At 40.9% G+C, this 60,384-nt stretch overlaps 2 protein-coding genes and 1 pseudogene across 4 annotated transcripts; 2 read left to right on the forward strand and 1 right to left on the reverse strand.

Annotated features, from left to right (window-relative positions):
• Window positions 1-4,740: 4,740 nt before the first annotated feature.
• On the forward strand, window positions 4,741-10,658 carry LOC147886186 (GEM-like protein 1). 2 transcript variants are annotated; one of them, XM_087395991.1, is made up of 4 exons: window positions 4,741-5,466; window positions 7,388-7,489; window positions 9,035-9,306; window positions 10,233-10,658. In XM_087395991.1, the coding sequence occupies exons 1-4, from the start codon at window positions 5,124-5,126 to the stop codon at window positions 10,407-10,409; spliced, it is 894 nt and encodes a 297-aa protein (XP_087252117.1). In that variant the 5' UTR covers window positions 4,741-5,123; the 3' UTR covers window positions 10,410-10,658. The 2 variants fall into 2 exon arrangements, with proteins under 2 accessions (XP_087252117.1, XP_087252118.1); XM_087395992.1 differs by having other exon boundaries at window positions 9,197-9,306.
• Window positions 10,659-25,502: 14,844 nt separating this feature from the next.
• LOC147886187 (uncharacterized) lies at window positions 25,503-33,541 on the forward strand (annotated as a pseudogene).
• Window positions 33,542-35,778: 2,237 nt separating this feature from the next.
• Window positions 35,779-40,446, reverse strand: LOC147886188 (pentatricopeptide repeat-containing protein At2g39620-like). 2 transcript variants are annotated; one of them, XR_015543359.1, is made up of 3 exons: window positions 40,133-40,446; window positions 36,307-39,925; window positions 35,779-36,251 (listed from the first exon to the last, which is right to left on the reverse strand). XR_015543359.1 is itself a non-coding variant. In XM_087395982.1 (2 exons), exons 1-2 carry the CDS (start codon window positions 40,284-40,286, stop codon window positions 36,603-36,605), a joined length of 3,477 nt encoding a protein of 1,158 aa, XP_087252108.1. In that variant the 5' UTR covers window positions 40,287-40,446; the 3' UTR covers window positions 35,779-36,602. The 2 variants fall into 2 exon arrangements, 1 of the variants encoding a protein (XP_087252108.1); XM_087395982.1 differs by having other exon boundaries at window positions 35,779-39,925.
• Between the last annotated feature and the right edge of the window lie 19,938 nt (window positions 40,447-60,384).

A 60,384-nucleotide genomic window follows, 5' to 3' on the forward strand; every position in this document is an offset into this window, starting at 1 on the left:
CCTTCTTTTCCTACACCACACGAATTGGCAGGAGGCTTTACTCTTCAATGTGAACCCCTTCGAGGGGCATTAGGTGGCCCAGAGAGTGGCTTGAGATGTCCGTTACAGGTTTTGGATGCATCTATGGTCTAGTTTGCGGTAGAGGGAGATCTCCTACTTCTTCTGGCTGGCCGCCCACGGAGGATTGCCCATTGGTCCATGGTTGGAGAAGATGTGGGTGGAGGGGCAATGTCATTGTTGCTCTGTTGGTTTTCTAGAGACGCCTCTAGAGCTGTCGTAATGTAGTGAGGATTTGGATGGGAGCCCTCAGGATTATGACCTGTATGCAATCTTCAAGCATTAATAGAAGGTTCTTTTCTTTATATAAAAAAAATAAAGATGAAGTACGAAAGTTCTCCAACAGAAGGAAAACAATGGGGTTGATAAGATCAATGTGTATGAGATTCTAGTAATGGAGGTCCTAGATTTATGGTCATCTATGTACGAATCCTAACTTGAGTCTTCTTCTCATGTAGAATCTTCCATACTAGAAGTTACAATCGAAACACAATCAATACAAACCAATCGATCTCCACATAACTTCATGTATGAGCAAAACAAATGCATAATGAACCTTACTCTTCATAAGCTTCTTGTGCAACAGCCTGAAGAGTACTGCAAACACAACCAAGTGTTTGAAGACACACGGAGGTGTGTGAAAGAGGTCCATCAAGTCATTGCCAATTGAGCAGGAGTGACTTCATCCATCTTCACAACCAACGAAATAACAACAGTACAGATTGAAACACTTCAATAGACTGAAATTGGTTCTCCATGCATCCAACCGGATTATATAGAGACCTTCCACAGGTATCCCTTTGCAAAGACCTCAGAGTAGCATGCCCAGTCGACATCAAGTCGAAGCCATACACCACAAGTAGACCGCAATACAGTGACTGACTCCAGAGGACGACCAACCATATCTCAAATAGCCAAGCAAGTCTTCACCGCACAAGAGGATAAAGTCAGTCACCAACATCAAATTACAAAACACATCGTCGAGAAACCCTCCCATGTAGTAAAATAAAGACCACACCTAAACGTCATGTTCTTGTCCCCCTCCAAAAAACCCTCTCATGCACTCCGTGAATCTCTCTCATGCAAGACAGAGACTAGATGAGCAAGTCTTCAATGCAAGAGAGGAGAAGGCCAATCATCAACAGTAGAACACCAAATGCATCGCCGAGAAACCCTTCGAGAGACCAGGGCTAAGGTCGTGTTCCTCCTCCCCATCCAAAGAACCCTCTGTCTCATGCGCTCTGTAAAACCCTCTCATGCAAGACAGAGACAAAACAAAGGGTCATGCAATGCAGAAGAACACGCCATGTGTGATTGGGTCTCCATGTGTGACTATCCACGTGGCAAACATAGGTTCAACAGACTGTGCCGAGTGGATGGGCATTTTCCAATGCCGGCAGCAACTTGATGAACCCAACAAAATGAACATTATGCACACGCCAGAATTAAAGGTAAGCAAGTGAAAGACTACACACCTGGCTGGGAAGATTGCAGATGTACCTGTGAATTAGTGGCTGCAATGAGAATGACCCCACATCAACCCACCCCAACCAATAAAAAGGCCAACACCTTAGTCGAAAATCTAGGGGTTCCAATTTAGCTTCTTAACCAAAATGCCATGAATTAGGACCTCCCCCAGGGTCAGACCAAAAAATGTGTATGAAGTAGGTGTGGAAAGTATAATACAAAGGCCACAAGTTTAAACACTAATTCTTTGTGTGTATAAATGAGTGTGTGTGTGTGTGTGCCCATGCATTTGTGTGAATTAAGTGTTTTTCACACAAAAAAGTATGTGAAGTATGTGTGGGAAGCATAATGAGGTGACGTGGAGGACACATGGACTTTGATTTGCTCTAATTTATTTAGTTGTAAATCACTCTTTTGATCAGGTGAATCCGACAGTTGTTGATGGTTGTAATATGGGATCAATAAAGACATTCTAGCGCGCAAAGAAGGCATGCTTTTGCATGTTCAATCTCTGTCACTCAAAGTCTCATCTCTTTGTTGTTTAGTTCGGATGACGTGGAGCATGATAATGATCATGACCACCGAGACAAACACATGCAACAGAGTCCTGGTTTTCAGTTTACGCCCAAAATTTTGGCAACACTTTTGTCAGAATTAGTGACGTCAAATATCAGCATGGCAAAGATGTGTGGGTTCGAGCTCACATTAATCAACTCCTTGACAAATATCCACAAGCGTTTGCACAAGGCAAACCAACAATTACAATAGCTGCAGTAGTCCGTGAAGTGCTCACAGGATATACACGTCTGGTGTGTGCTACTCAAAGAAGACATTCCCTTAAACAAATTAAGGAAATCCGAAAGCAGGTAGATCTCATGTTGAAAGAGAATGTAATTAGACATTCAAAAAGTCCTGGGGTTTCAGAGCCTCATTTCATGAGGAAAAATGACAATACATTTTGGTTTTCTATAGATTTCCACCCATTGAATAAAGTCACAATCAAGGATGAATATCCCCTCCCTTGAATTGACGACATTCTCGACTCTTTGGCACACTCACAATATTTTACATCTTTTGATTTGAAGTCCGGGTATTGGCAGATTCCAATGAAGGAAGAGGACAAATGCAAAACCACATTCCCCACTCCATTCAGCTTGGATGAATTTAACGTCATGGCTTTTGGATTATCCAACGTGCCCAACTCATTTCAATGCATGATGAATTTGATACTGCATGACTTGATTGTAAGAGGCAAAGTTCTCATTTATTTAGATGATGTGATGATCCATACCTCCATGCTAGAAGAACATGTTCTTATTTTGAAACAAGTTCTGCAATTGCTTAAAAAGTTAAATTTGCAATTGAACATGTTCAAATGTCAATTTGCTCAGAACCAACTTAAATATCTTGAATTTATTATGTGAAAGAGTGGTGTACAACCCGATCCAACAAAAGCACAAGCATTCAATGATTACCCAATTCCTCGATCTCCAAAGAAATTGCATGGATTTTGGGGTATGTCTGGGTACAGCTCATGTGTCATCCCTTAATTGGTATCGTTCACAGTTTCTTTGCAGAAGTTGTTGCATTCTCGAGGGCCTTTCAAGTGATTGCCGGAGCATCAGCATGCATTTGATACAATTAGAAACCCATTGAAAGAAGATGCATTGTTGAGGCATCCGGATTTTGAGAAACCTTTTCTAATCATGATAGATGCGTTTGACAAGGGTTTAGGAGCCGTGTTGATGTAGCAAGACCATGACAAAAATTGGCATCCAATTTGTTATGCAAGCAAGGCTTAGACAGATGCATAAACAAATTATGCAACCAACTAATTCGATTGTTTGGTGGTGATTTGGGTTGTACAGAGGTTTCATTCTTATGTGCAAGGTTCCAAGTTCTATTTGCAAACAAATCATGTGGCATTAGTGAGTTTGTTGACAAAGAAGTAGGTACATGCTCGATTTGCTTGTTGGATCCTATTATTATAAGATTACGATTTTGTGATTACTTACCGTCTTGGTAAATCCAACTATGTTGCAAACTTCTTTCTAGAGTTTATTACCTGTTGGTTCAATTGGTTACTCTTCGAGTGTCTTCTTCATCTGAGCCATCAACCCCTCTTGTAGCTTGACGTACTCCACTACGTGTCCCAACTCATGACACATCCTTACCATCTCTTCAAGAAGATCTCAAATAGTTGCAAGCACAACACCCCACGATTGCTGTCTCTAAGCACTAAAGATTATTTGATGGTTTGTTGTATTACCATAACCTACTGTTCCAGACTAGATTATATGTTTTGTCATCAGTCGAAAACCTCTATCTTAAGTCATTCCATGATGATCTCTTTGGTGTTCATTTAGGTTTTGTCAAAGTTTTAGAGAAGCTTTGTTCCAAATTTTTATGGCCTAAGCAGGTCCGTACATGGAAGCATATACTCTCGCATCTTAAATGGAATGGTCGAGATGCCCTTGCTAGCAATTATTTGCATGCAAAGAGTTTGCATTGGTCAAAGGTTTTTGTACTTCCATTGGCCATTTTAGAGCCGAGACGCTTGTATTTTCTTTCATCTAAAGGGATCCTAATGTGCTTAATGAAGCTGGTAATGTCCTACCCTTTCTTGTTGCACCACGTAGACACTTTGGCTTGGCACAACATGATAGGCGCCTTTGGCATTTATTAACACAGATGGTGGTGTGAAGTTTGAACCATTTCAGACATATTATAAACGGCACGGCGCAGATCGCAAGCGCTTGGATGGGTTTGAATCCGCATGGCCTGTAGCAAGAAAGCGTTGAATGCATAACCTTAGATTGGATTCATGAGCATTTAATGTAGGCTGCAGCACTCTGGTCAGGCGCTCCTACTGGCTCGTTTTCTTCTCCACATGGCACCTCTCAAATGCCTGCCTGCACAGTCTCACCACTTAGACAGAACAACCCAGGCAATCCTCCAGATAGGCTGACCGACCGCACACAGTTTACAGAAGACCCCACACAGTTTACAGAAGAGCCTAACTGCCGGCAGGCGTAAATTCCCTCTATCAATGAGTTGTGCAACCTTTACGACATAGGAGTCTAGTGGTGTGAACGTGCCCTAAAGAAACAATTCAAAAATGACATTAGTAAATGGGAAGAAAGAAGAAAGATGCGAAAATATTTGAAAGCCTTTTGAGCGGGCAAACGGTCACCATCCTCGTTATTACTTGCGAGAAGCATCCGGAGAGAGATTAATTTTTGTTTCACAAAATGTATATAGACCGGAGTTGCGCAGCCGAGAAAGAGCGAGTGAGATAGAGAAAAGAGTCAGAGAGATGCACAGCAGAGTGTGTGTGACCAAACACAGAAAGAGAAAGCGCGAGATTGATTTTGCTGCTCAAATGTAAATAGATAGACCGGTGTTGCGCAGCTGAGTGAGAGCGAGAGACATAGAGAAAGAGTCAGACATACAGCAGAGTTTGCTTGCAAGTGTGACCAAACACAGAGAGAGAGAGAGAGCAAGAGAGAAAGGAAGCGAGAGAGAAAGAGGCTCATCGCCATTCCTTGTATAAAGCAAAACCCATCACCAGCACATTGCCTTCTTGCACAACCACGCCAATGAGCTCCACTAGCTACATTGCTTACCCGCCCACCTACCCTCAACAGAGCTCTTCTGTCCGATGGGACACTCACTCGATCGGGCCTCCCTCCAATCCTCACTCTCTCCCCGACGGCATTTACATGATGGGTCCTCCCTCCAATCCTCTAGCTCACCCCGATAATCGGTTCGCAGCTGCGCGGGAACCTCTCTCCCACGGAAGCCTGCACGCAGACTGGAGCATGCAATGCGATTCAAGTGTTCCGAAACACGCTCCTTCTTCAAGCGCCTCCGTCTACGTGACTCCAGTCGTGGGCAATCCTTACGTAGCTACCACCCCTCCACCTAAGGTTACAGCAAACGGTACATTCTAATACGCAATCGGGAAAGAGTGCTCCATGTCTGTCAGCATTTGGGCCGCTTCAAACATCCTAACTTAGCGAAACGGAACTGTCTTGAAGTTGCTTGCATTGCCTTTCAGATCTCTTAACATGTATCATTGATAAGGTTGGTTCGGTGTCAGGATTTGTACTGGGGACAATATTCTTTGCATGAATCATTCTCCAGATCCCTTATGTCATTTGAGGGTCCAATCGAGGGGCCCTTATTGCACAAAAACTACACGGAAAAATTAATAAGGCATTTCAGGCTTTCCAAGGGTTGAAAGTGACTTGGAATGGACCAAAAGTAAATTTGGTAACTCTACTGTGTTGAAGTAAAGTATTGGAATTTCTTGAGTTATGTGGAAAACGTGCTGGTTCCAAGTCCTAACCTATGCTTAGTCCAATGTGGGTTAGTCACACTAAGTATGTGTCAAAGGACGTTACAAAGATTTATGGCTAAAGTTTCCACAGTTTTACCACATCGATAGTGTCTGAAATGCACTATCCACTCAGGAAGCTGCACTTCATGCATGTGTCGCAAAGTAAACCAAACCCTCGACGATCCTAGATCTTTAATATCAATTCTGTAAACTGATTATTTAGATGTTAAAAGAAAGCCACATATTTGTGGATGTGGTGATCAGGTTATTTGTGGCTCCATTCAAAGCTTATTTCAAGCGTGGGCTAGTCTCTGGTTACGGATGACGTCCCTTTTTAACATTTGCATAGTAGGTCTATGAAAAGGAATCTACAGGAGCACAAACCATTCAGAACCCACGAGTGTTTGAATTATTGCCTGACATAAACGCATGAAATGCACCTTCCAAGAACACTATATTAGTGATTTTTGTTGAAGTAATTTATTATACATGTCAGCATCTCGTTTCTAAAGATTGGTTGTACAGTACACAGAACCTGTTCTTAGAACCATCGCTCCCTGTAATATCTTGTGAACTCATGCAGAGCATAAGCCTATTGTTGCCTTTCCTCAAACATTTGGTGACTCTAGGCTCCTCACATGGTCTCACAGGTTTCAAGCTGCTACAAGTTAGCAGTCAATCTTCAATCCTCAGTATGACAGGACTGCATAGATTTTTAATGCAGTTCCTCAAAACTCAAGCCATACAGTGGATGTGCCTTTTCTTTTGTTGCAAATTGTGATCTTTCTTTGCTGTGGAATGATGTCTATGTATGTCCTGTGCCTATGATGTATAATGACTGAAGTTTCTGGTGCCTTTTAAAAATTCTTACCAAGATGATTCTGTTCATGCCAAATATCTGGGAGGCCAAATATCTAGGAGCCTTGGGAAGTAAGGGATGCAAACATTGTCATGCCTTGAGCTTGCCCGTGCCATCCATATTTAGAGAAATCTTCTAAAAAATGTCTGACCTTGTTTGCAAGATATGTGAATGTTTACTCTGTTTTGGTTCCTCTAAATTTTACAAAAATGCAGCAAAGCTGCTTCATGTTCATCTTTTCCATACATAATGGTCCATTTCTCCTTGCACATGCAATGCACATTTTACTTTGATGGAAGTATACAGCCATACAAGTAGAAGTTAGGTCCAGCATCTAAGGAATTCTTCTCCCTCTCCCCAACAAGTGGCATCAAAAGAATGCAATTTATCCACCTCTCTTTTCACGTCTATGATTATCCCTAACGATCCAAGAAGGGATGTTGTGCATTATCTCTTCTAGTTGTTTCTCACATACTTTCATGGACCGCTTCTTTGTGTTCTCATGCTACTCTTCTTATGTGCTATCCTCATACCACAAACACTCAACCTGTGAATGAACTTTAACTTGATCCCTGTTGACTAATTAAGACTCTGAGTTCTTTGTAGTTTGAGCTTCTTTTCCAACTTACATGTATCTGTTTGCGGTTTCTCTTGTTGTGCAGGTCCAGTGCATGCTCTCTCTCAACATTTAAATAAATGCAACAAGAAATTTGAGGAGTGTGCAAGGAAAGTAGAGGAATTGGCAGGGAATCTTTGGCAACATTGTATGGAACTTTCATTTTCCCTTGTTAATGCTGACTGTTGAGTCATTAGTGATGATTTGGAAACAATCATTTTTCACATTATGTTCTCAAGGCAATGCATACTTTGAAAGGTACTTCTTATTGCTATTTTGAGAAGGATCTCTGTTGTACTTTATTATTGACTATGTCTGCTAGGGTCGTGATATCATGTTGTTATTGCATAAAATGTTTAGGTTCTTATCCTTATTACCACTGTCTATGCGTTGCTATATATATGTGGCATTCTTTGTATCAATTTGTTCCATTCAAGATCTGTTCATAGCCTTAGGAACAATCTGTCAGTTTTTACTTTCCTCTGACTATCCTCAATTTCATCATTTGAAGAATTGAATTACGAATTGTGAAAGGTCTAGCCTCTTCTAAGGGGACATCATCTGTACTAAATCTTAGTGTAAGAAGACTTTGATGATGCAGATTGTGGTAGAGCTGCATCTTTCTAGTTAATTACAAGTTCTCGTAAATCCATCTCATAGGTTAACCAATTAATTTTTCCGGGCTTTTCTTCCCAGAAAAGTTTGTCTACTTGGATCATGTTGTGCTGGTTGGGTTCTTGATGTCGCCTCATAGCTTTTTGACTTGTCCAACCCAGTTTTGTCAGAGTGTCTTTGTTAGTGCAGCCTGTACTTGTCTTGACAGCACCCAGTATGTTACTGAGGTCTATAGTCTCCAAGTTTCTTCTAGGTTTAGACCTATCGTCTAATAATAAAATTATTGCAAGTTGTCATGGAGTGGGATTATAAGTGCAGTGACTTGAGCTAGAGTATCATCTGAAGATCACGAGTTAGGGCATGTGGAGATAGCTTGCAGATGAAAGGGTGCTTTCTTGGGTATGGGTTGGCTAGCGGCCCTAATTCAACCAACAGACCAGCTTGATTCCAGAGTATGGTTGGCTAGCAGCCTGCTCCACTCCCCTATTCAACCAACGGATCAGTTTGATTGCGTGCTAGTCTGCCACTGGTGTTGGCGGGTCAGTCATCATCCGCTGCCGACTGGCTGTGATTGGTGGCTAGTTTGCTAGGCAGGCGCTTGGATGTGCTGGCTAGCATCGTTGGTAAGACATTAGTTTTGATGGATAGACAAGCACAAATGGTATTACAGAAGGAATTTCTTGTCTTTGTAGATTTAGGATGGTGCTTTGATGTTATCTATCTTCTTTTTTTGGTACCTGTGTTGAAGCTTTGCACATCATCATATAGTTTTTATCCTTATGTGTCCCTTAGAGGCTTTGAGTAAACTCACTTTGTGACTTTGGACAAGGTTGTCCGCGTCGTCTTCCACCTCTGGGCTGGATATATGTTAAGCTTGTGAGATCTAGTATCTCAATTGTATCACCTCAGCACTGTCCAAATAATCAACACTTCGCTACTCCTTTGTACTGCTAATCATCACTACATTTTGGACTGCTTATGTGCTGCTTTCCATTTTTTTAATTATTGTGGTTCTGTTATGCTTAGTTTCTCAAGGACTTGCCTAGCATCTCATTCACATACAAACCTGTGAATACAGTGAGAACTGGTCCAAATTTGGCAGATACAATATGGGGTAGGCTGACTCAGGGAGCGAAAGTGCTTCACGATGGACACGAAAGTGTCTTCAGACGAATGTTTGCAACTGTGCCTTCTGAGAAGCTGTGCAAATCTTATGCTTGTTACCTTTCCACTGCTACAGGTCCAGTGGCTGGGACCCTTTACATTTCAACGGCTAAGATTACGTTTTGCAGTGATCGTCCATTACCCTATCAACCTCATCCTGGACAAACAGCTTGGAATTATTACAGGGTAAGTGTCTCACATTTAAGACAAAGTATATCGTTTTAAAGTTTACAGACAGATTGTTTCTTTCACTGACTCTTTAAGCTAATTTAGTGCTCATCATCCTCTCCTTTCCTTTTTTTTCCCGAAAAATGAAGGATTTCACATTGCTTGGTGCTGGTGTGTTATGATTGCAACCATTGGTAATATCCAGGGGGCAGGCAAACAAAAAACTGGTGTCTATTGGCATTCCTCGTCTTTCTTTTAGTTCAAAAAATGACAAACGGCCATTGTGGTATTGTCATGAAGATACCTCAATGGCACCTGATGGATGCATTGGTTGGGTTGTGTAGTTCAATAAGGTCTTTCCAATGTTTTAAAGGGAAACTTTGGTGGGTGATACGCTAAACCTGGTCAGCTTCATGAATGCGACACATATTGTCGGATTGTTGGTGTGGTACAAAGGTTGATCTGAGCTTTGTTAGGACTGCCTTCCAGGCAGCTCTCTAGGTACACTTTTGTTAAAAAGTGTCCCACACACTTTGTTGCTCCGTGCCCCCTTCTATTTTGGTTGTTTCCCTCTCTCACACATTCACTCACACACTTTCTTTTTTTAAGAACTCTAACAAAAGTGTCCCACACACTTTGTTGCTCCGTGCCCCCTTCTATTTTGGTTGTTTCCCTCTCTCACACATTCACTCACACACTTTCTTTTTTTAAGAACTCTCTCTCTCTCTCTCTCTCTCTCTCTCACACACACACACACACACACACACACACAAACACACACGGAGTTTGCAAATCATTCGAACTTTCCTAGGAATACACGGGCTTCCATCACAGGTGTTGCAAATCAATCATTTATTCATCTTGACAATTGTTTTCCTTTGACAGAACCAATTTGAAGGCAGTGCTCACGAGTACTTGTACTCACTTGTTTTATTGTTTGACAGGTTGTGTTACCACTCGATAGGTTGCAATTTGTCAGTCCGTCTGCAAATCAAGTTAACCCAGCAGAGAAGTACATACAGTTGGTAACTGTTGATCAGCACGTGCTCTGGTTTATGGGGTTTGTGAGCTACGATAAGGCATTTAGAAATTTACAGAAAGCACTGCAAAGAGAAAGCTGAAGCTTCTCTGTCTAGTTCTTCTGGGACACAGAAAATGAATTCAGTAGAACTCATAAAGTGCCACATTACAAATTTTTTGTAAACACAGATGTACGATTCAGAATCATGATGACCTTGCAAATAACAGACTGGAATCATGATGACCTTGCAAATACCAGACTGTGGTTGCTTTTGTTATACCCTGTAGTTACAATCAGATACGTTATAGGCTTAGTTGAATGATCATGTACCTTATAATTTTAAATGTACTTTCAGGGTATTTCTCAGATTTCCGTTTGGCAAAGTTGTCATTATGTTAAGAACGGCTGTCAGTAGAAAACAATTGTCTTTTGATCTTCCATCATCTGATGCCTGCGTTATTTGTATGTGGAAGATACATTTGAATATAACAGGAAAAAGAGCAACCTTGTATGCGTCATGCACAATCATTAGCGTTGTCAATATCGCAAAAGGTTGATTTTGAGTGACTGAGATGGGCTTTCTGATTTTGCTACTACAAATTAAATATTGGATATATATGGGTCATAGTCTTGTATGTCACAAATACAAGTTTGAAGACGTCCATGAGATTGGGATATGGAGAGTGTAAGCGCAACCTTGGTGGTTAGAACAGGCAGAAAGGTTAGCAGTGTACAGACTTGGTTACTACCTCATCATACACAGGTATGTGCAGATACACAAAATGCATTCATCTGTCGTTGTTTTTGGGCTCAATGATTCATGTTTTATATAAACTGACTCTCTAACACATCAGCATTGTCAAAAAGCATTTGCCTTAATGTAGTAATTTCACGCTGATACAAGGACAAGTAATGATGGCACTAATGTAGGTTAGTTAGTTGTTGCACCAATGCAGATCTTGTAGGTCTGTGAGTCCAACTAGCATGTAGAAACAAACAGTGGGAAAAAAAATTATTCAAGCATCTTTTGCTAACGATTCTGAAAATGTCAAAGAAAGCATTCTCCTGTGAGACCATGCGAATAATTACTCTCATAGTACACATATAATGCTTTGCCATGGTGACAGAGTATTGACTTGAGCTATAATTTATAATTAGGGCAGAGCAATGTGTAATTGGGTGCTATGACAGTACCGTACGTGGACAAGAGTTGCAAAATCATTATGGTAACAGTAGCGTACGTGGACAAGAGTTGCAAAATCAGTGCAACTCTTGTCCACGTATGCTACTGTCATAGCACCAACTACACATTACTCTACCATAATGTTTTTAAAACTCTTGTCCACGTACGCTACTGTCATAGCACCCAACTACACATTACTCTACCAGAATGATGAATTATAGCTCAGAATCATCTAGAATATACCGAGTTTTGCATCTCGTGTGCAAGAAACCATGAATAAGACCAAGGCTAGTCTATTTCTTCTTTTCTTTAGCTCCAACAACCAACCTGGGATGGGTAAGCTTGGGGAATTCTTAGGCTTGCTCTCATTATCACACAAAGTGACACAATTGAAGAGCCTAACAATACAAAGGATAACAACTTGCTCAAGAACATTGAATCTTGCACGCGCACTCTCAAGATCACACTAACAAGGAGTGAAAGAGATAAGATCACACTAACAAGGAGAGGATTAGAGCAGCATAATAAATCTAAGCAAGGTTCCAAACAAGCAAAAACATGAGCTTGGTTTGAGGGACGTGAAGATGGATGCTCAAGGACATTTGAAGATGGAGCAGAAAGGACACTTTTTGAATTGTTTCCCATAATGAATTATATATACATGGCTTTATTTTCATCGCCAACCCTTACATGATTTTTTATTATTACCCAAGAGAATAATTTGAACTTGGTTGTTCACAAGCACACCTTTGAGCCGCTATTGCCTAAGTTTAGGGCTTAAGCCTTAAGAGAGGTAATGTGAAGTTGATTGGATCTTTGTTAACATGGATCCTTGAAAATTGTTGACCATTTTTACACAAGATCAATTACATTCCAGGGACCTACCTTATGTGGTGTTAGTACTTGGCAAGTGTAGTGTACACTAGAGAGTGATCTGTAGTTTGTTCCTTGTGTGTCTTGTGAAGTGAGTTTGTTTTGCACTGAAATGTGGTCAATTGTGAAGCCATTGCTCGTTGTTGGCTTTTTTGATTACTTGCTCCATATTGTGATCTTGCATGAATTGTTAACGTTTAGCCAAGGAAGGGCTAGGCCTATCATAGCAAATGTTGAAGTTGCTTGCAATGTGAATGGAAAAGTTTGGTTTGATGAGGCATATGAGATGATCAACCCTTTGACAAGAGTACTTGTGTTTGCCTTGGGTGATTTGTAGACATTTATAATTGAAATGTGACTGACATCAAAAGAGTGGAATGATGCTAGTAAGCATTCGATGCCTTCTTGATGGAAGAATACCACTTGGTCTAGAATAATGTTCTGCTTGTAGTATGTTGCCACACCAGAGCCTTTGTTGCCACATATGTGTTGAAAGCTGGTAATTTATGTTGCATGTGGTTGTCGTGTGAAGGTCTTCCAAATAGAGAAAAGTTACGGCGAGTATGCTTTTGCATGAGCCAATGTTTACTTCGTGTGCATGGAATGACCTTGTGTTAAGAAATTGCAAGGAGTGTCTTGGCATTTGTTGCATTGAAGTCTTGTTGTGTCACCCATGAGGTGTGGTTGCTAGACGGTTTATTTCTTGCAAAATTGTGTGGTTGACGTTTATGTGTTTTTGTTCCAACGGGCGAGTTATGTATAGGTTTGTTGAGTCACGCACACGCGAGAGAGCTGTGTAAACAAGCCCATGTGTTTTAATGCCAGAAAGGGTCAAAGGCTACAAAATCCATCGAAAGCCCTTATGCTTGATGTATTGTCCTTGCGGTAGCAGGATGTCTTGGGAATTGGTATTGACATATTGTGTTCAAATGGTTTCTCCCTACTTGGATTTTTATTGCAATTTGGAAGATTGGTGTCCATGCAACTCCTACATGCAACATGCAACTCCTACATGCAACATGCCACTCCTACATGCAACATGCGAGTTCTACATGCAACTTGCAACTCCTACATGCAACTTCTATATGCAAGTTCTACGTGTAGAGAGAGAATGTCTTACAATTCTTACATGCAGAGAGAGAAGCTCTCCAACTTGTATAATGGAATGAAGCCCACATTCTTTAGGGCATTGTGTTGAGTTCTACTTTGGTATTCCAAGCAATTGTCTGCAAGTGTCCATGCTTACTTGCACTCCACATCCAAAAGCATGTCCTAACCTTGCAACTCCTCCTCCCTTCTCCTCCTCCCTCCTCTTCCCTCCTCCTTCTGCTCCTCCTCCTCCTCCTCCTCCTCCCTTCTCCTCTCTCCCCTTCCCCCCCATGCTCTTACGCCTTCTTCCTCTCCCACTCCTATGCTCCCTCTAAACCCTTAGTTCTTCAACCCTTGACCTCCATGATCTATGATGGAGACAAGTTCTCCACCATGTACTCTACCCTAAACCTTGGATCCTCCTTCTAACCGTTAAACCTCTTCTAGACTTTGGAACCCCTCTCTGAATCTTGAATCTCCCTCTAAACCCTGAACCTCCCTCTAATCCTTAAACTCCTCTTAAACCCTTCAACCCCCAATGAAGGCAAAAGCCTTCATTACCCCAACCATGATGATGCATGTTCCTTTCAGACATGCATGAACTATGTTTGCTTACCACACTTAAGCCTATGTCTCTCACGGAAATACAACTCGAGGTCCTAAGCTACACTTATACTACAAACGACAACACCGATATATTTGTAGGTGACAAAAAGCCTTGGAACCCTGCATACTGAGAATACCCTGCTCTTCCTACGGAAGCCATGGGAAAGAGCCAATTGAGACTCTTGTATGTTGTTTTCACCAAAGGCAAATGAAGAGCAGAATGTGTTGTCGTTCCGCCAATATTGAATATTACTTTGCTGGTGTAGGTGAGTAGTAATGCTCTGGGCAAATCTATGTCAAAGGCTTGTTCATGGGAATAGTGTCTCAAAAGGGATTGAACCAAAAGCAACAAAGTGAATGTTTTACCTGTCCCTGCATTTTTCGATATGAATAAGCACAATGATGAGTCCTTATCCAAAGGTTTCTTTAGGAGCACGTCCTTGAGGAAGAAACATTTTGTTGTCTCCACCTTACATAAAGCACAATGGTATTCACTATTAGGCATTAATTGGTATGTAGAATGCTCTGAACGGTCAAATAATGGCACCATGTTTGGTGAGTCGAGTTTCATGAGGAGGTCTCGCTCGTTAATTCAACATCCTCGGTGGTCATTGACAAGGAGGATACAATGGCACTTTGAAGGCATGGCTTGGGGACAATAAGCTTGCTAAATTTTGACCTATTGGCTTCAACTATGTGTTGATGGCCATTGTACATGTCATGCCATGTACGAAACATGTCATTTAGAGAGTGCTCGCGGTCATCGAAAAGGCAAGGAGAGTAGGAAAAGCTCCTTGTAATGATTCTTAGGGTCTTTAGCTTTGCTACAATTGTTAAAACGTATGACTCTTTAATGTTTTCTCTCCTTAGCTCCTTGAAAGGTGGTTGAGTATGTACTTGCGAATTCAGCCAAACATGTGCATGTCGTATATTGCTAGATGGCTTGTGATGTGGAATAGTCAAAGGGGGTTTAGGTTAACCTTCATGTAATTTCTCTGAAAGTCTATAAGCAAGAAGACTAAGAAATGCAAGAAGATGATGAAGATTGGCTGGCTATTGTGAGCATCTCCTCTGTTTATGTTTAGATTCACACTCACACCTTTCAAATGGAGCGGTTGGCACATGAGTAAGCTTGCCACCTCAACCATGGTTACCTAGCCCTCTTATTCTATATTCTAAATATCATGATAAGGAGAGGGTCTTAGAGTGAGAGCCCAGGGGTGTACAGGGGAAGAGGGGATTATTGGTGGAGAGAGACATAGTGGGTGTAAGGAGTGGTGACGGGGAGGGGAATGTGTGGAGGGGTTTGAGATAAGAGAGAGAATCTCTCTCTCTCTCCTTCTTCCTTCACCACTCTCTTCCCATCCTTTCTCTCTTCCCCTTGTTGATTCACTCTCCTCTCCCTCCCCCCCCCCCCTCTCTCTCACACACACACACACACACACACACACACACACACACACACACACACACACACACACACACACACACACACACACACACACACACACACACACACGCACACACGCACACACACACACACACACACACACACTTCCCTTCTTTTGTTAGAAAACCCCCCCCCAATTTTGTCTTGTACCTCCCCTAAGAATTCCCATTACATGGCTATCGTAATTGTGGTGATAAACAAACCCCCCAATGCTTTCCTTTAGAGATAAATTCCCCCCCCCTTTTTTTTTCAATATATTTTAAATAACTTTTTTTGAAACCCCCCTGTTTTTCCTTTTCTTTTATCCCCTTTAAATATATTTCCTATTAAAAACCCCCCTTTTTTTCAAATCTTCCTATATTTTCATTTTAATTAGTTATCTTTTCCTAATTAACTTTCCTTTAAACCCCCCCCCCCCCAATCGCATTTTTTATCCTTCTTCCAAATGGCACTTAGTTTAAGATTTTCCCTAGAGCCGCCTAAAACAGCCCGCCTCTCTAGAACAATTATTAATTCCCCCCATCCCCCACCTGGCACACACTTTAATACCTAAAGCCGTCTACCTACCCACCTCCCTAAAACAATGATGTCACCTAACTACCCTAGAGCCTACCTACATGCCCGACTACCCGATGACTTAGCCTATAAAAGAAACTATGCTACCCTCCTCTCACCTCACTGACTACTGCTCTAAGCCTCTACACACTACGCTACACTCCCGCAATCATACTCTTTGCAAGTACTAAGTCTTTATCTCTATGCCTACTGCACTATACACTGCCCACTACTCTGTGCTTTTGCATTAACCAAGCTCCCGAGTCCTTGATCATTTTGCCTCCCTCCCATACCTCGTATGGCGTACCCTCTCCCGTCAATATCTACCACAACCTCGTGGTTGTTTTGTTGCTCACGACTGCGCGTGTCGCCAAGAGTATTAGTCGCTTCGACGTCCCACTACATGGATGCTCGGGTGTTTTCCAATGTTTTTAAGAAACCCCCCTTTGTTTTCCATTATTATGCATGTCAACCCAATATCCCCTCTCCTCTTCCACCTTCTATCTACACACCCTCCCTTGTCCCCAGCGGCACAGGCCCCCCCTCCCTTTTCTTTACTCCTTATTTTCTAATTTTCCCCCCTCTCTATCTATAGACCTCATTCTTTTAAAATAAAAAAACCTCCCCTTTTTTTCCATAGGTAAATCCGTTTTAACCCCTTTTTTTCTTTTCTTTTGTCTTTTTAATTTTTTTAAATTTCTTAATTAGTTATTTAAATCCTTCCTACATTGAAATACTTTAAAGCATGTATCTTAACTAAGGGTTTAATTTATAAAGATATCATGGTTAGGCCTTGTTCCTTAAATGGTTTTTTATATATAGCAAAATAATTTCTTACCATGGTGACCTTGGAGTACACCCCCATGGCTTGCTTGAAGACAATATTAATGATTACCGTGGCTTCATAGACTATAGCTGAGTTTATGTTATGTAATTATTTGATTGGCAGCTTCCTCTTTTTAATTTAATCTTTTCTAAGTCATTTTAAGAGCCCATGTGAGGTCTTTTTTACAAGTACCATATGAAAATTCATTCAATTTACCTAGTATCTACACAATAATACCAACTTTTTTACCAATTCAATCATTTCTTTGCTTAAACTATTCTATGTTCCTATATGAGATGTATGTTCTTCCTACTGGCAAAATAATCCTTGATTCAATCAAAATTTTTAATGTTCTGGTCATAAAGGTGTGATGCCCCCCTTGTTACTCTGTTTAAAGATGAATAGGTAAGTATCTCTTGTAAAGGAGTAGGATCCCCCTTCCTGTATGTTCTAGATTGTTGATATTACATATTTTTTCATTTCAAAATCATGGTAGGTGTCTTGCTCTTTGGTATAAGCAATAACAAGCTGGGGTTTACAGGCATTACTTGTGTTCCCTCACGAAACTATGATGTGCTAACACATTGTTTTGTCTAGATGGTGGCAGGTAAGTGGACCCCAACCTCAGAGCATAGACTACTGGATGGATTTGACACTTTTTTACCAGTTGTACTTAGTAGTATCCATGTGTCATATATTTTTTTAAGTAAAGATTTTTCCACCTTTATCTGAGCATCATGTGCCGTGTTGTTTAGAGGTTTCTTTTTGTAAACACACACACACCCGAACTTTGTTAACCTTTGGCCAACTTAACCATGGGTCATGATGGTAATCCTTGGTTGGGCTACCACATTTCCCATGCCATGTGCCATGTTGCTCATTAAACATTTATCGAGTAAGGCAAGAATGACTGTTTTGCATAATTGAAAACTGTTTAACATTTTCTGTGTTGATGAATATTCTCTCACTTTGCTAAGATGTGTATAGGAATGCTAGAATGATTTCTTATTGAAGCTTGGATTCAAGGATGACATTTGTTCCCCTCTGGCCCAAGGCATCCAGACTATACTTGCATGTTTTCCAAACAGTGGATTTCATCAAAAATTGATCAAGTTCGAGGAAGAAGCAAAAGGAAAGGACAAACCTTCAGCTATCAACATTGCTTCCATTAATGGCTGGCTGCAATTACTCTTAAATTTCTGAAAGGATCCACACACCGCCAATGCGACCTTTGATTCTTTTCTCCGGCGGCTCAATGATGTCAACACTTTTGATGAGAAAGATTTAGAGTTTTACGACAAGGCTCTCTCGGCCATTGTGAAGAAACTCCTACTGGTATAAATAACTTACCCTTGCTTCCCTTACCTGCTTAAATTGCTTGCATTCCCCTGAATCCCGTGGTTGATGTTGATGGAATTGATCCAGATGAGAAAGAAGCATACATCAAAACCCTTTGGAACATACATAGGCCCTACATCAAGTGTCACTATTCTACTTGCAATGGATATGGGTGTACTTCCTCTATCATGTGGCTTGACCAAGTATTTTGGTACATGATCCACAACCTTCAAAACCTCTTTAGGCTTGAGTCCCCGAAAGGTCAGTTTTATGCATTTATAGCTTGGATTGCTTCTCTCCCTCTTGAGGCTAGGACAAGTTTGATTGCATACTACCTTTTTCAAGAACAACTGCTTGAAGGAGCTCGTAACCTAACACGTTCCACCCCAAGTTCCCCTATCCTGCCAAAATCCAACCATACTCTTCTTGCTCTCATTATTGAAAAAATCCTTAAACCTAACCTCGCCATTGAGTCCTCCAAGGGATCATTCAAGAAATCAAGGTTCTATACTCCACATGGATCCTCAACTTCCCACTCCTCCAAGAGCCCCATGCGTGGAGCCAAGAGATACAACGATGCTTCGGACATTGCCAAACAAATCTCATTCAAATAATGGCCCCCAATGATCATTGACTACCTAGATCAATGGTACGAGGACACTTTTTGTGGAGAGGAAGATCTCTAAAAGGTTTATCCATGTTTGTTTTTCCTCAAAAGTTTTTGAGTTTATTACACCCAAATGGGTCTTTTTGGAAGTTGGTAAAAGTTTTGATCCCTCTAAGGAATACATGTTTGAAAATATTGGATTTGCATGGTCTTATACTCCAAATATCTCAAATTGGTTTGATCGTCCTATGGACACATTTACCACTTCTCAAAACACTTCATGCATATGTCTCCAAATATCTCAAATTGGTTTGATCGTCCTATGGAGACATTTACCACTTCTCAAAACACTTCATGCATATGTCGACAAAGCAAACGCTTTGCACCCATTTTAAGTGATGGATTCCTAGAGGAGTCACATGTGCTTACTACAGATATATCTATATGTCATCATCCAAAGATTAAAGAATTTCTTTCTAAAGGTTTGAATGATATCCTCCCACTCCCTCCTAACCCTTTCATTGTGATTGAAGAATTATTTAGAGCCTGGGGTGAGTTATGCAAAATATTAAATATCATACCCAACACCCATCATAAAGATAAGATTAGAACGGTATGTCTTAAAGTTATTAATAAACGATGTACGAACTGGAATGCTTCACAACCATGGTATAAAGACAAACGTATAATGGATGAAGTCCAATATCTTACCACACATTTGTTTATAGTAGGATTGGATAGATCACCACAGACACCTATGTTCATATGGAAAAGGTTATGCCAACTACTAGCTATTGACAGGATATTTGGGATAGAATTTGAAGCAACTTGTTTGGATGAGGTTAACCTTACAACATGTATTAAAGAGAGACTAAATCGTTTGAATTAGGGGTGATGGATGTTCTTACTTTACTGTATCTTATGTGTAACTATAAATGTGACAAAAAGAAAATTTGATGGATTACTAATGCTCATGCATGTGTTTTCTCACATATTACTGCAGTTATTAACTATGGCCTTGCGAGAGCATGATTGATGGACTAAAAGATGTGGCTGCTGCCGACATACATAATGATGCATGGAAATTCTGTCATAAGAAGATTAATACCTTTTGGGGATGCTAAATAGCTCTTGTGACTTCTTAATTAATCTTCCTTCATCCATTTTTTCCATGCACACCTTTGATATTACTACTTGCTATGAAGCCATTCCACATATAGGTGAAGATAGCTTGATGTTTCCCTTGAAATTTCACCTAGACCTACTTCATAAAAAAGGTTATACAGGTTTTAAAACACATAATCACAAGTTGGGGCTTACTAAGAATAAAAAACCCATGGTTTCATTTGACAAATTTCTAGAGCTTAATCTCTATGTTTTGACTAATGCATTTGTGAAAATTGGTGAGAACATTGCTAAACACGTTATTGGGATACCCATGGGATATTCATGTTCACCTTCATGGTGCAATTTATATCTTCTCAAATTTGAGATTGCTTTTATAAAAAGACTTATGTGCCTAAATTTATGGGATATGGCATAAGACTTTTTATACTCCTTCAGATACATAGATGGTCTTAACTTTTGTAATAATAAGTTTATATTGAGGTGCCTTGATCCATCTCAAGAAAGGATACGCAATAACCCATGGTGGATTCATCCTCTTAACATCATTTTCTTAAAACCTACGTCAAATTTCATTGGTTCTACTACACAGGACAATACTTTTCTCAATACTACATTCATATTACAAAAACCTTTTATAAAAAATTATAGATCATCAATTGCATGGAAGAAAGACAGGCTACCTATCCCTAATGTATCCTTCATTCATCTTCATAGCAATAGACCCAAGAACAATAGACCCAAGAACAACTGCTACAAAGTATGTTTATCTCAGGTTGTCCCCATCATATATGATGCATCCAACCATGAGATGGCTTGGCTAGATTTGACTAAACTCATAAAACTATTTAGCGACAATGGGTTTCCCCAACGTAAGATTGAAAATCTAATTATTAAATTTATATAAGAGAATTAGTTTCTTGGTTGTCGTATCAATACTTCTTCCCTACTAACACTTCTTGGTGGGGGGCAAGATACCATATGATGGGTGCCTGCGCCTATCATATGGTGTCCCTCCGGGTTAGGGTAAGTACACACACACACACACACACACTTCCCTTCTTTTGTTAGACCCCCCCCCTGATTTTGTCTTGTACCTCCCTTGAAAATTCCCATTACGTCCCTATCGTAATTGTGGTGATAAACAAACCCCCCAATGCTTTCCTTTAGAGATATAACTTCCCCCCCCTTTTATATATATATATTTATTTAATATCTTTTTTTGAAACCCTCCCCCTTTTTTTCCTTTTCTTTGACCCCCTTTAAATATATTTTCTATATAAAAAAAACCCCCTATATTTTCATTTAATTACTTATCTTTTCCTAATTATCTTTCCTTTATCCCCTCCCGCCCCGCACCAATCGCATTTTTTATCCTTTTTCCAAATGGCACTTAGTTTAAGATTTTCCCTATACCCACCTAAAATGGCCCGCCTCTCTAGAACAATTATTAAACCCCCCCTCCCCCACTTGGCACGCACTTTAATACCTATAGCCACCTACCTGCCCACCTCCCTAAAACAATGATGTCACCTAACTACCCTCTAGAGCCTACCTACATGCCTGTCTACCCGATGACTTAGCCTATAAAAGAAACTATGCTACCCTCCTCTCACCTCACTGACTACTACTCTAAGCCTCTACATGCTATGCTATGCTCCCACAATCATACTCTTTGCAAAGTACTCAGCCTTTATCTCTGTGCCTACTGCACTATACGCTGCCCCCTACTCTGTGCTTTCGCATTAACGGAGCTCCCAACCCCTTGATCGTTTTGCCTCCCTCCTGTACCTTGTATGGCGTAACCTCTCTCGTCAATATATGCCACAACCTCATGGTTGTTTTGCTACTCACAACTGTGTGCATTGCCAAGAGTACTAGTTGCTTCGACGTCCCACTACATGGATGCTCAGGTTTTTTCCAATGTTTTTAAGAAACCCCCCTTTCTCTTCCATTATTATGCGTGTCACCCCCATATCCCCTCTCCTCTTCCACCTTCTATCTACACACCCTCCCTTGTCCCTGGTGGTGCAGGCCCCCCCTCCCTTTTCTTTACTCCTTATTTTCTAATTTTCCCCCCTCTCTATCTATAGACCTCATTCTTTTAAAATAACCCCCCCCTTTTTTTCCATAGGTAAATTTGTTTTAACCCCTTTTTTCCTTTTCTTTCCTTTTCTTTTGTATTTTGTATTTTGTTAATTTCTTAACTAGTTACTTAAATGCTTCCTACATTGAAATACTTTAAAGCATGTACCTTCACTAAGGGTTTAATTTATAAAGATATCATGGTTAGGCCTTGTCCCTTAAATGGTTTTTTATATATAGCAAAATAATTTCTTACCATGGTGACCTTGGAGTACACCCCCATGGCTTACTTGAAGATAATATCAATGATTACTGGCTTCATAAACTATAGATGAATTTATCTTATGTAATTATTTGATTGGTAGCTTCCTCTTTTTAATTTAATTTTTTCTAAGTCATTTTAAGAGCCTATGTGGGGTCTTTTTTACAGGTACCATATGAAAATTTATTCAATTTACCTCTAGTATCTACACAATAATTACCAATTCAATCATTTCTTTGCTTAAACTATTCTATGTTCCTATATGAGATGTATGTTCTTCCTACTGGCAAAATAATCCTTGATTCAAAAATTTTTAATGTTCTGGTCATAAAGGTGTGATGCCCCCCTTGTTACTCCGTTTAAAGATGAATACCTAAGTATCTCTTGTAAAGGAGTAGGTTCCCCCTTCTTGTACATTCTAGATTGTTGATATTACAGATTTTTTCATTTTAAAATCCTGGTAGGTGTCTTGCTCTTTGGTATAAGTGATAACAAGTTGGGGTTTATAGGCATTACCTGTCTTCCCTCACGAAACTATGATGTTCAAACACATTGTTTTGTGTGGATGGTGGTAGGTAAGTGGAACCTAACCTCAGAGCATAGAGTACTGGATGGATTTGACACTTTTTTACTAGTGGTACTCATTAGTATCCATGTGTCAAATATATTTTTTTAAATAAAGAGTTTTCCACCTTTATCTGAGCATCGTGTGCCGTGTTGTTTACAAGTTTCTTTTAAGCGCACACACACACACTTCCCATCCCCTTGGAAAATAAAAATGGAAGGAAAAAAGGCAAGGGGTATGAACAATCTGGGTGGCTAGATATAAAAGTAATAGAATGTCTCAGATACTAATAGGATCAATGCCCTTTGGTAGGGGGTGGATTTAAGTTATGGGATATGGCTAAGATGGAACAAACATTGGCATATAACCTTATGTGATTGAATTGGGAAAATACCAATAAAGGCTATAGGGGATGAGAAAATTAATGTGGGATTTTTTAGAATCTAGCACGAAAACCTATGGTAAAAAGAAATAGTACTATATGTTCGTAGAAGCATGTCACATTAATGAGGTGATCTGATTTGAATCTTAAAAAAATTTATTTTCTGTGCAGAATTTGATGATTCTGACACTGCAGACGCGTCCGGAACGCGGCCCAAAACCCCAAGAATGGCACTGGAAACGCTAGAATCGGACATCCGGAGGCCCGGAAACGGCCATAAAAGGTCGAAAAACACGATTTGCAGCAAAATGCGATATGGCACTTTTGAAATTTCAAAAGGTGCCAGATCGCATTTTGCTGCAAATCCCACTTTTCGACCTTTTTTGGCCGTTTCCGGGCCTCTGGATGTCCGATTCTAGCATTTCCAGTGCCGTTTTTGGGGTTTTGGGCCGTTCCGGACGCGTCTGCGGTGTCAGAATCACCAAATTTTGCACAGAAAAGTGTTGCTCTTATATGAACATTGAATGTAAAGCATGTGAAAGAATATATTTATTCCTTTTCACACTGACATTTCTCACGCAAGTATCCATATTTTCTTGCTTTTGTAGAGAGAGAGAAGAGAAAATAGTGAATTTCTTACAGGGCCCCAAAATGAGCTCCCTTTTTTCCTAATGATGTTTTTATTGAAGCTATGCTTATATATTAATATAAAATCTTGGCAAAAGTTTATTGAGCTCATTTTTTTAGTTTCACAATATTGATAGGATGTAGTACATTTTTATACATTTTCATTTGAATTTTGAAGTAAAAACTATAAATCTTGGCGAAACTTGAAATTTCTTTGCATAAAAGTTTCAAATCCTGGTGAATCTATCAAACATTTATTTTTATTAGGGCATATAAACTTTCGACACCAATAAAAAATTTTAGCTTCTTAACGAAGCTAAATTGAAAAAATCATCCATGATTAATATCCGAACAACTCTACCAGATGGCAAAAGATGGCATTATGCGTTGATGTGTCTAGGAAGATGAATTTATAGAAGTTTAGAAGAAGCTCATTCAAGCATTGCTGGAGGCCAATTCTCGAGAGAGCTTACGGCCCATGGTGGCCCCAATGCTCTTGATAGATGCAATCAAGTTCATCAAACACTGTGATCCTTGCCAATGCATCTCCATACCTTATAACCAATATTACATGCCTTTGAATGGAGTTCTCATTGACTAGCCTTTTGAAGTGGGGGATAGATTTTGTAGGTCCGACTAGTTCAACAGCTAAGGGGACTTAGGCCCATTACATTATAGTGGCCTCATACTATTTTGCCAAATGGTCAGAGGCCAGAGCCACAACAAAAGCAGATGTGAGGGCAACTGCTAAGTTCCTATACGAAAATGTAATATCCCACTTTGGCCTTCCACTTGAAATTGTGAGTGATTGAGGGACGCACTTGGTAAACACCGTGATTAGAATAATGATGATTGAGTTCCTCATTGTGCATTAAAAATCCACCCCATATTACCCTCGAGTGAATGGCCAAGCAGAAAGATTGAATAAGTTTTTGTGCCACATTACAATGAACATGGTTGAGGCCGATCGCAATGACTAGGAGCACAAACTCACCATAGCATTATGGGCATATTGGATGGCCTACAAGGTTACTATGAACTGCACACCTTTTAGCCTATCGTTTGGGGTAGAGGAAATTATGCCAATGGAATTATTGTACAAGCATCAAAGTCACGGTTAGAGATTGAATATCCGACAAGGCAATCCTTCAGAGATTAATCGAGCTTGAAAAGCTTCACAAAAAAAGATTGAGGCTATCCTATGGCATAAAAGCAGTGAAGCTGCATCACAAAAGATGGTTTGACCATAACCTATAAAACAAGGACCTTAAGGAAGGTGATCTCATGCTTCAATATAGTGTAAGGAACACCAAGCAAGAGTTGAAATACCACAGTATGGGTCCATATTTAGTTGTAGAGATCACACCTCAGGGGTCCTACAGAATTGCAATCCTTGATGGTACCAAAATAAATGGATATATTAATGGAAGGAAGCTTAAGTGCTACTATGGCCCCTTAACATTGCAAACGTTATAAGCCATCCATCGGGAACAGGAACTTAAAAAGGAAGTTGGCCAAATGAAGTAGCAAGCTTTAGAAGAGGCTAGAGCATGTCATGCCAAAGTGAAAATTTTAGGGCTTATATCAATTTATAAAGCATTCGTGGAAAGGTTAAACCCCATGGAGGACCTGACTGTCGCCCTTGCAAAGGTGCATGCAGATTTTCAATTGTGCAAGGAAATAATATGCTCAGTTGACACCTTCATCATCAATCCTAGTGCCAACCACCACAACTTGATCTCTTACGAAATGTGTACCAGACTACTAACATTCAAGGTAACCCTAGAATCCATGTGCAATAAATGGAAAATCTGACCCGCTATAGGTTGCATTAAAATTTCTTTATCTAGTAATAACTTTGCATGGCAAATAGGTTTTATGTTATGCCAGCAGGTGCCTTGGATGAACAAGTCATTCTCAGATGAACATGGTGCTAGGCAATGAATTGCCAAATTGATTGGCGAGAACGTATGGTGGCCCTAACTAACAACGACCGCACGTCAGTTTTCACAATCGATGAAGTGACTTCCATTCCAGCATCCCTTGTAAACAAGGAACGCTAACAAATAACCTATGATCCCAACAGTCCCAATGACGGCTCCCTTATGTACTGCAACCATACCCGCTACCTTGAATCTATCTGCAATCATACTGATGAAAAAATGGGCTTACCACAACTACACCAAGCACATATAAGGGCAAGATATTCTACTAGATCCTAAAGGATATAGTCTCTGCTTCTACCTTCCAGATCATGCCGACACAAAGTCAGAATGTAGTTCCTCCTTTCCAATCCCATTCTCCATACATGAAGGTTCAAGCTAAGCCATAGAGGAAGACCAAAGACATAAGCCAACAAAAGGCCAACAACGGCAACATTCGTGGTGGATAGCTGAGACTTTCCCTTGTACCCTCGTGTGATCATGCTATGGGAATCAATAACACGAGCAATTATGGCAGTTACACAAGAACCTGTCCCTAGAAAGGGGACACTAACACAAGAACCTACTATGCATAAAGGAAAAGGTGATCCCTAGGTTTTAACTATTTTAATAGGTCCCCTATATAAACAACTAGCCTCATTCTATAGGACCTCACTTGCTCTCGTACAAAAACTCTATTGAAATTTCTTTTGAATTCCCATAGCCTTTAAATGCTCTTGGAATCACTCCCACCCACCACCACACTACATGTCCACCACCTCCTTGCACTCCATCAATGCCCACGATCTTTTTTCCGCTGAAGCACTAATAAACAAAGTGTCATATGCCACCCCCCACTCTGCCACACCTTCATCTTCATGTACCAATTCCCTCTCATTACCCAGCTAGATGGAGCAAGAAAATCTACTGCCCACAAGATCGAATCCTCAGTGCAATAGTCAACCACTTGTATAATCCATAAGCGATGCATCCTAACACTGCTGATGTCTAGAAATTTTCAGATCATGTGGTCCAAGTCACCCAATTCTCACCTCTCGGGCAAGATTAGCTTGAATAGCTACAAGGAGGGGTGATCCATTCATAGTTCAAGTGCAACGACAAAGATTACTGGCTCTACTACCACAATGCCACATATTTTTCTTTTCAACCACCCTTCTTTGGAGAGCTTCGCTTCTTTTGTCCCTTGCTTTTAATTAGGTGTTGAAAGTCTTGTCAAAGTCACAATTGTCATACATCTTCATCCAATACTCTTCCTCAAGCATCATGGCTATGAGCTCCTTAAATAAATATTATCAAACTACTCCTCTAACCTATGGTCAATGTTGTGACAAATCCTTGATACGTGCACATTAGAATCCAACAAAGTAGAATATCTCTTTCCACCTAGCCATGGATTCCTGCTTAGCTCCTTTCAAATTACTTGTATATGCTCTCATTTACAAGAGCTCCTTCTAAATGGGGTTACGTCTCTCTAGAACCCTCACCCATGCCCAACACTTGCCATTCAGCCTTTTATTTTGGTAATAGGTCTCCCACAAGGGACCCTTCCATCTAGGACCCTCTAAAGCAAGCATTGTGAGTGTTTACCAACCTTGCCAAAATTGTCGGATCCATGGTTAAGGTTAACATTCCCTGCCCCTTACATCCTTGAAAACTAATTTGGTAAACCTCCCTTGAAGATTTCTACCCTTTTCCATGTTGAACTCTCTTCAAGTCTATCCTTCCACTTCACCAGATATTCTTGATATATTGTCTTGTTTTTTTTAATTGTCTATCTTTAAAAAATTCTAGTTCGTGTGGTGAAGTTTAGGTTCAATGAGTTCAATAATAATTTAATTTCCAATGAGATTATCATTATGTCTTAACATTAAAGAGAGAGGGACATGTGAGACATAGGGGAAGGGCGATGAGGGAGGATTTATAATACTATTATGAGGAAAGGGGCATATATATTACTTTATAGCTTGGTGGTAGCTTGGTGGTAGGGCTCACACATGGGAAAAAGAATGCTTTGGGTTTGAATCTTTTTTGAACGTTTGGGGAAGCCCACATAGTCCATGCATAAAGTAAAAGTCCCCCCCTAGCCCCCCACCCCAATCCGCCTTCCCCTTGGACATAGTCTATGCATAAAGTAAATTAAGACATGGAGAAATATAAGTCAATTAATGCATAAAAAATTTAAGCCATAGAGAAACATAGCTTAATTAAAGCATAAATACATTAAGCCATAGATAAACATAGGTTAATCAAGCCTCCATGCACCAAAACTAATTGAAATGGGTTTTAACCTCTTCATTAGTTGGAATAAATTGAGCCATCTTGGACGATTGATCCATGATAACCCACACAGAATCATGCCCCCTCCCTATAAGATGTTCAACTTTATTGACCTCGCATTTTATACATAATCTTAAACATCTTTATCTATTCTAAGCCAAAATATTTGCCTTTTTAAAAGTGCATATGTCTCTAAATTCTCGGACGTGCCTAATGTCATTATTATCCGAGACACATACTCTAGAATGTAGCCATCTTCAATAGTATATTTTTTCTACAAGAGTCCTTTATCACCAACCTGTATGGTGTGTCACCATTATGATGTGACTCCTCAATGAAAGCTCCTTATTTTGTTGGACCCCTCGTCATAGTTGCTTTTCCTATTTTAGAAATGTGAGAAACAAACTCATATTTTCCTTTTAAGTACTCTAGGAAATCACTTTAGCATTTGGCTTAGGGAATTGGCTACCGCATTAAATTTTTCCTCTCAATATGTCAAATTGAATATCAAATTCTTTCATTAATTCAATCCATCTATCTTTTCTTCCTTTGAGCTTTGGCTGATAGCAAATACATTTACTACTTTCTTGATTCAAATTAGCATCACATAAATAGTGCCTCCATTTCTTTAAAGCATAAACAATAGGCACCATATAAATAGTGCTTCCATTCTTTAAAGCATAAACTATAGCATATAATTTCTTCTCATATGTTGCATAATCCCATGCGTGGTCTAACTTTTTGCTTTCAAAAGCTACTGCTCGACCCTTTATTAAAAGTACCATCCTCATAGAAAAACCATTGGCATCTATTTCAACTAGGAATGGTTTTTCATGGGGATTCACTCATATGAAGGTACTTCCCTTCTCCTTAAGTTGATCCGTCACATCAAAAACAATTATCTTAGCATATTGTTGGATGAATCTCAAATAAAATCTAGACAAACCTAAGAACATCTATAATTCCCCAAGCCTTGTTGTCCAATATGGTCCTTACCATTTTGAGATCCACATTAAATCTCTTCTTGGGATATAATATGTCCCAAGTACCATACTTCTTTTGCCAAGAAATCACACTTGGATTCTTTAGTTGCTTCTAAGCAATTGAAAAGCTTTACTCAAATGTTTCATATGCTTTTTCCTGATTATACTATACATTAGGATATCATCTAAAAAAGAATTTTGTAATAAAATTTCCTACATATGGCCTTAAGACTATTCATAAGTGACATAAATGTTGCTGAAGCATTAGCTATACCAAAATGGCATTACTCTAAATCGATAATGCCCATACCTAGTACGAAATGATGTACTCCTCTAATTTGTACTTGATGATATTCAGATTTTAAATCAATTTACTAAAATATTTTGCCCCTTGCAATTAATCAAAGAGTTGTTCAATGTGAGGCATGGGATATTTATTTTTAATTAAGATTTTACCTAAAGCTCGATAGTACCATCCAGTGAAGACCAAGGTCAACTACTTGGTTGAATTTGACCTTTTCTATGATATCCATTAGCTATCTTTCTATTTCACGTTCTTCCATTTGACTAAGTCTAAAACGGATTTACAAATAGTTTAGATTCAAGAAATATATCTATTTTATGATCTAGTTCTCTCTCAGAGGAGGCAAGTCAGATGGAAAAACATATTTAAATTCAACCATTGAATCACTAAAAGAAGCTTTATGATTTTCAACAACATCAAGCACAACTTTACTTTTTTCAAGTGCAAAATAAATAAACTCATCAACAAATCTAAGTTCACACATATATAGCTTGCATTCTTATTGGTGTAGAAGTCATTCCAAACCCATCGAACAAATAGGTGGAGATCTAGGTGCATCATGTTCCCCTTGAATCTAAAAAGACTCTACTATCATTTTCAAGGATGATGCAATTATTTAATTAACTCCATTGCAAGCTATGCCCAAGACTAAAAAGCCATTTTCAACTCAAAATAACATTTGTTTTGTCGATGCATAATTTGGAAACCCAAAGCATCCTGATAGTGTTGAATTTCCATCTCTACAACATGTATCATGGTGTTCCAACCTTTTTTTATTTCTACCCTTTGCAATAGAGACCACATATTTGTAGGCACTTGGATGCTTAGACACAATCATTGATCATTATCCTTACTCTTTGCCCTCAAATATTTCCATCATCCTTATTATATCTTGAGGACAAACGCGGGCTGCCACATTGCCGATGATTAAGGTTGGCTTCCACGAATTGATTCCCACGGGGTTCCTAAGTCAATGGAAATCTTGCAACTTTTGCAAGAACATATTTACAGCACCATTGTTCCTTTGTTTTTCTTCCCCACGATGAATCGGTGATTTTAGGTCTTTTAAAATATTTGAGGTTTCTCAAAGTTGAAGGTAGAAACCTCAAGTTGACGTGGAGTTGGCGATTTTCCAAAAGGAGTTACAAATTGAGAACCTATTAGCTTAGAATGGCTTTTGTTACAATTTTAATAAGTCATTAAATCAACTCCAACTGAGTCTATATATTAAGAGATCGGTTTTCTAATGCTGTGAATTTTGAATAAGGAATTCCATAATCACCATCCAAATCCATAGATTCCTCGTGTGTATCCTCTTCAACAACCAGCTTTCCTTTTTTCACTTTCCGATATTGATCTGTCTGGCATTGGGCTCGTCACAAAATGAGTTTTTCCCAAAAACAATAAAGTACAAAGCTTTATCTAAGAAAGAACAAAGCGATATCGACTTCCTTGTTATTTTGTCCGAGGTCTTGGAATTCAACTTTGGAGTCGAATCACTCTCCTCTTAATGCGCGATTTTATTCTTCAATTCCACTCTCCAATGTTAGTTTCCTATATCCAGATCTCAGGTCCTTAAATCTCAATCTGCCAAGTGATGGTCCGTTTCTTTAAGGTCGAAGAGGTTGGAAAGTTGAAAAAGTTTGGATATTTATGCTTTTACAAAACAGTCTTTGAAAAGAAAGAGAGGTAACTTCGCTTTTGAGGACAAAGTAAGGACTTAGAATGACAAGGTGATTTTCTTTATCTCTAATGGCCTGTTCATGCGACATGGCTCGAATGCCAACCCGGTTTTTTCAATCCATCCTGTAGTATTGGAGCCATTTATGTCATGTGCACGGATTGGTATCTGACGTGTACTAGGTACACAGAACTAGCTCAGGTTAGCCTGGGGAGGCTTAGAGCTAGGCAGGCTTGATTCTCGGGTTGAGTGGCAAGGGTACGAACTATTTATAGGTCTTCGCTATTTTTGGCACCGGGGCCCGAGTCTATAAAAGAGGCCCAGGAGGTTCAGTTCTTAGTGTGCAATTGGGAGCAAGTTTCGTTCCCAGGTGCCAGGTCTGATCTTGGATTGAGTCGCGGATGCGCGCCTGCATCTTAGCGTAGCCCAAGGCCCAGTGGCAGATCCAGGGCTTCACAGTGCCCCCTGGTGGTATGGGACACTAGGCTGGTTTGGATCTGATTGGGAGTTCGTGCCAGTAGCTCAGCTCGTGGCTCGGAGGGGACATCTTCTGATTCGAGATCACATCTCGTAGATGTCATGGTTGGGTGGTGAGCAGCCTGCTCAGATCTGATGTTGTGTGTGGTTTGTTTGCAGATCAGGGGTTTCAAGAGCGCTGGGATGTGTCAGTTGGTATCAGAGCCAACTCCTGAGGTAGGAACTTCTGACGCGGGAATTTTTGACGAATTTTTCCTCCAGGTATGTCCTAAATTTTGAAATCTGTTGCTGCGTTTTTTGCTGGGTCCTGGGATAGGAGGGGTGGACAGATATAAGGGAAAAGGAAGAAGAAAAGGAGGGAGAGATTTCGAGATCCCTGAAAGGGCCTGTGAGAGAAGGCTGTAGGAAGTGGAGAGAGAGCAGAAAGGTAGGAGAGAGAGGCGAAAAGGCTGCAAGGGAGGCGTAGAGGTGACGCCCAAGGTAGTACGGTAACAGGCGGGTGCAAGGAGAGGCTCAAAGGGCAGCGAACAGGCTGTGTACAGCCTGCGTAGAGGGCTGTGTACAGCCTGCGTAGAGGGTGCTTTTTTCAAAAAAGCATCCCCTCCAAAGCTAGGGGAGCTTGGCCTTTTTTGGAAGCAGAGCTTCCAAATAAGGCTGCCCTGCTCCCTATATAGATGGGGCAGGGTCCCAGCCTACCCATAGCCTAGCCTAGAGCCTTGAAGCAGCTCCTCGAATCACGAGCCAGCCTGTGCCAGCTTGCGTCAGCCGTACATTGCTTGCGCCAGCTCTGCTTCTGCACCGTACAGCCTGGCGTCAGCCGTACACTGCTTGCGTCAGCAGTCGTACAATGCTTGTGTCAGCAGCTGTACACTGCTCGCTTCCGTACGGTACCTGCAGCTGCGAACCTTGCCTGCGTCAGCACCTCCTGTTTCGAGCCGGTACCCGCAGACTGTACGGACGCCGTACAGTCCACGTCAGCATCTGTACGGCCTCCGTTAGAACTTGTACGGCCTGCGTCAGCAGACCATACAGCCACATCAGGAGTACAGGTTGCTACAGGATTTCACACATGCATCCGGTAGCGGGGCCAACGAGGTCTCGGGATTCGTGGGCTTCCGATTCGACAGTTTCCAGCATCTCTTTCCGTCGGCATCTCTTGGGACGGTTTTCCTCTGCTCCATTCTCCTTTGCGCTTCGTTTCAGTCAGTTATTTCTCTCAGTTCGTATTCAAATCAGATTTTAGACATGTCTGATGCTGCAAATCCCGAGTTCACCATGGGAGAGCAGGATTTGGATTACACTCCTGTGGGAGAGGAGGATCAGGGTCTCTATGATGACCTGATAACCAAAAAGGCCTTCAGTGAATTTACGACTGCTCTAGATGGAAAATTTGAGCAGGTCAATGCCAATCAATCGGGGTTGACACAGCAACTCCAGGGGATTCAAGCAACTCTCACCCTTCTGGCTAGCACTGTGCAGGCACTCACGCATGTGGATGCCATGGCTTCAGTGCTAGGCCCAAATATAACTCCAGACCCTTTTCCGGGCGACCAAAAGTCGAGAACAAAGGAGGTAGTTGACACTGGTTACACGTGGCAGGTGCACTTCCAATTCCACCCATACCTAGATGAGAAGAAGATCCAGCTTGCAGCGGGGTTCATGTCAGGTAAAGCATTACTATGGTGGAAGGAACTCCAGCCTAAGCCCGATACATGGACAGATTTTGAAGGGGTCTTCAGGAAGGAGTTCCTGAAGAAGGAGGATGATTACGATATTGTTGGCAAGCTCAAAGCCCTCGATATGACAAAATTAAACTTGACCTTTGAAGTTTATCTTCAAAGATTTCGGGATCTGCAAACCAGGGCCACTAAGATGGATCCAGTGACCTTGTTAGGTTTCTTCGTGGATGGTTTGCCAGACTCCTACAAGTTGCAGATAAAGAACAACAAATGCACAACGTTGTAGGAGGCCATGACTTATGCACGCATATATGATGATACCATAGCCAGTGCCAAAGCAACCACAGTTTCCGACACGAGTGGAAAGAACAAACGCAAGTTCTTTTAGCATACGACTGGTATTGGGGAGACGAAGTCTACGGACAACGCCTCCAAGAAAAACTTGACTCCAGCCAAGAATGGTAAAGCCCGTTTCCTTCGCACTCTGAGGCTCAAGAAAGAAGGACGATGCTTCTATTGCGAGGAGCAGGGCCACACAAAGAATGAGTGTCCTAAGCGCAAGAACCAAAAGTTGGTGCTAGGACCGAAGCTCCAGGCGGGTCCACGTACCGCAGCCAAGGGAGCGAACCAAGTCATGATGACAGGTATTTCAGTAAATGTCATTACCTGCCCACTCTCTTGTAATTGTACTTTCAATACTTCGTTGTTTGGTTCCCATGATCTTTTCCGAGTTTATGGAGAAGTTATGAACCAACAGGTTCACATTCTCTTTGATCCGGGCGTCTTCGCTATTTTTGGCGCCGGGGCCCGAGTCTATAAAAGAGGCCCAGGAGGTTCAGTTCTTAGTGTTGCAATTGGGAGCAAGTTTCGTTCCCAGGTGCCAGGTCTGATCCTGGATTGAGTCGCGGATGCGCGCCTGCATCTTAGCGTAGCCCAAGGCCCAGTGGCAGATCCAGGGCTTCACAACGCCACCTGGTGGTATGGAACACCAGGCTGGTTTGGATCTGATTGGGAGTTCGTGCCAGTAGCTCAGCTCGTGGCTCGGAGGGGACATCTTCTGATTCGGGATCACATCCCGTAGATGTCATGGTTGGGTGGTGAGCAGCCTGCTCAGATCTGATGTTGTGTGTGGTTTGTTTGCAGATTAGGGGTTTCAGGAGCGTTGGGATGTGTCAATTTACCTGCTTTATCTAGTCTCCCTAGACAGGCTGAACATTCTCGTGCTTGCAAACACAAACTGCAGCAAGTTATCTCCTGTAGCCTGTCAATTGTAATCATTACATTCGGGTTTTTCTCGGGCCTCTCCTTAAAAGTAAGGAAAACTGGTTATTGCTCAACATACAACCAAAGTCTCTCCTACAACTGTACCTGAACACCTTGACTGCAAACCACTCATGTCGATTTGCAATTTATACCCATAGCCATCCTGGGGTTCATAGCCTCCAATACCCCCATAGCTCTACACCAACCAGAGACCTTCCGTGGACGATGAACCAGAAGATAAATAGGTGCTAGAAAAGTTTTAAGCCAGGGAAGATGATGGAGAAGCTTTGGAACTCTCAGGAACGTAGGCAAGCAGAGTGCTTTTTGGCTTTAGTCTTCAATGAGCATCTGCTTCACGGAATGCCTCCCATAGAACCCCTCACAAAGAGTATTTCGAATCACTATTGCCTATGAGCCCTGCTTTACTACACACACACACACACCCCACATATATATAGGCCTTGATTGGACTTCCTCTTGGTGCAGTCCCTGCTTGCGAGGATGAGATTTTCAGACCACAGGCACAGTTTACTAGCAGTTCCAGCCCCAATTGTAAAAATTTAGATGGATTGATGCACCATCCAAACGCCTACCAAGTCATTCAAAACCGATGATTAGTTTCACCGCTCAAAATTCTGCCTCTCCAATCCTCCTTTGTTACTTCCATATGCAACAGACACATTCCCACAAACCTCAAGGTTCTTGGCTCTGATACTAGAATCCAGCAAAGTAGATGAATGCTCAAAGATCTCTTTCCACCCAGCTGCAGGTTCCTGCTCAGCTCCCTTCTGCTTACTTGTGTGTGCTCTCATTTACGTGAGCTCCTTCTAAATGGAGCTTCATCTCTCTAGAACCCTCTGCCATGCCCAACAATTGCCATTTAGCCTTTTATTTTGGTGCCATGTGTCCTCACAAGGGACCCTTCCATTAAATCCCTCTCATGGGCTTCTAGATCACTAATGCCTACGCCTAGGAATGATCCTAGGCCCAAGACCTCTAAAGCGAGCATTGGCAAGCCACCTTAACCAGTGCACTAGAAACAATTTCTGCATCTTACATGCATCCTCTTCCCACTTCTAAGGTTGCTAGATCCGATGGTGGGGGTGTTTTGCTTGTCCCCATTGCCTCATGGCTGCAAATAGCTCCATCTATCACCTCTATAATCTCAACTCCACCATAGCCTTCCACAGGATAGTTAGGTCCATCAAGCTTACCCTCCCCAAACTTAGGAATGGGAAAGTACTTGGTTAAGGCCATCCTAGGTTCCCTTCATAGAAAAACTTGAACTGAGAAGTAATTGAAGCGCAAAAACAGCAAACAGGAAATACATCTTTCCATCCAAAAGATTGGGTATATCTCGTAGCTTCACTAGGGAGTAAACATGTGGACTCAAGGCGACTCCCCTTATCTTCTTGTAGGTGCCTTGAACATGCCATCTCTAGTAACCACCATGCAGGTATTCACAAAAGCAGAAAGCAAAAGACTAGTTTTGCACAAATGAAGAGGATGAAAATACACCACGTAAATCTCACACAGATGCTGCCCAAATCAGGTTGAAAGAACATGTAGCAAGCTCTTCAAGTATCCAGATTCCACACTCTCCTATTGGATGTCATGGATGCAAAGTGAGCATGGATGCAAAGTGTGTGTGTGTGTGTGTGTGTTGGGGTGGGGGGGGGGGGGGCATTCCACCTTATATAGGCCTGGAAATAGAACCACCAGCAAGAGGGGGCAAGAGGGTGCCAATTGCAAGTCAGTTGACCTGCATCCCACATGGCAGCCGACTACAGGTCAACTGACCTGCCACATCAGCAGACGGCTATAAGGCAGTCGACTGCATCACATCATCAACAGCTGATTGTGCCATGTCATCAACTGTCAATGATGCCATATTATCAACTGTATATGCCATATCATCAACCGTATATGCCATATGATCAGCTGATCTGTCTGCCAACCCACATGGGGCTACATGTGGATGTCACATAAAGCATCATTGAAAGATGCATACTCGCTAGGCAAATCCATGCATTGCATAGCCTTCATGCCATGTCCTTGTCTCAGCCATAGAGGCTTGAATTCATTACCTAACCTATTGCTTGTTGGTTTCTACTCATCCATCTGTTGGAAATCTAAATCTGGGTGGATATCCAAAGGATGGAGCCTTGCAGTCTAAGACTGTGTCCCTTTGGGCGTATTGAGTAGCCTCCTTTTTCTCCTTTTCTTGCATATGGGTACCTGCATAGATGTTAGACATCAAGACATAAGCTGCAGCATCCTTTTCATCCAAACGCATTGCATGTTCGAAGGCCGACCTTGCAAGCTCCATGTTACCCCATTTTCCACAAGCACCCAACACAGCAAGCAACACCACAAGATCAGGTTGAAATGGCATCTTCTCTAGCATCACTGCCACCTCATCTAAATGGCCTGCACGGCCAAGAAGATCAATGATACAAGTGTAATGCTCAATAGTTGGAGTAATGCCATAGTCTTTGCTCATGGCCTCAAAATACTTCTGGCCCTTCTCAACTAGACCTGCGTGACTGCACAAGGTAAGAACACTAAGGGATGTGACCCCGTCTGGCTTAATACCTTCTCCTCTCATTCTCTCAAGCATACGGAAAACCATTTCACTCTCTCCTAGCTGGGCAAATCCTGTGATTAGTGCAGTCCACGCGATCACATTGGGACATACACCCTCCAGTTGCATCTGATGGAAACAATTGAGGGCTTGCTTACGAAGTCCGTGTTGGCAATATCCTGCAATTAGTGCGGTCCATGAGACTACATCTTGAGTGGAAAGCTTCTCAAACACTTCACATGCTTTTCCAAGCAACCCACATTTGGCATACATATCAACCAAGGTGTTACCAACACAAGCATCTCTTTCTAACCCTCTTCTGGCAATCTGGGCATGTATTTCACAGCCCTTGTCTATGGCTCTTACACTGCCACAAGCTTTCAAGATACAAACAAACATGACCGCATTCGGGGGGACACCCTCCAGTTGCATCCGTTCAAAACAGTTCAAAGCTTCCTTACCAAGCCCATGTTCGGTATATCCTGCGATGAGTGCATTCCAAGAGACTACATCTCGAACTGGAAGAGTGTCAAACATTTCCTGTGCTTTTACAAGCAAGCCACATTTGGCATACATATCAACCAAGGTGTTGCCAACACAAGGATCTCTTTCATACCCCTTTTTGGCAATCTCAGCATGTATTTCGCGACCTTTGTCTATGGCCCTTATGATGCCACAAGCTTTTGAGATGCAAACGAATGTGACAGAGTCTGGAGAGACACCTTGCAGTTGCATTTGTTTGAAACAGTTCAGTGCTTCCTCACCAAGCCCATGTTCAACATAACCTGCAATGAGTGCATTCCAAGAGACTACATCTCGGACTACAAGTTTGTCAAACACTTCCTGTGCCATTGCAAGCAGGCCACATTTTGCGTACATTTCCACCAAGGTGCTGCCAAAAAATGGATCTCTTTCCAAACCTTTGCAGGCAATCTCAGAGTGTATGCCACGGCCCTTGTCTATGGCTCCTATTCTGCCACAAGCCTTTAGGCTGCAAACAAACATGACAGGATCCAAAGAAACACCCTCCAGTTGCATCTGTTTGAAACAGTTCAGCACTTCCTCACCAAGCCCCTGCTGGGAATACCCTGTGATTAATGGAGTCCATGAGACTACATCGTGAACTGGAAGCTTGTTGAACACGTCCCGTGCTTTTGCAAGCAAGCCACATTTGGCATACATATCAACCAAACTATTGCCAACAGAAGGATCTCTTTCCAACCCCTTTCTGGCAATTGCTGCATGTATTCCCTGGCCCTTTTCTAAGGCTCCTATACTGCCGCAAGCTTTCAGGCTGCAAACAAATGTGACAGTGTCTGGAACAACACCCTGCAGCTGCATCTCTTCGAAACACTTCAGCGCATCCTCACCAAGCCCATGTTGGACATATCCTGCTATTAGTGCATTCCAAGAGACTACATGTTGAAGTGGAAGCTTGTTAAAGACTTCCCATGCCTTTGCAAGTGAGCCACATTTGGCATACATATCCACCAACGTGTTGCCAAGAAAAGGAACTCTTTCCAACCCCTTTCTGGCAATCTCAGCATGAATTTTGCAGCCCTTATTTATGGCTCTTGTGCTTGCACAAGCTTTCAAGCTGCAAACAAACGTGACAGCATTAGGAGACACTCTCTCCATTTGCATCTGTTCAAAACAGTCCAGCGCTTCCTCAGCATGCCCATGTTGGGAATAACCTGCAATTAGTGCAGTCCATGAGACTACATCTCGAACTGGAAGCTTGCCAAACAGTTCCCATGCCTTTGTAAGTGAGCCACATTTGGCATACATATCAACCAAGGTGTTGCCAACCACGTTGTCTCTATCCAACCCCTTTCTGGCAATCTCAGAGTGTATTTCCTGGGCCTTTTGTATAGCTCCTACGCTGCCACAAGCTTTCAGGCTATAAACAAACGTCACAGCATCTGGAAGGACACCCTCCAATTGCATCTTGTTGAAACATTTCAGCGCTTCCTCACCAAGCCCATGTTGGGCATACCCTCCGATTAGTGCATTCCAAGAGACTACATCTCGAACTGGAAGCTTGTCAAATATCTCCCATGCTTTTGCAAGCGAGCCGCATTTGGCATACATATCGACCAAGGTGCTGCCAAGAAAAGGATCTCTTTCCAATCCGTTTCTAGCAATCTGGGCATGAAGTTCCTGGCCTCTTTCTACATCTTTATGCCTAGCACAACCCTTCAGTAAGGCCGCAAAAGTATATTTGCTAGGATGCACACAAGCATCTCGCATGTTCTGATACAGATTAAGGGCAAGCTCTAATTCACCACATTCAATATGACCTGTGATGAGGGAAGTCCAAGAATACTCATTAGGATCAACCAATGTGTTAAAAACTTGCAGAGCATCACACATGCCTCCACATTCCACCAACATAGGGACAAGGTAGTTTCCAAGAGATGTATGAACTCCCGGCCCACTTTTACAAATGTAGGAATGCAAGCGCTTAGCATAGGCTAGATTTTTCTTTTTTCTGCATTTCTGCAAGATGCATATAAAGTTCTCAACCGAAGGGAGCTGGGCCATTCCTTCCAAACAAGCGAGCGCCTCTTCTAAGCTCAGGAACTCCCAACCAATGCTCTTTTGCGGTCCTTGTGGATTACAGACATTCACCGCTACTACGCTGGCCTTGTAATTGCTGACACTCTCCATCAAGTCACAAGCTTCGGAGTTTGATAGGGTCTCACAAGTGGATGCTTTGGCCACGTGCAGTTCCTTGCTGCCAAACTCGTTTTTCTCTAGCATGTCTTCAGCCCAACCTGAATTGTACCAGCCGTCTCCCGATAGCAAGTCCTTGGTAATTTTATGGTTGAATCTGGAGCTTTTAGGCTTGGCTGTTCAAACTCAAAACAGACTGGTCAGTATGACCGACAGCTTCCTGTTGAAATCGTTTTGTGGCACACTTACTTTACTCGTTCTATTGTCCCACGACTGGGATGGATGCGTGAAGTACTCGTGCCATAAGTGCTGAGTCATTAACCTATAATGAAAGCCGATTTCCAGAAGATCGATCCTGAAACTTTAGGTCCGTCCGGCAGTACCTGAGCTCGAGCTTTTAGAATTTCTTTGAGTAAAGCCCTCCACGAGCGGTTTGAAGCTCGGAAAGCTGGCGTCCTGCCGGACTAACGCTCCACTGCCTCCCTGGCTCCTCCCCAATGGAACCTCAGGGGAAGTCATGGCCTTCACGCAGGTCATCTCCAGTGATGCTCCGGGCAGGATAAGCCAAACCTCTGCATCCCCTAATCTCTACAAATTGCGATTCGCAGTCCCATAAATCCTTACTGCACAGCAATGGAATGCAAGACTGGTTAAACAGGCTCCATTGAGATTTTCCAAACTCCAGCCCAGCAATGGAATGCTAGACTGGTTGAACAGGCTCAACATTCCCAACCTAGGGCCATCACCGGTCTAGCCGGTTGCTCACCGGTACCTGTGCCGGTCATCCCTATGGCAGCTTTGACGCGGCGGGACACGGTTTGTCTCACCGTGCCAGCCCCACTAGGCACAACACGCGGAGCTGCTCTTAGGGTCGGTTCACTCCACCAGCCCACCCATGGAGGAGAAAATAGAGGCGGATGGCCGCCGCGGTTATTGTGGTTCACACCAGCCATCCGTCATCAAGCTGCTAATTTATGTCGCCAACATGTGAGGAGATGGAATGGGCCAATGATGTAGCGGTTTAAGAAGTTAACCATGGAATGGTTGGCCTTTAGTGTTCGGGGCCATCCCTTCTATTGGGCCAAACTAGGATAGCAGCCCTTCGCACCACCTTTTGGAGGATTGATGCTGGGTGGTGTGAACCTAGCCTTAGTATAGTGAACTCCTTTGAGAATGATCGTGCTCGATAAGAATCCCTACTATATTGTCATGGTAGAGGACGAGTGGCCTCCCTAAACTTCTCACAAAAGGATGAAGGTTGATGCTTCTTGCAAAAGGATGAAGGTATGGTTGAACAATGAATTGTGATTCCAATGCACTCTCCTTTTGCACGCTTGTGTATAAGGAGTCCTTGAAGCCACTCGGCTGCATTTAGAAGAAGGTTGAGGAACTTATTTTTGCAAGCCCAGAAGCAAAAGAGCTTAAGAAAGTGAGGGGTAGGTGGAAAATGATAACAAAAGGCACAGTAAAGAATAAATATCATGTCCCCACAGGCTGTCGCCTTCTTAATTCGATTAGTACTCTAAGCTCTTCTTTGAGATGTTGATAGTTTCAGAGCCTTCCTGATGATGTCCCTATCGGTTCTAAATTGTAGGGTTGTTAGATTTGATCTAAAAACGCTCATGCAAAGAGCGTCTATTGCCACATTGCAAGAAAGCTAAGAAGATCGAGAAGGTGTTAAAGAAGGCAACTACATTTGACTTTGCACGTTTGTGAAATGGAGATTCCACATGCACTCATCAATAGAAGAGAAAGGAGGAGGTTGTGTTTATGTTTCACTCTCTTTTGGCCCAGAAACTTGAACTTGCCTTAAGTTGGATGAGCTCCTCTATTAGCAGCTAGCAAAAGTAGTTCATGGAGCCCTTGGACAAGTTGTTCCTTGTCTTTAGAGTAACCTTGTCTTCCCTGTTGTCCTTTCCTCTTGCACAGTCTGCAAGACAACAAAAACCAATAGTGCGATGTATGAATAATGACCATATACATATCTAGAGGGAAAAGGGGACGGTGGTGAAAAAATAAAGCCCTAATTGCATTGGTCTGTGACAATTTAATGGGGGGTTCCAGAGCTATCGGGTGTTGTTGAATTTTTTTACTTCTATCCCTTAGCTCAAGTTTGTGTCCCTTCTTAAACACAATGGCATTCCTTACTTCCCAAACATGCATGAGAGAAACTGCTCTGACAAACTACCATATATAACAATGAGCATTATTTTATCTTCCTTTATTTCCAAGGATAGCTATTTTCCAAAGTGGGCCTGATGAAGATAGAAAAGGACTCCAACCACTTATTGATTTCCCCCATAACATCTTTATCAAAGGGCACTCCTAGAACAAATGCATAATAGTTTCTCTCCTAGATTTTCAAAAGGGGGCACTCTAGAATTCCATTTAGCAAGCCTATCTCTTGTTAGCAATTTGTAGACTAAGACCCTCCAAAGCAAGAAAATAAGTTATGCCAAAGGAGTTGCTAACCACACCTTAGTCGACACCGAGACATTGTCCATAGGGGCATATTGCTTCCATTTTTCTTTAACCTGCCTCGACCCATTGTGAGGCATTTCACTTGGAATCCTTCATTGTACAAGCATGAAAGGGTTTTCCTGATAACAAATCCCTTGCAGGCATCATCCAATCTCAAAACATAGCTAGTAAGCCAGACTCCTTTAATACTTCTTAGAAGTAAACTCACCACTCTGATATTAATCACCTTGTTTTATTAGGTAAGAAAAAAAAAGGGAAAAGAGGAGCCTTAGGTCATTATAACAAAACATCACAGTTTATCAATTCAATGGATAACTTGACATATCCTTCAGATTTAAACATTATAGTCTTTATGTTTTAATGTGAGCTCTTAAAGGAATGAGAAAATGGAACTTGGAAAACATGTCTATATGATAAGAGGCACAATTATGGTATAAAAATAAATAATCAAGAAGGATTTCAAACAAAATAATAATAATAAGATTGCACTATAGAGTGATCCACCGATTGAGAATATGAATTGTAGTCTATAAGTTAAGATGCCCAATTTACTCATTAATGAAAATTAGTAAATGCCCTAGTGAGTTTCAATCATACATGAAGATGCTATAGTATCAATAGCAACATCCAATGCAACATTAGCAAAAAATTTACAAAATGCATCAGCACCCACAAGTGAAGTAGACAAGTTGTAGTAGATGCACAAATTCTAGTGCTTGCTCAAGCGCTTGCTCAAGCAATAGAGGGGATGCACCACTAACAAGAATTTTCAATGGGAGTATCACATGCATCACTAAATTGTTGATGTGGGAGGCTTACAATTCGTTGACCCCAACAACAACAACAACACATAGAACATTACATGTGACAAAAGGCTGATATTAATGGAGAGCCAAAAGCTAAGTGAAGTGGAGAGGGATGGATTTCTCTAGCAATGGGGGAGATAAGGCAACTACCACCACCATCACCAAAGTACATGCTATATCATCGTCTCCAGTTTTCAAGGACAAGACTGTTAGTGATGGACCGCCAGCAAATCTCTTTGTTGCATCTAAAGTCCCACTCGTGCATGCAAACTCTTTGTTACCCGTGAAGGGCATTGATATGGACAAATGAAATGAGGAAGATGATATCTCAATTTATTTTGTCTTATTCCCTAGATACACATTGCATCTAGAGGAAAACAATGTCCAGGACGGGGGTCCAAGGAAACAGAGGCTCTCGAGTGATCCTTAGTGGCACCTCAAAGGCCAGCAACAAAAGACAATGGCTCTTCTACATGGACCTACGATAGCTAGCATCACTAAATGGATCCTACATAGAATGTCAAAGGAAGAGACAAGTCCTCTGCTTTTGACATGCAATAGAATGAGAAGGACAAGCTAAGGAGCCACCTTGTGCACCAGCTACAAGGCCAGCCCTCTTACAATAGGGTTGTCCAAGGAGGCTACAGGAGTTTCCTCAAAGCACCACCACCCCCAAAGCAAACAAAGTGGGAAGTGCTCAGTACCAGTGCTTGTAAGATCTTCCAAAAGAGCTTGGGAGATGGAAAAACCACTCAAGGCATTGTTCAATTAAATGGGAGCCTCTTCTAGGTAAGCTTCCATGTGTCAAGCTTCACAACATAGTTTTAAACAAAACGATGAAATGCTTATGCTCATGTGCAGTCATCGGCTACATTCATGGTCCTAGACTGCTAGCAATTTTTTTGGAAGGATGGGTGCACACAATGCTTGGACTGGAAAGGCATGTTGTCATGAACATTGTTTCCTTAGGAAGGGTTTCATTGTGTTAGTGTTCGAGAAGCCAGAGATGGCTAGCACGATTGTGCAAAATGGCACCCAGACTATTTGTAATCAACCACTTTCTATCTAGATGTGGGATCCTTCCTTCAACTTGGACATTCCACCTCCTTCTAAGGCTCGCATGTGCACGACTCTAAATCTCATCCTATTATTTACTCTTTCTGCTTTGGCTGCTTCATATCTCTCAATTCATTGGCCCAAGAGGTAACCCATAGGCTTGTGTCCTTATGGACTTAGCGATTGCCCCCCATCCACCCTAAAAGTGGTAGATGGTGATGGATGTGAATTGGTTCAAAAAGTTTTTTATAAAAACATTCCAAACTCATGCTTTTTAGGGGTGCATTTTATTAGAGATTGTCCCTCTAGATTGGATCATAAAAGAAATGAAGAAGTCAAGGATTATGAAAACACGGATCAATCAAAAAATGAGGGAAAAGAAAAGCCTAAGGAGCTTAAGCAGGCTCCACCTCCGGAAAAGAAGGAACCAAATAAGGGGAAAGAGAAGGTGTTTGAGTTAAAGAAGTCTTTCAAGGTCGTGAGAAAGGAGGCTTTAGATGGGTTAGAGGAGGTGGAGGAAATGGTCCCAAACACCCAAAATTTTGAAGATCAACTTTTACAAGCAAACTGAGCCAATGTAGAGAATGAGGGGCCACCTTTCACAGTACTTAAATCCAAAAGAATAGGGTAGATAGAGAAGAAAAATCACCAAGCCAAAGAGGCAAGCTTAAAGCCAAGTTTAAAGGACACCACCAATTTGGAAGCAAAGGAGAAGAGAAGACTATCCAAGGGATTTGCCTTTTCTCCAATCCAAATCCCAATACAATTCAAAAAGAAGAGTAGTAAAAGCACTCAGTAATTATGTAGAACAACAACAAAGACGACTTTTCTTTCCTTAGTCTTAACATACAAGGGTTATCAAATGATCTTAAGCCTGTTATCTTGAAACAACAGCTAAGAAAGCTTGATTTAAGCCTTGACTTCGCATTGCAAGAAGTCAAGGTGGGTGGAGACAAAGTACTATGGCAGCTTAGACAAGTACATAGCAAAAGAGTTTGACTTATAACAAACCATGAGGAAGGGAGAGGGGTAGCAACCTTGGGGGTCATAGAAACTCTAGGGGATTATGTAGGTAGGTTGTTGCCCTAGCTAGACCCCAATGGGATTAAGGTAGAATTTAGGCATGTTAAACTAGAATGTGGCATTTTCTCGGTATCTGCCCCCAACTCAGCCAAAACTCTATTGTGGGAGAGATGCCATTTTGGAGGTAGAACTTTGTTGATGGGAGACTTTAATATGATAGAGGCTCAGTTTGACAGATGGAAAGGCTTGGGTAGTGTAATCAGAGGATCTGAGGCAAGAGCTTCATAATATTGCAAGGAAATGGGTGAGTTAATTTGATATCTTGGTGGACACTTCTTTTACACGGTGCAATAACCAATGTGGGTAATGCCATAGAATAGCCAAGATGGACAAGATGTATTTGTCAAAAAGAAACCCTGCTTAGATGCTCCTCTTTCTTCTCTCCTCTTACCTAACCACAAACCAATCATGTTACGATTGGATAGGGGAGAAGGTAAATTGGCTAAGTCTTTGTCTAAAGCCAATCCATTCTTTTTTTAGCTTCGTTATGTCTAGGAAAAGGTTACTAAAATCTAGTATTAAACTTTTGGGGGCATAGCCAGGATCACCAAGAAGTGGCTTAGAGCAAGTGACAAAACCAAGGTTTTCTTGAAAGCTATCAGAAAGAGAGCAAACAAGGCTTGAGCTGAACGAAGAAAGGAGTTAGAGGAAAAAATTCAAGACTTGGAGGATGATGAATCTACTATGAGTCAAATTAAATTGAGGGAGTGCAAGGAAAATCTGAGAAGAGAAGCTCTTATTGAGGCTCATCAAGCTTAGGTTTATACAAGGGAATGGTGGGCTGGCTCACCAAAATGCATGCTCAAGATGCACTAATAGTTGAGGATAGGGTGATCTTTGAGGATTCTAAGATTCTAAGAGTGGTGCCAAATAATTTCCAACAAATTTTGGCAGAGCTTGAAATCAGGTCAACATAGAAGTTGAGAGCAAGAGAACTATGTGGCAGAGCAAGGCCAAAAACGATGTCCAAAACAGAGGGAATACCCCAAGAGAGGATAGTCTACCAATAGAGTTTTATCAGACCTTCTAGGAAGTGATAAGACCCTATCTTGTGTACTGTGGTAGGAGTCGTTAGAACAAGGATACCTAGACCCAAGGATAAACACTAGCATGATCATTCTTAAGGGTGGGGAAAAAGAAGATATAAAGCACTAGAGACCCCTCAAAATGTTAAACACATGTTACAAGATTTTTGCTAAAGTGTTGGCACTAAGATTAAAATTTAAATGTAGGACTCGATTAGGGAGGAAAAAAAAGGGTTCATAAGAGGAAGACACATACTGGAAACAATCCTTACTCTATGGGAAGGTCTAGAGCAGGTTGAACAAGGGCAAGATATCTGTTTCCTCAAAATTGATTTTGATAAAGCATATGAAGGATGGCATGGGGTTTATTTAGTTTACTTTGGAAAACATGAACCAGATTTAGAAAATCTGTTGAGATGCTACTCTTGCAGGTATGAGCAAAGATAGAGATCAATGGTAAAACAACAGCCCCCTTCCAGTTAAAAAGATCTATCAGGCAGGAGTGTGCTTTGTCCACCCTTTTATTTTCTATTGCAGTAGATGCTTAAGGATGACTCATCCAAGAGGGTGTAGACAAAGGTATTTAGGTTCAGTGGGGGAAACAGATTGTGAACTAAAAATTTACTGAGGACACAAATCACTCCTCAAAATGACCCTCAGTCAAGCCTCAGTCAGTTGAAGCATTATTTCAGTGCTTGGATATTTTCTATTTGTCCTCAAGTTTCTAACCACAGTAAAACGGGTATCTATTGAGCAAGAAGTCAACCTCCAACCTTTCTGGAAGAAAAAGGGTGCAAACTAATAAAAGAGGGTGAGGTTTTCAGGCTTATGGGCATCCCTATGGGATTCAAGTGCACAAGTAAAAGTAGGTGGGACTGGGTTCTAAACAAGATAAGGGGTAAAGTTGCTAGGTAGCAAGGACTCCAACCCACAATAGAAGGATGAAGTTTGTACTTAATCAATTCCTTTATCCTTCCATAATTTACTTCATTTCTTGCTGGTACCTGACAAAGAAGGTTTTTTATCAAATTCGTGTACTCTTTAGAGCTTTTTTGTGGGGAGGGGAGCTAGGATAAATAAAATGGAAATTCTACACCATGCCAAAGAATTTGGGTGGCTCGAGTGTAGTGAATGTGGAGTTCGACTCTGCAAGATTTATGGGACAATGGGTCCTTAAGCTTTGTGGAGCCCTAATTCACTGTGGGGCTCTCTAGTTAGACTCAATATATCCAAGGTTATAGACCTATCAATTGCAAACATTGGAGAGCCCTACCGGAGGGAGTGGCAAACTTTGGTAAGGAGCTCTATGTAGCTAAAGGCTTTAGACTTTGGAAAGGAATGTGGAGATCTTCGGAGACACTTAGAACTTTTTTGGTTTGGAAAGGTTTCTCTTGGAAGAAGGCTATATTTTGTGGCAGAGGTTCTATTTGTATTTCTATCATCCAACGCCACAATCCACTAGATGTAGAGTTATTAAAGATGCATTGAAGTTCTACAAAAAGGGTCTGAGAACCTAACAAGATCTATGGGACAGGGCAAGGGGTTGGTGGAAAGGGGCTGATGTGCTTAAGAGAGAGTATAGATTGAACAAGTTTGATATCTCTCTGATTCAAGAGAGAAGAGACCTTTGGTATAGGGAATCTCTCTCTTGGATGGGAGGCAAGCTACAACCCTCCCTTAAGGGATTCATATGGCTAGGACAAAACTCACTTCTCCCTATACTAGTAATAGCGGATGCTCAAGAGGACTAGTTGATCATCCAACATGAAGTGGCATAGGAAAGACACGACACTAATAGAAGAGATTTGAAAGAATATAGCATATGGACATTCCAGAGCAACAAGAGTGTCTACTTTGGTTAATTATGCATGAAATAGTACGAACGGCGTGCAGGGCTAGAAGGATATGGACAAGGTGATGGCAAATGCCAAAGCTATAAGAGATCCAATGAGGATATCCCCCACATCTTTGTGAATTGCATGCAGTCTATTAAAGTGTGGGACTTGTTTGGGAGTAACATTGTGAACTTCCCCCCACATTATGCCCACATGAATGCCAAGTGACTCAATTGATTAGAAGCAATGTGTTATGGAAATTTTGGGTTGAAAAATGTGCTAATGTTTTCAGAGGTGGGTATGTGGATGCAGGATATGCCATTCTAACATGGTGGTTTGACTTCAGTCCTATGCTGAGAATTTGGAGAAAGTGGATGTGTTGGTGCAGCAGGTCCATTGACATCTGCAAAAAGATGCTACCATTGTTAAGCTTGCAGCGGTAGCTGAGACGTGGCACCTTGTGATAGAAGATTTTGATAGCGATGAAGGTACCCAATAAGACATCCTAGTGCCATAGGATAATGAGGGGAAAGGTGCAACGTCACTGGAACCTTATATGCAGATGCAATAGTCGCACAGGAACCCCTCCGCTATACTCATTCTACCTGCTTCTCCACTTGTTGCTTCAAGGTTCTCTACCGAAACACTCTCCAAAGATACCCCTCCTACCTCCAAAAGTGATTTTACAAATCCCAGTCTCACAAATCAGCCCCCTAAAAAGACTCCTATGGCTTCCTTGTTAGCAGAAAGGCTCATGGGTGTTGCAAAGAGATAGGCACGTGATTTTGGGCTCACATGTGATTGGGTCGGTTGGTACTTCCTAGAGCATTGGAATGGTCAAGTGAACCACGTGGTGTTGCATGGCGGTGAGTTGATGGACCAATTGGCAACAAGCTTCGATGTAGATCTCGACCATCTGGTGGTTTCTCTTTGGCAGTCAAGAAGCTCTGTTGAGGTGACATCCTAGGTGGCAGAATATATGGCACATGAAGACATCGAGCAGGTATTTTTGTCCAAGGCATGACTGAGTTGTGAGCTTTAAGCATAGGCTCACTAGCATTAGATATAGAACAGCTGCCATCATAGTCGTGGGATCCTTAGTAGAGTCGTATCCATTGTAAGAACTACAACAAGGCCAGTCAGCATGAGCAGGTTGATTCATGGAAATATAGTCGTGTGTTTTTTGTTGTCTTCAAAGAATTCTTCAATTATATCTTTGATGAGATTGAAGCTTGAGGTCATTCTAATAAATATGACTTGGTTGAGTTTCTACTTGTGATTATTTACGGTCGATTGTTAACTTGCATGCAACGTATTGAGTGTTAAGTACTTCCAATTTCTATTAGTGGTATCAGAGCAGTGTTTAGCAGATTGCGTGGGAGGAATGTGCAGACCAACAAATATATGCATGTCAAAAAAATCTCATACGACAGTATTCTTCATGCACACAGTCAGGTTTTTTCCTCCATCCTGTAGACGTTCATGCAGTCAAATTTGTAGAAGAAGGCATCCATCAATCGTCTTACTAGCCGAAGCTTGCTTTAAAGCAATCTTAGAAGATGGAGGTTCACAAGATAAAGAAGTCTGAGGGTGTTCTCATCAAGTTCACTAGATGGAATTTCTCCTCATGGTAATTATCAACTCGACTGTCCTTGATGCAAAAAGGTCTATGGAGTCTTGTAGATGGGTCAGAAAAGAAGACGGAAAGTGAACGAGAGTTGGTAGCATGGACACAGAAGAACGACAAGGCGATAGGAATGATTGGAAGAGCAATCGGACTAGATTATTTTCATCACATCGATGTGAAGAAGTCCGCAGCAGAGAACTAGAGGATCTTGGAGACGTTATTCGGACTACGGATGAAGCATTCCAAGGAAATATTGAAGTAGGAGCTCTTTGATTTAAAGATGGGTGAAAGTGAGAACCTTGGCACCTTTCTCAATCAGATGCAGTCGATTCTAAAGCAACTACATGATCTTAGATCCAGCTTAGAAGCATAAGATAAGAAGGCCATCCTTCTGAAGGCTCTACCATCAAGCGAGTGTGTGGGCTTACTATTAAGCGAGGAGAGTGATGATTTGCTCCATTCCTATGGTGAGATAGCTTACATTGCCAAAGATAAGAAAAAATCATCTAGGAAGGATTCTCGGGTATGTCACTACTATGGTCGTGAGGGACATGTTGAGAGATACTATTATAAAAAGCAAAAGGAAGAGCTCTTGAAAGACAAGGCATGCACAGAAAAAGGATCTTCATTGAAAGAAGAAGTTGCAGGTTTTGTCGAAGTAGATTTTGGTGATCAAGATTGGGCTTTTTAAGTTTTTTGTTTGAACAGAGATTTGAACTGTGGAGGTTTTTCGTAAACACATAGTTTTTGAGATGATCTTGGCACTCATGAGTAGATCATGGATTAGTTTGTTCAAATAAAGTTATGATGCTTTGGTTCAAAAGTTTTTGGTCCTTTGTGGACAAATTTTCATTACCTAGTTGATGTACTGGTTTCTATAATTGTTGTTTCTTTATCCCCATTCATCTTCTGGGGGGGAGTGTTAGCAAAAAGGCTCATGCGTGTTGCTAAGAGATAGGCACGTGATTTTGGGCTCACATGTGATTGGTTCGGCTGGTACTTCCTAGAGCATTGGAATGGTCAAGTGAACCGCATGGTGTTGCATGGTAGTGAGTTAATGGACCAATTGGCAACAAGCTTCGATGTAGATCTCGACCATCTGGTAGTTTCTCTCTCACAGTTGAGAAGCTCTGGTTGGAAGAATATATGGTGCATGAAGACATCGAGTTGGTCTTTTTGTCCAAGGCCGTGTGCCTATTGAGAGATCTCAACAACGAAAGTGGAACGAAAGAAGGAGAGAGAGAGAGAGAGATAGAGATAGAGAGAGAGAGAGAGAGAGCCACACAAATTTGGGTGGGAGCAAAACACCCTAATCTTCTAAGTCATTCATATATATATGTGTTTGAGTATTGTACATAGCCAGGGCTAAGGTACAGTGTCCTTTAACCCCCACAACCTCCCACTTAAAGGCCAATGTGCCTTTAAGGGAGAACCACCACCAGTAAACATACTATCCAATGCCCATCAATACATGACAATACTCAAACCACTGACTAGGTAGACTCTTCATCAACATATCTGCAAGGTTATCATCTATTATAACTTGTCCTCAAGTACCTCCCTGGTGAAATGGTACCTGACCTCAATGTGTTTGGTCTTTGCATGAAAGACTAGATTCCGTGATAGTTGAATAGCACTCATGGAATCACTATGCAATGTCGATACACCTGTATGAATCCCCAAGTCTCCCACTAGCCTATCAAGCCATATAGCCTCCTTGCAACCCTCTGTAGTTGCAATGTACTCAGCCTCTGTGGTAGAAAAAGCAACACACTTTTGTCCACGAGACATCCAAGACACTGCTCCACCTGCAAAGGTGAACACATAACCAAAAGTGGATCTCCTGCCATCCACATGCCCTGCATAGTCTTAATCTGTGTACCCAAGTACACGCATCTCTCCTCTGCCAAAGAAGATACACATATCCTTGTTGGTACCCTTCATTGCCTCATGATGTACTTAATTGCCTCCTAATGCCTCTTTCCTAGATTAGCCATATACCGGTTAACAACTCCCACTGCAAATGCATTGTCCAAACTAGTAGCTATCATAGTCCCAACCACAATTGCATGAGGAACCTTGGCCATCATGGCCCTCTCCTCATCTGATTTGGGACTATCTGCCTGCCTTAGTTTCACATATGGAGGCAATAGAGTACTTACTGCCTTCCCCCCCTCCATATTGAAACGCTGCAACACTTTTGTAACATACTCCTTCTGTGAAAGCCAAAGAAGTTTCCTACTCCGATCATGCGTGATGCACATACCAAGAATATGACCTAGAGGTCCCAAATCCTTCATGTCAAAGGCCTCATGCAACTTGGACCTCAATGCATCTAGCTCATAAGTATTCTTGCTAGCCAATAGCATATCATCCACATAAAGTGCCATGAGTATCAAGCTATTATCCTTAGCCCTTTTAGTGTATAGGCAGTGATCAATCTCACTTCTTCTGAAACCCTGGGACCAAATGAAAGCATCAAACTTTTGATACCATTCTCTAGGCGCTTGCTTAAGGCCATAGAGACTCTTTTCCAACTTGCAAACCAAATTCTCTTTACCCTTTTCTTCAAAGCCTTTCGGCTGTACCATGTAAATTTCCTCATGCAAATCCCCATGCAAGAAAGTTGTCTTGACATCCATCTACATAAGCTCCATATCCTCTATTGCCATAAGTCCAAGTGTGCATCTAAGTGTGGTCATCTTCACAACCGACAGAGAGATCTCATCAAAGTCCACACCCTTCTCTTACTTGAACCCTTTAGCAACCAAATGGGCCTTGTACTTAGGCACATCAACACCTGTGACCATCTTGTAGACCCATTTACATGGCAATGATTTTTTTCCATGTGGCAAAGAAACTAAGCCCGTCTTATTTGTCATGAGTGAATTCATCTTTGATTGCATAACATACTCCCACTTGCGCTCATCCTTGCGCATCATAGCCTCTCTACAGCAAGAAGGCTCCCCGCAATCAGTAAGCATCACATAGTGTGCCCTTGGAACAAATCTCTCAGGCGGTCTAGACACTCTAGATGTTCTTCTCAAGGGCATTTCAGCTTGTTGTCCTGCCTGCATATCAGCCACATTTGGCTCATCATTGCCATCAATAGATGATCCATCATTTTCCCTTTATTGCATACTTGTGGGAGTGCCTGGTGGCACCATTTCTTGCACATTCGGTGCATGGATAGCTTGCTAATTATCAACATATGCTTGTGGATTCACATCCTGGAAAGTGATTCTCCTCATTTCCACATGCCTCATGGGTGTCTTATGCATCTTCTTCTCATTGAAGACCACATCGATACCCTAACCTTAAAGGGTTTGTATATATTCTATATTTTCAACTAAATCTAGTGTACAGGTAGTCATTTGTGGTGTGCAACAACAAACAAGTAGGAGCTATAGCTTATGGAGAAGTAGTTGTTACATATGAATGATAGCACCGAAGTAGAAACAATACCATGACATGAGTAGCGATAGGATATAAGCAACATTAGACTATAACAACCATTGTAGTAGCACATGTAGTAGCAACACATCCACTTGGACTAGCACAAGTACATCGATTCCACTTTGAATATCATATGCACATGCAACAAATGCGCATGCAGACTAGCACATGCAATAATAGCAATAACTATTCAAAACCATGTTGGGGAGTAGCAATAGGAGACCCTTATGGCCAACACATGCCCTTGCAACAATAGTAGCAAGTCTAAATCTTAGAGTAGCATTATGTACTTTGTAGTAGAGTCCAAAACTGCCTAATAAGCATAAGCCTTTGGAGAGGGTGATCTTCTGAACATGTAGAGACAAAAATAGTAGCAATTGTAAAGCTTGGGCCAACATATGACCTTAGCAATAGTATAGGGACCAAAATATAAGCCCACTTAGTAGCTAGTATCCATATAAAGTTCTGTTTGAATAAACAATTGCACGAGACCCCACAAATCTTGCAAATTCTATTCAATCTTACTCATTCATAAAAACACATTATCATCTAAATGATTATAATGATTATATTCAATTCTATTGAATCTTACAAATTCATAGAAACGAATTATCTTCTAAATGATTATAATGTCAAATAACAAACTAGTTATTAAACCTATCATTATTTATAAAAATAAGCTATAAACAACTATGACACAACATACAAGGAAAATTATAAAAGTAGAGCAAGCGCACTCAGAGGTTAGCGATATGTGAAAACATGAGTACCTCAGGATCTATAAAGTGCTTAAACTAGTCTACAGTGGATGAATCCTATGTGCAAACATGATGAAGAGCTACACTATGTAAGCACAAAAGACTTCTACTCATAAACAGACTTAAGAGCTCGCATTATGTTATTGCATGAAAATGACATCCCTTTTAGAGGAGTGGATACATACTTGCAATGCTTGTGCACATGTGGGATAATACATCCTTACAATACGGTAGCATGCTCTTGCTTCATACTTTTACACAACTCCCAGCACCTTCCCTTGGTGCCATGATCTATTAGCTATTGCAAGATGGTAAGATGTGAGTTACGAAACAAAATCTATCACTACCCCTTAGTACATACATTTCTATTTGAGCTGGTAAAGTGTGGTATTACAACATGTCAATACCTTCCCTAGGTGCTTGCATGATTACTCTCAAGTGGTTAATTTTGATGACCAAAAAAACAAGGTCTATTCATATGGCAACCTTTTAACAATCAGAGGATATGGTGGTAAGGTTGGTTGATTTGTTATTGCATTAGAGAAGTGAGTGTTAGAGTTCTACTCTTTCCTCAATGAAGTCCCTCGATGCTAACTTCATGCTTCTTCTTTTTGCTTTGATGACCTTGTGCTAACTCTTGGACTCTTTCATCTTCTTCTGCCAGCTCTTAGACTTTTTGATCTTCTTGTGGGATGCTTCTTGGCACTTAGTCTTTGCTCTTTGGCTTGACTCTTGCTTTGATGTGGACTTTATGCTCCTGTTACATGATGCTCTGTTATTCATGTCCTATGCCTTATGTGCCTTTGATGCCTTATATGGAAGCCATATTATGTGTTATGGTCATCTTATGCACTTGTGATTTTGGTTGGCATATGATAGTGCTTTGTGCATTCATGAGTTTGATATGTTTTGCCATTTATCGCAAAGGTCTTACCAAATTGTTTTCTTCAATATTGACAGCTTCTAGTTGCATATAATATTTTTTTGATGTGACAAGCATATAGAGCTCAAAAACTTGATCATGACCTCAATCAAATCCTTCCTAGATCAAAAGTTATGGCTTGTTCAAGTTTTGATCAAGAAGAGGGGTCAAAATCACTATAGCCTACCATGTGAACCTGTTGATGTGGCTCATTTACTAACTGGACTGATCTACCACATGGCCTTATCTACCAGGTGGAACTAATTTAACCTCACCTTTTGACCGACTAGTCCTACCTTATCTCCTCTACCACATGTCAATTTTGACATGTGCTTATGTTAGGGTATTAAAGATATTCAAGTTTTACTAAGGTGATGGTAGTGTGTCCATTACTTCTTGTATTCTTGCTATTCTCTATTGCAAGCTAGTCATTGATGTCTGTTGTACTTTGTTGTAGTCTTTGTTGCTTATTTTGTTTCTTTTGTTATATGTTGCATTTTTTAGCTTGCTCTAAGCCTACACTTCCACATGTAGGTTGTCTTTGCATAGAGTAGTTACTTGTTGCTTAACATTATGCCGTTGCTGAGCTTGGTCTATATTGTCTATTGTGGGTTGCTTGTTAGTTGTTTGTTTCTTGTTGCTATTTGTGTGTATGGGCTATATGCATTGCTATAATCCATGTTGCTTGGTTGCTCTAGTCCACCAATCCGTGTTGCTTTTTCTTGCTTCACCTTAGGTACTTTGTTTTGGCATCGCAGGTTTTGAACTGATTCATCCATCATTGAGCTCTCGTATGTGTATCAATCCGTTGCATAGTCATTTGTTGCTTGGTTCACTTGGCTTTAATGCTCAATGGCTTAGTCGCATCTTTGTGTGGGTATATGCTATTGCATTGTGTATGCTTGGCTACTTCTGGTCAAACGTCTTTGTCATTGTTTTCATCTTGGTCAAATCTAAGAATTGCAAAGTGCAACGCGTAAGCCCTAGGTGCTAAGGCCTAATATGATAAGGTTGTTTGAAACAAACCATGAGTACTAATAAACACTTTGTAGAGACAAGGCATAAGCCCCTCTATTGATAGTTGTATCAAATACTAAGACATTCCATTTAGCAATGGGAGATTCAATAAAACAAGTAGTCTTTGCATTGTAAGACCTACTACAACAAGATAAATTATAAGATTGCTACCAAATATTTTACAAAACAAAAAGGAGATCTTCTCACTTGTTTTTTGAGAGCAACAATGATTATCTTCTCACACCACTTCCAAGTTGATGATAGGAGAGAAAGTTTAAGCTATTATGGCCAATGTAAATGAAAATGAGCAACTGGAAAATCTAATGCTACCATTACACTAATTCAATAGAAGCCTCTACTATTGCAAGCCCTATTAGACAACTATACTTAGCTTTAGCCAAACGAGGCTCTAATACCATGTGAAAACATTAAGACCTTAGGATTTATGGCGTGCTTGAATAAGTCTATGGTGAATGTATCCTATGTGCAAACATGATCAAGATCTACACTATGTCAACACAGATGCAAAATCATTTAGGTTACAAGATTGAGACATACTCATAAAGAGACTAAGAAGATTTTCTACTTAAAGACAATTGGGGGATAAAGGGTTAAGATGGAGGTTTCCCCACAACAACAAAGAAAATTCTCACATCGAGGGTTGATCTTGGCTTCAAATGAATACCCCAATGCCAAATAGCACATTACATGGGCTACAAAGTGGGTTTGGATCTCAATCCAATCAACAAATAACCTGAGTACTAGAGACTATATGCAAGACGCTACTTTACTACTCTACCAAGCTATCCTTTATATGCAAGGGTGAGATCAAATGACACACAAACTACTATAACAAGGGTCACTTGGCAAATAGATTCCTCTGTAGAGAGTGATATAAAGATGCAGAGGGAGTAGAGCCCTCTTGGGTAGGCTCTCAATTAGAGGACTTGCACATTCTTGAAAGCTCTTGCTTTAACAAGGGCTTTTAAGGAACAATCCTTGCATCGATGATAAGTGGTAGCAGTCTCACCAAAGGAACTTAAAAAACGCTCCAATATAATACGGAGTCAAAACTTTCCATTTTGAAGATAGAGATGGTGATGCCATGATCTTTCACCTGACTAAGATGAAGGTTCTACATGACAAATTAATTGGAAATGGCTTTGATGAAGGACATAAAGCTAAGTTTAGCCATATATTCCTAATTCTCTACATGGCAATTATCGCTATAGCCATGACAATCAATTCTTATGAAATAATTGGCCTTTCGACCAAGGAAGAAGATCAAAACTATCAAATAGACTATGTTGGTGTGTTACTAAGATAATGGCATGCAATTGAAAAGCAAGAAGCCACAACGGCATGCACAATACAATAGATATACATCTGGGCCTAGACAAAATACGTTCAATTAAGGCCAACATTACCAAAGAACATTAAGGTGAAAGACTATAATTAGAACCCACATTACCAAAGAATAACACAATAAGAAAAATGTCCAATGCCACAAAGCTAAGAAGTACGAAGCAGATGCAAGATATGCTTCAAAAGGGTGAGTCTGACTAATTGGAAACATCTCATAAACTATGTCGTGCAAATGGCAAAATGACCCATACAATCAAATAAGACCAACTCACATTAATCTCAGAATATTTGTGACTACACTTGCAACGGCAGAGTATGATATCAATATTTGGATGTTGGATGTTGGACTTAACTCCATAACAACATGTGCTATTGAAAGATTAGTTCAAGACTTATTGATTTAAGATCTATCTTACTGAAGAACTTGGACCCTTTCAATTTGTCCAAAAGATCATCAATCCTAGGGATTGGATATTTGTTCTTCACTATGATTTTATTTAGTGCACGATAGTCTATGCACATTCAATAGGTTCCATTTTTCTTTTTAACTAATAAGACAGGTGCTCTATAAGGAGAACTGCTAGGTCTTATCAATCCTCTCTCTATTAGTTCCTCCACTTGCTTTTGAATTTTCTTTTGTTCTAGCTTGTTGACTCTATACAGAGCTTTGCAAGGTGGAGTATTGCCCGGTAGGATTTCTATCCTATGATCTTCAGGTCGAGAACATGGTAGTCCAGATGGTAAATCCTCTAAGAAACAATTAGAAAATCGAGAAACTTTTGGTATGCAGGCTTAGTGTTTGGAGTAGCCGCTGTTGTCGTATTCACCAAAATCAGATATGTCTTCTCACGTTTTCTAATTGCTCTTTTGGCTTGTGTGTGGTTGAGTAAAGGACTGAAGGATGCACTAATTGCTCGACTATCCATTGCCAATCGAGGGAATTGGTGACACTCAAGTTTAACTACCTAATCATATTGATATATATGTAATATCTTGTTTGTACTCCTCGAACTCACAACAAATGTCTTACAATACTCATCCAATTATAGTGCACTTTGATGAAAATAGTCTTGGTGTTGAAAGAAGAGAGCACTAAGCACAACATCAAAGATAGCATATTTTAAAAGCTAGCTATAGCAAGCTACAACATGTATGCATGATTGCACACAATGAACCAAGTTGATGGTATCGAACAATTAAATTATCTTCAATTCAAGCCATGCTACATAATGGATGGATTCCTCCCTTTCACAATGTGCGATTCATATGAAAGATGCCTTGTTAGCAAGTAGAAAAAAAACCATTTCTAAAGATCCAACCAAACAAGTAAAACCACCCTCAAAATCTGCCCATGACAACATTCCAAATACTTGAATATGCCATATTTTGTCACTCGTATAGATGATGCTACAGAATGGCATTTATCTGCTTCAGGAAGAAAAGGTCTAAATTAGTCTAAAAATTCTAAGGGTGCAAGACCATGGTAGAAGCTCAATTTGGTCAATAGATCAAATGCCTTCAATCCAATAATAAAAACTTCTTTTTGCTGAAGTCCAAGCAACCAAATAAATAACATGGCATAACACATCATAGTTGAGAGTGCAAGGAGTACAATGCAAACCAAGTTCTTGCTCGTAAGTGCAAGCACATTGTTTGACATCTCATAGTTTTTTATTCAACCTACAACCACATGCAAAAGATAAGAGAGGCACTTTAAAGCCAAAATCGAGAAATGGATATGCAAAAAAAGCAGCTACATGCCATAGCTTTGAAGGTCTAAATAAAAGAGAGATTGCGTTTGGTGACCAAAAAAGAAGCAACTACATGTCATAAATTTGAAGGTCTAAATGAAAGAAGGGATTGTCATTCAATTAAGGGCAATGGAATAGATGTAGTCAAGAAACCAAATCCATAAAATATAAATCTTCGACAACTCATGGCTCAAATCCAAAAGGACTCACAAGAATCAATGAAATGAGAGAGAGCCTTCAAGTCAATCGCCAAACCTTCCATCACATGGTTCATTTTAAATTACGAAGAAGCCTCTACATCCATCAAACCAATGCCAAAAAAGCTTTAATGTGAGGCTTAAGGCATTATCAAAGCTTTCACATGTCACACAAATAGACAACTTATTTTTTCCAAAGAGACTACATCATACTCCAATAAATGCTTGATGGAAGAAAAAAATGATGATATTTAAAACAATTATGCTTGAAATTTGATTGAGCCATCTAATGAAAAGAATATCATTGGTTGCAAATGGATCCATAAAGCCAAACTCAAGGGCAATTAATACAATAAAACAATATAAGGAGAGATGGTTGCAAAATAATAAGATATTGACTCCTACTAAGCTTGTGTACACATCGTAGAATGAATCCATCCAATAGAGTTTATCTCTTTCTTGCAATATAAACCTTTAATTGGATCATAGGATTGTCAAGCTGACATTCTTGGATGGGGACTTTCAAGAAGATATAAGGCAACACAAACATTTGTTCTCAAAGAGTGTTGAGCCTTTGATATGCAGAGTAAGATAACATGCAAGCCCCATGGACTTGATACAACAAGATTGATAACCATTAGAAACAATTAAAGTTTGCAAGGAGTAAGTAAACGACATCATGTATGTAAAAAGAGAAATGTTGATGCTCCTACAAATATAGCACTCTTGTACTTGACCTCATTATTACAATAGCCAGTGAAAAGAGATCAAGATTGATCCATGCATGATTTTGAAATGCATCAATTGGATTATACTACGAGTTGAGAATGAGCATAGTTTTCAATCAAACAAGATTGACTTTACACTTGAGCAACTCAAGATATGGCATTTTAATGAGTATACTCATAAAGACTAATCACAACATATAGAAGCACGAGTGATTCTTTTATAAAACCCACATTTAAACAAGTAGTTAGCAAGATGATATATCTATTGCATCAACATGATCCACCTTATACTATGCAATTGGACTTTTGCACCAAATGATAATAAGTGCAACAGGACATATAGAGCGATATCGAACTGGGATAGCAAGCCACAAGCTTTCATACATCAAGAAAAGCTAGTTTAAAATCCATAACTCATTAGCTTTTGTGATGTAAATTCGAGAGAGAGTCCCAAAACATGAGTCAACTTTGAACACTTTTATGCTAAATTCACATTGTATATCTTGGTCCACCAAAAAGCATTCCACC

This window comes from Dipteris shenzhenensis, chromosome 24 (assembly GCF_047967505.1).
Source record: "Dipteris shenzhenensis isolate YYH24624 ecotype China chromosome 24, Dip_SZ_1.0, whole genome shotgun sequence".
Lineage (NCBI taxonomy): Eukaryota > Viridiplantae > Streptophyta > Polypodiopsida > Gleicheniales > Dipteridaceae > Dipteris > Dipteris shenzhenensis.

What these genes read in the sequence shown, in the direction of transcription:
- LOC147886186 (XM_087395991.1), top strand. Translation starts at nt 5,124, where the DNA reads ATGAGCTCCACTAGCTACATTGCTTACCCGCCCACCTACCCTCAACAG. An exon ending in ACCTAAGGTTACAGCAAACG is followed by an intron (nt 5,467 to 7,387) that starts GTACATTCTAAT and finishes CTTGTTGTGCAG; the next exon opens with GTCCAGTGCATGCTCTCTCT. An exon ending in AGGGAATCTTTGGCAACATT is followed by an intron (nt 7,490 to 9,034) that starts GTATGGAACTTT and finishes CTGTGAATACAG; the next exon opens with TGAGAACTGGTCCAAATTTG.
- LOC147886188 (XM_087395982.1), bottom strand. Translation starts at nt 40,286, where the DNA reads ATGACCTGCGTGAAGGCCATGACTTCCCCTGAGGTTCCATTGGGGAGG. An exon ending in TTCTAAAAGCTCGAGCTCAG is followed by an intron (nt 39,926 to 40,132) that starts GTACTGCCGGAC and finishes GAGTTTGAACAG; the next exon opens with CCAAGCCTAAAAGCTCCAGA.